The sequence below is a fragment of the Adiantum capillus-veneris genome, chromosome 28 (assembly GCF_014529385.1).
Source record: "Adiantum capillus-veneris isolate H3 chromosome 28, ASM1452938v2, whole genome shotgun sequence".
NCBI classification, from domain to species: Eukaryota; Viridiplantae; Streptophyta; class Polypodiopsida; order Polypodiales; family Pteridaceae; genus Adiantum; species Adiantum capillus-veneris.
The window spans coordinates 35,464,093-35,536,181 of NC_140958.1; the positions used below are offsets into that span (position 1 = coordinate 35,464,093).

The window sequence follows — 72,089 nt, forward strand, 5'->3', positions numbered from 1 at the left end:
ATAAAATTTTGGCCTAAATTTGGGTGGGTGTGCCTACTCAATGGCATGTGCAATCCAGTGCTTGAATGAATAATTGGTATTTTTTTACCAATTATGATGATTAATTTTGCCTAAAATATCGGTGTTTTTGATTGATTGATTTTAGATGATTCAATTGACTCAATTGAAAATGATTTTATGAACTACTATTGCTATGTATGCCAATGGGGTATGGTAATTGGTGAATGCCATAAAAATCAAAAGTGTGTAGCAATGTGATGACAAGCCTAATTAGATTTGGGTGATTAGAGATTTTGGGGAGTGAGCAATTCAAAGTTTCAATGATTAATACATGGGGTTGAAGTTGCAATTGTCAGAAAATAGTGCATTAATCAAGCATATGTGCATTTCCTATTGATTACAAATTGATTCAAATTTGAATTCAAATCCAAAAATGCTTTATGCACTCCAATCTATTGTAATGTGTGTAAAAGGAGTTATTGTGCATGCACTTCTTGTAATAAGATCGAGTGACCAGAGGAATTCAAACAAGTTCAATTAGGAGCATTTTTTGACCTACGACTGTATACACAGAAAGAAGAATTGTGCATAAAACACGATTTTAGTAGCCATGTGCATGAGATATCACGATGAAGGATTGTTAGAAGTTGTTTAAATAAATCCAATACGTACACACTCACATTGTGCCTTCACACTCTAGAAGCATGCCATATCTCGCCACGCACACTATCTCTCTGCGGGACTTAGCTCTTATTGAAAGAAGTGGATTTTTTATTAAAAAAAAACAAACAAACAAAAAAGTAAAAAAAAGAAAAAGGTATCTGGCTGCTTCTGATGTGCTGCTTAATAAAACACAACACACACACACACACGCAGACCCCACCAACCTTGGCTCGCAGCGCTGCTGACCCGGAGCCGACCCCACCCACTTATGGCAATTTCTTGTCTTGTAACACAACTCACACACACACACGCGTGCACAGTACGGGTATTGGCTTGGTGCTACTCATACACACACCCACAGTTTCACGCTCGAGCCTGGCAATGACCACGCTGCACCACACACACACAATTGGTCCCATGACGGCTCGCCAGGCTGTAACAACCTCTCTTTGGATGCTCTAAGTTAAGATCCCAGCGTTGGTGGCACACAATCCTCATTCTGGATCCCTGCTTTTAGTGTATAATGACAAAAATGGTGGGCCCAACCACACGTGCCTAACCAGGTACACTCCATCAGTGAATGAACCCCACACACAAATCCATTTCCAAGCGCAATTTGATCAACAAAGAGGACATTGAGGATGTGCGTCGAGAAGCCCAGATCATGGATCATCTGATTGGCCAACCTAATATCGTTGAGCTCAAAGGTGCTTATGACATACTCTATGCATTTGGTGATGGAGCTCTGTGCTGGTGGTGAATTATTTGACCGTATTATCTCCAATGGAAAGTACATAGAAAGAGCTACAGCTTCATTATTCAGGACAGTAGTGCAAGTTATTCAAACATGTCATTCCCTCGGTGTAATGCATTGTGATCAAACCTGAAAATTTTCTCTTTTTAAGCAAGGATAAAGGATCTCCTTTGAAGACCACAGATATTGGGCTATCTGTGTTTTCCAAGCCAGGCAAGGCATTCAGAGAAATTGTGGGTAGCGTATATTATGTTGCTCCAGAGGTTCTTCGTAGAGATTATGGTCCAGAGGTAGACTTATGGAGTGCTAGTGTCTTACTATACATTCTTCTCAGTGGTGTTCCCCCATTTTGGGTAGTGAGACCAGGAATATATCTTCAAAGAAATCTTGGAGGGCAATGTAGAACTTTCAAGTGACCCCTGGCCATCTATCTCTTCTGGGACCCCTGGCCATCTATCTCTTCTGGCGCTAAGGACCTTGTGAGGAAAATGTTGAAGAGAGATGTCAAGGAACGGCTGACAGTTCAAGCAGCTCTCTGCTTGCTACAGCCTGCGCTGTTACGGACCTGTTGTGTTGACCCCATTCTCTCTCACACACATTCATGTTGATTGGCTCATTACCTAGCTTTCCCTACCTACCAAGCTTGGCGAGGAAATACACCTGCACTACTACAGTGGTGCAGTCCCATCATCGCAACCTTACTTTCCCTGAAGCATTGCAGCTGAGAACACACATACACACTCAGTGTGTGCCCTGTACAGCCTGCCTCGTGAGTCCACACCCATGCTTTCTTAGGCTTATAGTTGCAACTTGCAACTCCTGCAATATTACCCTCCTGCTGGCTGCACCTTCGAGCCTGTGCTACCACGCCAACATCGATTCTTACTCTTGCTTCTCCCGCTTCATTTGATCTATGGGTCTCTCTGTCCTGACTCGCGTCGTGCCTCACCCTTGCAGATCTGCCTCATTGACGTCCGAATAAAAGAAAACAAACACAGATGAAAATAAAATGAACTCCCCAAAAATCCTTTTTAACAAAATTATTTAAAGAGGAGTTCCCACCAAACCTTCCGAAGCTTCTTCCTCGTTGGTCCCTTAGCTGATAGGATAGTCGCTGCAGTCAAGAGGACCACATCCATACTTTTTAAAAACAAAAGTGAAATCCAAAAATATAATCTTCATTGAAATCATGGAATGTAGTATCCACTGAGCATCATCCAACATGTATAATTTCGATCATTGATGGAGAGCATGGACTGCATTAACACTTTTGGGGTTGTTGCGAAACATGATTTTTTTTTCTAGTGCTTTCTGGGTGAAAGCATGTTAACGTGTCGCGCTTTTTGTGCAAGTTAGCAGTTTCAAGTTAGCACGTTTTAAAAAAGTTGGGCGTCCGGTAAAATTTTTACAATTCGTATGTAACAAGACTTGATTTTGAGGTGTTTTAGTAATAAATTTTGTTTTCTAGGAAGTTTTGGTCGTTTTAAAGTTAGTCCACTGTGTAGAAGGATGTGTGGATTGTTTTCGTCCAATAAAATTTTTTGATCCGGAAGGCACCTTCTGGGGCATTTTTGAAGGTGTTAACGTGGGATTTTGAAAAAGTGATGTATGAAGCGATTGAAGCCTGCATTATAAGGAACAACTTTGGTTCTTTGAGTCTTCAGAGATTTTGATGTTTTGATGCTCATTCAGGGTTGGATTTGTTGTTTTTGCATCGTTTTTGTAGAAAATACTGTTTTGCAGGCTGATTTTCAGCAAATCAGAGCAGGCTATGGAAATTTTCCATCACATAGCCGTCGAACAACGCACCGAGGGCAACAAGATTGTGTGAGACGGACTTGGGCTGTTTTGGCTCCGTTTGGGAGTTATGTTCAGTTGAAGACAGCTGAAAAATTTGTGGACTGAAAAAATAAAAATAAAAAATCTAACCTCTACGGATCACTTCGCGATCACGTTTTTGTCTTGTTCTCGCAGGTATATTGGCGCGCAAGTCGAGTCGACCGAACGCCAAAAATAGAAACACGGCTATTTGGAGAGGTCGTAGGTTTTGGAGGAAAAATCAGAATAGAAGGACGGGTGGTGCGTTTTGGGAGGATTCACCGATCTCTCTTCTACGAGTGCGAGTGCGAGTGCGAGTGCGAGTGAGACGCTGCATGCAAGCGAATTGAAGCTCGGGGGTGGTCGGGAGGTTCGAGCTCCGTACAACGAAGTGCGCCCATATATTTTGCTCCTCTGTTGTATCAAACACTATCAATACAAAGATTTCTTCCTCTATTTTGCTGTCTATCTCTATTATTCGGTTCCTGTGACATCGTATCAAAATTTATCGGAGGTTGTACATTTGGATTCCTTGTTTCAAGAGCTTTCTACTGATATATCATATGTCATAGATCTTGGAGATGTAGCTCATGTTATTGTACTAGTTAGCATATGTCAAAATTGTGCTAGTTAGCATTGTCCGGGACACCAGAAAGCATGACAAGTTAACATGCTTATACTCTTGAACTAGAAATGAAAAATCTTCAAGTAGCACTAATATTGGGCATATTTTTTGAGAGGGGATTGGCTTACGACATAAAAATCGAGATTTTTTTGACCACTCATGAAGGGGTTAAAACTTGAGGACTTCTTCACATGATGCCTAGATTATGGGTGCTAGATTGGTTGTGTAAGAGTCTAACCTACCATTTTTATACATTCATTGACCATGTATTTCTTTGTATGAAAAAACTAGAATGAGAGCATGGGATCATTAACTTTGTGCATCAAAATGAATTCTTTTGAATGGATTGCATTAAAACCTTGGAACTTATGCCGTTATAGTGCTTGGATTGACGAATAATTTTTATTCTTGCACTAATGATAACGTTTTTGTTGAACAAAATCCAACATTAGGTTTTTTATTGATGAAATGAGTTCAAAATTATCTCTCTTATGCTTTGTATGAGAGTTAGGATGTGGACAGATGATTGTATATGGAATTCCATGCACAAATAATCTTTAATGCATAAAATTGTATGAGCATTCTTCTAGTGCTTTGTTTGATTGAAATTATCATTACACTAAATGGCAAGCTCTTTTTGAAAATCATGTGAGCTTCATGTGAGAGTTGCACTAGATGATGAGTTGTGATTGCTTGGTCGGGACTTTGTGCTTAAACTTAACATTGCTTCTACATTTTATTGCTCGACTTGAATGAGCAATCATTAAAAGCATTAGAATTGAGCTTGTTGTAATGGCCAAGAGAGAGCATGAAAATTTTGGGCTTGTGGTTGATTTTTTAGTGCTTACTTTAAATGACAAATGCTTTCATGCACTAACAATTGAGCTTCATTTTGAAAGGGTGTGAGAAACAAGAGATTTCATTTGATTCAAGGAGGGGTCATCATTGCAAAAAGTTGCAAAATTTGGCTAATTAGAGCCATTCCATGTTCTTGGAATAAAAGTTGTATATATGCTAGCTCATAGCCTTGTCAAAGGTTAAATTTTTCCATTTGAGCTAGTGTTTTTCCAACGCTTTTGAGCTTTCAAGTACATAATCTGGCTATTGATGAGATCCATTCATTTCATTTCATCAAGTTGCAATCATCTCTAGCTTATACATCACAAAAAAAAATTTGAAAATTTAATGTGAGCTAGTTGTTAGCCAACTTTTTGAAAAGCTTTAAATTGTAAAAATTTAGCTATCAAGAGCCACTTCATTTCATTCAAAAGTTGCATTATTTTGAGCTCTTGGCTTGTTTTTCCATATTTCATTGAGCTAGAAATTAATCAACCTTTGAATCATGCATGCGAGATTGTAAAAATTGCAAAATTTGCTTATGTAGAAGCTCATTCTATCTCTCATGATTGTTATGTATGCATAAATTTGCTATCAAAGAGCATAAATGTGCATAACCAAAGGCATTTTTTCCCTTGGTTTTTTTTCCTTTGGCAAATTCGGGTATGCAAGACCCTAGCTTTAGGTTTTCATTAATGCTTTTTGTGTGGCTTTTCAATAAAAGGCTTTGGAGCTTGTGGTCACACTTATCTTCAAATCAGCTTCTTTTGCAAATAAAAAGATCAAGAGACTTCTCTACAAAGGGGATGCTTGCTCAATGATGCACAAAGAGCATGAATAGGTGTAATCCTTCCATGATTTTGCTTCTAAGCTATGGTTTTTTCATATTCGAAAGCTTGGCATTTTAAAGTTTCAACACTTTGCTTTGTGAAAATTAACTCATCAAAAAATTAGGTTTTATGTGTGCTAATCATAGGTAATTGGCCTTGACCTTAGATTAATATAGGATCATTTCTCATTAGTCCTAGACTCTTAGTGATAGTCTTAATACTCCATTCATTTTTGTCATGACCTAGGGCTATGATTAGGCTTTAGTCCTTTAGTCCAATTGCCATTAACATCTCATAATGGAAGCAATAAAAAAGTGCTAAAAACTGAATCAATGAAGCAAAAAAGTGTCAAGAAAAAGTAGTAAAAATACTACTAGACACATGAAAAGAAAATTCATATGTTATGTTGTGTCTTTGTGAGGCTTAGCGTCTTATTGGCACTTGGTAGGCGAGGGAAATCACCTTGGCTCGCTTGGTCAAGGCCCTAAACCGATGCCTTGGGCTAATAGGAATTAGCCGTCGCCTTGGTAAGCTAGTAGGCTTTTGGAACACTTCTTGAGGGTTCAAGGAGCCGAGAGTCGCACCTAGACTTGCCTTGGGGTGGTAGCCTTGTGATTGTGCTTTAATTTTTTCAATGAATAACAAAAACAAAACTTCCATGAGCTTCAAAAAGCATTGACAATGTACTAATAGATTAGGAGATTTTTTATAGCCCGTTGACATGATAGACTTGAATGATCTATTAAGGTTGTTCACATAGTTTTTAGGCTAGTAGGTTTATGAACTTGCATTAGCCTAGGGTCATAATTGATTGCTTGTGTTTCATGCATAAAACTGAAATTTCAAGTGGGTTAATCTTCACAATAGCTTAGGTTATTTTTTTGCTTTATGTTGTCTAGTTTTTTATTATGATTGACCCATCTTTTAGAAGCAAAAAATCACTTTTCATAATTGTTCATTATGATTCATGTTTTATTCATTCCTGGTAGCCTTTAATGCTCATTACTTGTTCTTATGTTTTGCAGCTCAACATTTCTTCCATAGACTTGCTTTATACCATGTCATCGTGTCTTGCTTCACTGGCACATGAGGACATGTGCCAAATTAGGAAGGGGGGAATGTTAGCAGTGGCTAACACAAGCTACACCAATTATGCACCAAGCTATAGATGTGCTATAGTGCACAATATTTCCTTTTCATTGTATAGGGCCTTGGGCTCATTTAGGAGTTCCAAAGTTGTACGAGTCTATGCTAGAGAGCTCAAGTTTATCCCATAGTTGAAGGGTTTGAGGCCCAAAGCTATAAAAGAGCCGTATGCTTAATGAGAAGTCATTCTTGGGTGAGGACTCCTCTTTGTAGAGTGGATGGTCATGAGGCTCATAGGCTTTCCATGCCCATGTAGCTCTTGATTTCTAATAATAAATTACTCTTTCTTTCTTATTAGTATTCTTTGATTGATTATGTGAAGTGACATTGTATTAGTGGGATGGTAGATCTCTGATCCCTTTTTGAATTAATCTATTCTATCCACATCCTTGGCCATGGTGTGTGCGGACTATGCCTTCCTTCTCTTCATCTCTCTCTACAAGGTGCGGTTAGTGTGTGTGTATACGTAGTTGTATTGAGGGGTTGTGCCCGGAATGGACACACTAATGCGGAGAAGGTATATTAATTGCATGCTTGTGTAGTTGTGATTAAGAGTTGTGAATAAGAGTGATTGATGTGAGAGGTTAATTTCAACCGCATGATTGTGTGCAAGTGATTAGTGAGTAGGAATGTGTGCAAGTGAGAGTGATTGATGTGAGAGATTAATTTCAACCGAATGATTGTGTGCAAGTGATTAGTGAGTAGGAATGTGTTGTTGATTAGAGGAAGCCCCTTTCCATGGCTTCTCTCTATGATGAGAAGAAGGATCCCTTGAATCCTCTATGTCTATACATCTTAGGCTCTGCTTCCATGCCCTAGCCGGGTTACCGATCCATGACTTGACAATTTTGTGGATTGCAATTAGGTTGTGCTATTGGACATGGTGTGTGAGGGCTATGCCTTCCTTCTCTTCATATCTCTCTACAAGGTGCGGTTAGTGTGTGTGCATACGGAGTTGTATTGAGGGGTTGTGCCGGAATGGACACACTAATGTGAAGTAGGTATGTTAATTGCATGCTTGTGTAGTTGTGATTAAGAGTTATGAATAAGAGTGATTGATGTGAGGGTTAATTTCAACCGCATGATTGTGTGCAAGTGATTAGTGAGTAGGAATGTGTTATTGATTAGAGGAAGCCCTTTCCATGGCTTCTCTCTATGATGAGAAGAAGGATCCCTTGAATCCTCTATGTCTTTACATCGAAGGCTCATGCTTCCATGCCCTAGCCGGGTTGCCGATCCACGATTTGACAATTTTGTGGGTTGCGATTAGGTGGTGCTACAACGCATCCCCGGCAACGATGCCAAATGTAGGGATGCATTGTAGCACGACTTAATCGCAACCCACAAAATTGTCAAATCGTGGATCGGCAACAGGGCTAGGGCATGGAAGCAGAGCCTAAGATATATAGACATAGAGAATTCAAGGGATCCTTCTTCTCATCATAGAGAGAAGCCATGGAAAGGGGCTTCCTCTAAGCAACAACACATTCCTACTCACTAATCACTTGCACACAATCATGCGGTTGAAAGTAACCTCTCACATCAATCACTCTTATTCACAACTCTTAATCACAACTACACAAGCATGCAATTAACATACCTACTCCGTATTAGTGTGTCCATTCCGGCACAACCCCTCAATATGACTACGTATGCACACACACTAACCGCACCTTGTAGAGAGAGATGAAGAGAACGAAGGCATAGCCCTCGCACACCATGGACAAGGGTGTGGATAGAATAGTTTAACTCAAAAAGGGATTAGAGATCTACCATCACACTAATACAATCTCACTCCAGATAATCAAGCAAAGAAGACTAATAATAAAGAAAGAGTAATTGATTATTAGAAATCAAGAGTTACATGGGCATGGAAATCCCACGAGCCTCATGACCATCCACTCTACAAAGAGGAGTCCTCACCCAAGAATGACTTCTCATTAAGCATAGGGCTCTTTTACAGCTTTGGGCCTCAAAAACTTCAACTATGGGATAAAGCCACTTGAAAGATCAAAATTGCAAACGGAACTTGTGGCCCCATGTTGATGAAGAGACGGGTCAAAAAGAGTATGCACCTACACGATGAGTGCTTACCTTTGAAGAAATTGACATGATCAATCAAAGAATACGATCTATTCGTACACCCACGGGATATGCTGCCTCCTTGAAGAATATATTCACTGTGGATGATATGAGTCTTTTGAACTTGAAGACACGTGATTTGCAAAATTTCATTAAGGTAACCTAATATTTTGTTAATCGTAACAACCCCTTCCTCCAGCCAAGAGATACTAATTTGACTGAATCTTGATACATGTAGCATGCTCACCCTCTTGTTAATGATGGTTTAACAGTAGAATGGTAACAGGACACTTTTGTGTCCTGTTAAGTGACCATTTTGCTTGAATTATTTGAAGAGTATGAAAATTAATTTCTAGGTGCTATATATCCACAAAGTTGCCTTATGAGCTGAAAAAAACTTAGTATTTTTTTTGGAGTATCGATCTCACCATTAACACTAGGTTGGTAATGGGACACTTTTATGTCCTAGGACACTTATATGTCCTATTAAGTGACCATTTTCCTTGAATTATGTCAAGATTTTCAAAATGGATTTTGAGATGCTATCTATCTAGAAAGTTGTCTCATGAGCTGAAAAAAACTCGACATTTTTTTGGAATATCAATTCCATCTTTAACCTTGTCCTTGCACAACATTTCACAACCTAAACTGTGTAAAAAAACGGGTCCTGTTTTTGTCTTTTTTCAACTTTTTGCAACTATACCACTCTAGAATTTATATTTGTGAGGTCTATAATGCAAGAGAACTATCTTCAGTAGTCCTCAACATGTCTTGATGCTTCTAGGGAGAAATAAATATTAAAGTTGTAAGTTATGACCAAATTACAAAAATTGTCAAATCCTGTTTTTTAGCCAATTTTAGCTCTTCTATGATTTTTTTGGTGGATTTCATGATATCGAAATGCATTTTGGATTTTCTATGTCGCATATTTTAACATAAAGCTAATAGTCCTTGAGTTTTGGGGCACCTAATACCCTATTTTGCATAGTACACAACGATGGTTGATTTTTTCAATTATAGAAGAAAATAAAACATTCTAATATATCAAGTATAGCTTTTTCAATATTGTTAGTTTCTTGTGACAACTACATGCATTTTGTAGGTAGTAACCATATCTAGTCATAAGCATCAAATTTGGCTAGATATTGAATAGTTTCTATGGGATTCTACAACTCATAATGTTGAACCCAATTTTTTCATGTTTGTTGTATTTGGCACTTCATCTTTGTTCCCAAGATTCCCCTTGGTAAGAGATGTATTATTCTTTTGACATGCTCCATGGCTCCTTATGAACATAAAGGACAATAGGGAACTAAGAAAACATGCATATATTATTTGTATTGAGCTTGGCTATAGAAACTTTGATGATAGGTTTGCAGAATGGTAAAAAATCAACTTTTTTGTACCTATTTATTTTGGCAAAACAAAAAATAGTGAGTGAGAAGCAATCATATGCTCTGATCACCAACCCATTGAAGTTAACTAAGGAATTTATATCAAGTCCTACAAAAATCCCTAATCTTATTTTTATGCAACAAAACGTAAGAAATGATTGTTTTGATGAAAATGCACTGATCCATCATTTTTGGAGGTTTGGTGTGATCAAAAGATGAGAAATTTTACAAGTTTCTTATTTTTTCCATGTGTAGTAGGCTTGAACTATAACCTCATGAAAGGATTTTACAAAATAAGTGGATCTACTATGGTTTTGGAGGTTTTTTTCAAAACCCTGAAAGGAAACTTTTATGTCCTGTTAGGTTACCAACCTAGTGTTAACCTTACTCTTGCACAACATTTTTGAACCTAAACTATGTGAAAAAACGTCTCCTGTTTTTGGTTTTTTTTTCAATTTTTGGAAACTATACCACTCTAAACTTCATGTCTGTGAGGTTTAGATGGCTAGAGGTTAGGCCTTCATAGTTCTCAACATGTTTTGATGCTTGTAGAGAGAGGTAAGTGTTAAAATTGAAAGTTATGACCAAGTTACAAGAATTGCATAATCCTGTTTTTTGGCCAAAATTCGCACTTTCATGATTTTTTTGGTGGCTTTCTTGATATCCAAATTCAATTTTGATTGTGTAAGTGTAATGTATAACCTAAAGCTAATCTTCCTTGAGTTTTGGGGGACCTAATATGCTATATAGCATAGTATATGATGATTGTTGAGTTTTTTGATTACTGAAGAATACGATACATTTTAGAGTAGCAAGTATAACTTTCTCAATGTTGCTAGTTTCTTAGGCCAACTGTGTTTATTTTGTAGGTAGTAACCATATCTAATCATAGACTACAAACTTGGCTAGATATTGAGTAGTTTCTATGGGTTTCTAGAGGTCATAATGCTAAACCCAGTTTTTTCATGTTTGCTGTATTTAGAACTTTATCATTGCCCCCAAGGTTCCAATTGTAAGAGATCCATTATCCTTTTGATATGCTCCATGGATACTTTTGAATCCAAAGGCCCAAAGGGAACTAAGAAAACATGTATATAGTATCTGTATTGAGCGTGACTATAGAAACTTTGATGATAGGTCCGTAGAAATGGCAAAAATGCAACTTTTTGGTACCTTTTTTTTTTTGCCCAAAAAAAAATTAGTGAGGTAAAAGCAACCATATGTTTTGGTCACCAACCCATTGAAATTAACGGGACATTTTATCTCATGTCCTACAAAAATCCCCACTCTTATTTATATGCAATCACCCATAAGAAATTGTTGTTTTGGGCAAAATGCACTGGTCCATCAACTTTGGAGGCTTGTAGTGACCAAGGCATGAGAAAAATTACAAGTTTCTCATTTTTTCCATATGTAGTAGTTATTGAACTATAAGCTCATGAAAGGATTTTTCAAAATGAGTGGATCTACTATGGTTTTGGATTTTTTTCCCAAAACCCTGAAAGGAAACTTTTATGTCCTGTTAGGTTACCATTCTAGTGGTATGTGAGATGTTATCTATTGTTTAGGGAAGCTAGCAAGATATGTGTATAGCTCGCGGATGTTTGTATACTTTTAATATAAAATTCACATATTGTTCTTCTATTTTTTCTACATGGATCATATCTAAGGAGTTCGATACATGTTAAACACCACAAACTAAAAGGGAATGCATTGAGCTCCTTTGTTTGGCAAAGAAAGTGTTACCGATGTCCTTTTCTGATATCCAAGTCCATGTACTTATTTGTGTCATGGATGAGATAGAGATTGCAAGTGTTCTTAGCACTGGCTATGGATGTTTTTAGTTGAAAGATATATGGGTGTTTTAAAGGGGCCTGTTTGACAAAGAGCACAACCAGAGGGTTCAATGGATGAGGGATGGGTGCTTGGAGAGTGCATGTATTACCTTTCAAATTACCTTGAGCACGTTGACATAGCTGCTCCATGGAGATAGACAATGGAAGATACTCCTAAATTGTTAGATGAGGTGTTATGTGGCAAGGGCATTCCTCACAATATCATAGTTGGAGATGTTGTTTGAATTTCTATTATTCTTAATTACTTGGAGTTTATGTACTCCATTTTGTACTTTTAGGTATCCACGTATAGTAACATGTGGACCTATGGACAACACCTTCGAGTCGACAAAATTGATCAACGACATGTTACTCAAAATTCTTACATTGTTTCATCTTTTAATCAGCAATGTGCAAGTTCAAGAGATACAAACCCTATTAATGAGGAGCTTGGCTGTGTGGGAACTATATTTTATATTTATGTTCTCAACTTCCATGTTTGCAAGAGGGTAATAAGATTTTGTATATATACACAAATATGGATGCTATTAACTTCCAAGTTTCTTCTAAGGAATTTTGAATATCTTAAGTTAAAACAGATTGTATTGAAGATCGATTGATGTTTTGTTGAGTACAAAGGGGCTAGAGCCACAATGAGACAAGAGACTTTTTTTTTTTGGTCAATTGAATCTTCAAGAACATTTTAGACAACACAAGAATCATATTTTCTGGCACATTGTGAGCATGCCTTCTTCTATAGCTCTTGAGAGTCTCTGAGTCCATTGAGGCAAGTCGTGCTTGTCAATCCTTGAGGATGTTGGATATTTGACACCACCAACTAAGATGGAGTCTTAGATGATGTAATTAAAGAGAAAGACACAACTTCTACACATTCCCATCTCCTAATAACATTAGCACATGATGACTACTCTAACAAAGAAGAGAGTGATAGTGATGCAATGGATGATGAAACAAGAGATCTAGCCTTAGAGCTAGACAATGAGCCTTTATGGGAGCCTAATCCATCCTTGATTGGTTTGTAATACACTTCTCTCTTGAAGAAAACTTGACAATTGAAGAGCTTCAAGAAGCAATGAAGAGAACGGATTGATCATTAACCTCTTCTTGAGTTTGATTGAACCCTTAGGAATAGAGTACCACAAAAGAGAATGAGCACTTTAATCCATTCAAAAGAATGACTACCCTAAACCTGAATCAATAAGAGCAAACTCACCTTTTTTTTTTTTAAATTGAATAGAAACTAGTACTACATTTTATTTATTTTTTGTTCTCTCCTATTTTCTTCCTTTTTTGTATGCGACACCGGCCCTTGTGGTAGAGACTGGCGCACTGGCCTGCAGGCTCTTAGGCTTGGGGGTGAGCCCATATTGGCTCTATGTTTGGGAGGTGATCTTGATGTGCACCCATTACATGTCTAGGAGTGAGTTCCTCTTGCGGCATGCCATTTGTGCAAGATTTTTGTGGTTTGATAATCGTGAAAACAAGAGGAGAGAAATTTCAAATAAGGGGCGAAGCGTTAAATCCAAACATATCAGGGTGGGTTCCCATAGTATGTCCCTATAGGTAAGACTTGAGTCTCATTTGCGATAGTCTCGTGTGATCACCACACTTGGAATCTACACCAATGGAGGCTTTGTCTATACACCCATAATGGTGTGGGCTTGTTAGTATAGGATACCCGCTCTTGTGGTAGAGGCTAGACCATTGGTTACAAGCCTTGAGGCATGGGGGTGAGCCCATACTGGCTCTATGGTTGGGAAGTGAGCCTAATGTCCATGCATTACATGTATAGGAGTGAGTTTGGCTTGAAGCATGCCATGTGTGCAAGATTTTCCTAGTTTTATAACCATGAATATTGTTGACGGCAAAAAATTCAACATAAGGGGAGAAGCTCTACATCCACACGCACAAGGATGGGTGCAAACATTATGTTTAGTCAATGTGTCCCTATAAGTAAGACTTGAGTCTCATTTTTTATTGTCTCGTGTGATCACCACACTTTGACTCTAGACCAATGTAGGCTCTGTCCGCACACCCATATTGGTGTGGGCTCATTAGTGGGACACCGGCTCTAACGAGGGAGGATAGCCCATTGGCTACAGGCCCTCAAGCTCTAGGGTAATCCCATATTGGCTTTATGGTTGGCAGGTGAGACTAATGTACGCCCTTTACGTGTCTAGGAGTGAGTTTTTCTTGTGGCATGCCATGTGTGCACGTTTTCCTGGTTTTATAACCGTGAATATTGTTGAGGGGACAACAATTCAAAATAAGAGGAGAAGCATTACTTCCTCAAACATCAGGATGGGTACCTACATTATGTCTGGTAAGTGTGTCCCTATAAGTAAAACTTGAGTCTCATTTGGGATCGTCTTGTATGCCGACCACACTTGGACTCTACACCAATGGCGGCCTTGCCCCCACACCTATTCTCGTGTGGGATCATTGGTATGGAAGACTGGCCCTTGCGATAAAGGCTAGCCCACTCGATGCAGGCTATTAGGCTTGGGGGTGAGCCCATATTGGCTCTATGTTTGGGAGGTGAGCTTGATGTGCACCCATCACATGTCTAGGAGTGAGTTCCTCTTGTGGCATGCCATGTGTGCAAGATTTTTGTGGTTTGATAATCGTGAATATTGTTGAGGATAGAAATTTCAAATAAGGGGAGAAGCATTATGACCCCATAAATCAGGGTGGGTGCATGTAGTATGTCCATTGAGTATGTCCCTATAGGTAACACTCAAGTCTCATTTGCGATCGTCTCATGTGATCACCACACTTGGACTCTACACCAATAGAGGCTTTTCCAACACACCCATACTGGTGTGGGCTTGTTAGTATGGGACACCAACTCTTGTGGTAGAGGCTAGCCTACTCTTTACAAGCCCTCAAGCTTGTTTAGAGAGGAACATTATGAACCATACTGTCCCAAATGTCCTCACCATCAACTTGCAAAAGATATATTATATAAATATGACGTGTCTTGGTATATGGTAGCTTCAATTATTCATCAAAGCAAGGTTGATAAATATTTGAGTGGCTCCATCATCAATTATAGGTCTGGCCTTATGTCCATTGATAAAGCCATGCATCTTGACAAGATCACATGGACCCATCATGCGCTTGCATATTGAATCTATCAATGGGTGCTAATAATATTACCCTTTGCTTTGAGACCACTTTCCCCTATGTGGGATTATCCCATTACCACATGTCACATTCATCCCACTCTTCTCCAAGTCCCTTCTCTCCCCACATAAAATTACCAGCTTGACCCCTTCTCAGGACAGACTTCTCAGGAGCATAGTGCACTACTCCGGCCACCACCAAATGTGACGCTGTAAAGCACAACTCAAACCCCATTACTTTGGCTATCTCCAATAATTTAAAATCTCAAAATTTCTAATTTTAGATCATCAAGTTGGCCCAGTTGCCTTTGTCGCATGCATCTGCAACCACTTTCTAAGTGAAGACCACCCACTTCGGACTCACATAACTCATGATGTACAAGTCCGATTCACAAGCTATAGAGCACGGCTGAAAATACTTATTGAAAACCATGTTTTGGGGACTAAAAAGCCCAAGACACTAGTACCCAAGCCTGGCAAAACCAAACCTTTGTACATGAACTTTTACATGGTCACTCCCAAGACTCGAAGCACTATGTACACATATATACATGAGGCTAGTTAGCAAGATTTTTGGCATGATCTAGTGACTTTATGCTCATCCAAAAAATGCCTAAAATAGCATTAGGAAAAAATTGGACTCACAAAAGGGCCTTGTAAGGAGTTTGACTTCCTCTCTCATGTCCAAAACAGGCGTGCGGTAAACTTTTTGCAAATCAAGTCTAAACTTGGTGGAGATTTGACAGTTAGAATCTACTCTTCATGCTCTTTCTATTGATATATAGTAGGCCACGAGATTCCTCATATTTTGAAAGATTCTATTTTTTATTCTCTAGATTCTAGGCGGAGTTGTCACATCACAAGAGAATTTTCAAAATATGAGGAGTCTCATGGCATGCTATATATCAATAGAAAGAGATTCTAACTGTTAAATCTACGCCAAATTTAGAATTGATTTGCAAAAAATTACCGCACGCCCAATTTGGACATGAGAGAGGAAGTCAAACTCCTTATAAGGCCCCTTTGTGAGTCCAAATTTTCCCTAATGCTTGCAAACCCCCCTAGTCTGCTTGATCATTCATGACATGCAAAGGTTTCTAGGGTGAACAACTGCTGTAGCTCATTCCCAAAAATCTCATTCACATTTTCACATGTCTTCGCACTATCTTCCTCCATTGATAGCATCTCATCTGTTACAGTTGTCATCAAAAACGTGCTGGATATTTCTTTAGTATATAACCATCAACACAGTATTTATGATGTGCACCATCCAAATCTTCCAACTGATATGTGCCATTGTCAAACTTGTTCAGAATAGTAAAGGACCTTCCCACTTGAGTTGAAACTTTTTTTGCAAAGTATTGTCCAACTTACTATTGTATTGGAACACAAGATCACCCTTTTCAATTCCCATGTTCTTCAACATTCATTAGCTTTTTATCTGATATTTCTTTGACACTTCTTCATAGTAGCTCAAAACCAAAACTCTGTCCAATTGCAAACATTGTAAATCCAACAACCTTTTCTGCCAAGTATCTTTGTGTTGTTCATCTCCCAATGACAAAAAATTATGTCCAGGAATCTCCACTTCAATTGGCAATAATACTTCCTTGCCATAGACCAAGTGGTAAGGAGAAAAATCAGTGCTTGTTTTGATAGCAGTTCTATAGGCCCATAATGCACAAGGTAGCTTTGAATACCAAGTTTTCCCATGTGTCTAGGTCATCTTTGTCAAGATTTTCACCAACCCTCCGTGGAACCTTTCATTGAGACCATTGCATTGTGGATAATAAGGAGAACTGTATCGACACTGTATATTGAGATTTTCGCATAAGAAATCAAGCAGTGCTCCTCTAAATCCGGGTACTCTATCAGAAGTAGTTCTAGTGGCACACCAAATTTTGCAACATATATGCTCATATACAAAATTTCCCATTTCCTTACTAGTAATCTGTTTGACAGCTTTGGCTTCCGCCCAACGTGACAAATAATCCACTGTTGTCAACATGTAACCATTTCTTTTTCTAGCCATGGGAAAGGGTCCAATAGCATTGATGGGGGCATTTCACAAGCCAAGCTCCCATACCCCTCTCCTCTCGTCCCCACCCCATGAAAACCCCCTCTTAGGGAGGGAGTGATAAAAGGCATTGGAAAAAGTAAGAAAAAAATAAAGTATGATTATGTAAATATATAAGAAAGGTAAAATAGGCCACCTCATGCCTGCGGGGTAGCCCATCCCCACCTTGCCTCCTTTTTCTTCACTGTTGCCCCGCCGTGTGTCCCTTTTCCTCTCCTCCACTCAAAAGGTCAACCCCCTCTCTCTTCCCCTTGTCCTTTCTCCTTTCTCTCTCCCCTCAAGCTACCCCACCTCTCACCAATAATGCATTATAACTCACCAATAATGCACCAACTCACATGCAACTTACCCTATCTTCCAAAATAGTATACCCCACCCCCTCTTTCTCTCTCCTATCATATCCCATGACCCAAATACCCCCCTCTCTCTCTAAAGGGCGCCATGTCTCTTGTCTTGTAGCTAAATAACCTCCCCCACACTCACACACACTCAGTTTCACTGAAAAAGGTGCCCACACACCCATCCCCACCCGGTGGTTACCTGATTTTTCTTGTGTTCACACATATCTGCACACAGATTCACCTCTGAACACACTCCCGTCTCTCCCCTCTTGTAATTACTTTATTCTCCATGTCACCTCTCACTTTTTTTCATCAACCCATCTCTCTCTCTTAGTCTCTCTCTCATGAGACTACTGTTCTGGCACATATACACGCAGCCAGACAAGTGGGGCCCACAATCGCATGGCCTATGTAGATAATGATTTCTTCATTTCTAAATTCTAGAATTTCTCCCCCCTCCTCCCCTATATAAAGAGGGGTCACCATCACACAAAAACACACAACATCACCAAAGAACACACTATGCATTGTGTGTGCCTACTGCACACACACACACCCACACCATCACCATCACCACAATCACCATGCTTGTCTTGAGCATGAACTCTACACCCTTGGCTATGGAAGATGAAGGACAACTAAATGAAGGATGATGGCCATAATCCTCGTGCGAACCTTCGCCATCAACTCCCACCTATCCGCCATGTGCTCTACCACTCTCTCCCTTCTCATTTCCCTACCCTATGCTCCCCATTTCATCGCCTAATTCTCTAAATAAAGCTTGAGATTTTGTGAGTATGTTTTCTTGCAATGTTTTTCCCATGTGAGGTGTGCGGAATGGCCACCTAGTCTTGTGTTTTGGAGTGAGCTTGTGTATGTGTGAAGGGTGTGCAGATTCGCCATCCTTTTGTGGTGCCTAAGTACTAAGCCGCTATACCCCCTCCCTCACTCTCTCTCTCTCTCTCTCTCTCTCTCTCTCTCTCTCTCTCTCTCTCTCTCTCTCTCTCTCTCACTTGATCTCATTCCCTTTCCTCTTCATCATTACTCCCAAGCATCCATCTCTCTTGGATGAAAACTTTGTTATGGTGGTGTGTTGTTTGCGTCCTAGGTGCTGAAGCTAGGTGGTGCCCCCTGTTTGCTTTACCATGACAGGCTCGAGGCGCGCCATTCGGTCCCCGGTGTTTTAGAGGCCGTCGGGGTTCGGGGTTCCCTTTGCTCCCGTCATTTGGTGCCCCCACTGAGGATCTTTTCATGAAGCCCTTCAGTTTACAAGACTGAAACCCCTAAACTATTGTGAATGGATGAATGGCTAGCAGGATTTGCTAATTGGACGACAGAAGAAGAAGAGCTCCGAGCACAACTAGATGAACTCCGCATCTCCATCGAAGCTCGAGTACCAGGCGTAACGATAATCGATTTGCAGTGGGAGAGTCAACCAACACGCCAAACCCAGTGGATATACATAGGCCAAGTGCCAAGAAGAAGAAGGAGAAGGTCGAAACCATGTCCGCAACCTACAACCAACCCACAACAACAAAATGGAAGGAGCTCTACACAATAGAGAATCAACACTATTCTACTTTGAGAATCGGGTAACTCAAGTCACCGAGGTAATTATCACAGTCAGTTTTCAAGTCGCACCTGATGCTGCAGCACAGATAACGAAAGCATTGGCTCACACTCTCACTAGAGAAACTAGGGATCTACTGAGTTTGTTTCAGGAAAGAACACCACCCTCTCCCACAAGCTTGGACAGTGACTAAGCACCTCTAAGCTTCACATGAATCAGTACAACCTACCTCAAGACAGATCACACATACCAACACGTGTACGCTCAATCAAGGTAATACTGGATTTGAAGGCTCACTACCAGCACGTCATTGACACCATGCTGGGTGGGGAGCAATTTTTTGAGGTTCTGGCATCAGATCAACCATTTGTCTTACCTTTGGTACAAGGCAATGTACCGTTTGAAGTTTTAATCTATGTCCTAGTATAAGAGGGTACACACGCCTCCTTGTAAGGAAGAAATTTTTTTTGCAAGTGTGTCTTTCTAGCTCTCTCTCAGTAATCATGGCAAGTGTAGCATTTCCAACATTTAAAGGAAAGAAGGGGGAGGATTTGGTAACAGACTTCCTAGATGACTTTGAAGTAGCATGTGTAGTGAGCAACAAAGATACGGATGAATCCCGGGTTAGAATCTTTAAGCATCTCATGAAGCTAGAAGCTAGATCATGGTACAATGCACTTCCACAAGCAACCAAGGATGACTGGGAACCCTTAAAAACCGCTTTTAAGAGGTGCTTTGGGGGAGGTACCACTTCAGAAAACTTGTGGGACAAGTTGAGAGACTTGAAGCAGGAGGGTCTTTTAGAATATGCCACCTATGAGTCCAAATTTGTGGATTTGTGGGAACGGTGGGTTGAGTCAATGGCAAGGGGGGAAGCTGCACCCGATTTCCTAAAAAAAGATCGGTTCACGCATGGCTTATGGCCGCTTCTCAAGGAGAAGGTGAAAGGTAGATTCCCGGCTACGTATGAGTTAGCCGTTGAGATTGTTTGCCTTAAGGACAAGAAGCTATGAATGAAAGCCAAGGAAACTGAATCAACAGAAGCAGGAACATCGCGTCGACCAGCAACTACGACAACCACCATACCACCACCACCGGCTCTTGGGGTAAGAGATGACCAACAAGATATGTTGGCCCATATTACTGACCAACTGCAGAATTTGTCTGTCCACTTAATACAACAAGGGAGGAGTCAAGAAAGAGATCAAGACCCTGGAAGAGCACGACGACAAAACAGGGAGTATCATTGCTACAACTGCGGAGAAGACGGTCACGGTATGTACTACTGTCCCAAACCACGACAAAACTATAATAGAGGAGGTAGGGGGAACCAATTGTCACCCCCTAGAGAAAGAACACCCCCACCCCGAGCACCACCCCCACCAACACAAATTCTACGTCCACCCCAGACACCACTACAAGCATCCCTCCCACCTCTTCCACCAGCCCCACCACCTGATCGCCCTGTAAACATCATAAGGCTAAAAGAGAAAGGAAAAGATGTAGTAGTGGATCCACCCAGAGCAAAGGCGAGGGACAAGGGTAAGGAGAAGGTAACCTTTTTAGAACCACTTGAAGCCATGACTGTGAAAAGAGTTAGGAGGGAGAAAACAACACAATCAGATGATGAGAGAAGCATGAGAGGAGAAACTAGCAAGAGGCCATCCAAGCCACGACGGAAATTGGGCATCACCGACTTCCAGCTAGGGGAAAGTTCTAAGCCCTATGATCTAACATTGGATGTGGCAGAGCAAGGACCGAAGATTACATGGCCACAGCTGCTACATCTTGCACCAAAAGTAAGGCGACAATGGTCTAAAATGGTAAGTACAAGACGCTCCAAAACAAAGGTAGCCGGAGAAATTTCGGGATGCAACATGAATGACATCCTTCCAATTGTCGACGTAAACATAAAAGGAAAGAGGGTTGGAAACACTTACATTGATGGAGGTGCACAAATCTGTGTAATGAGCGAAGCTATGATGCTTCGATTAGGGCTCGAGGTTGACAGGCCTTCTCCATGCAAGGCAAATATGGCAAACAATGCAAAAGTAAAGTGTGTGGGTGTGGTAAGTGCCGTGAAAATCAAATCTTTCAACACTGAGGTAGAGGTAGATGTTTTTGTAATGCCTACTAAGGGGGAGGGCTATCCACTAATTTTGGGAAGGCCATGGTTGATGGCCATGAAGGCAAAACAGGACTGGGGTACTGGCCTTCTACGCATGACCGGTAAGAAAGGGGAGACAATCTACTACGACATGAGGATTGGCAAGCAGAAGCAAATGAATCTGGAAACATCGGCAGATGAAACCACTAGCGAATCTTCCAGTTCTGAGGAGGAGACCACATCCACCGAAGAAAGTGACAGTTCCATTGATGTGATGGGTATCATTATGAAGGATCCACAAAGGGTAAGCACAACTGGTGATCCATCACCAAAAGGGAAACCCAATGAAGAGGAGAGAAAATCACCTGGCCTAGGAGGAAGTAGGTTGAAGGGTATGTTGTCAACGGAATTAACAATTGAGGAGAAAGATAGTTTTTTGCAAATGTTGATGTTATTTCCTAACCTGTTCATTGACAACTATGAAAGAATCATAGGCATTACAGTGGTGGAACATCATATTAAGCTGAAGGAAGGGGTAAAACCAGTTGTGCAAAAGCTACGACGACTGTGGGTCATACAAGAAAAGGCACTCTTGGCTGAGGTAAGGAAACTGCTGGAGGTGGGATTCATCTATCTTGTAGAAAACTCAGAATGGGTGTCACCTGTAGTGGTGACGCCTAAAAAGAATGGTAAGTGGAGGGTCTGTGTTGACTACAAACCACTAAATGCAGCTACAAAGAGAGACCACTTTCCTCTCCCTTTCTTGGATGAAATTCTGAATGAAGTAGCGGGTTTTGAATGCTATACCGTCTGTGATGGTTATTCTGGATACTTTCAAATATGCATAGCCTTGGAAGATCATCTAAAAACCACTTTTATCACGCCATGGGGTTGTTTTGCATACAGGGTTATGCCATTTGGTCTCACAAATGCACCTGCCACATTCCAAAGATATGTCACATATGTTTTTCAACCGTTCTTTGGAACATCCATAAGAGTGTTCATTGATGATTTTTGTATATATAGCTCCCGTATTTCACATTTAGAAAAGGTAACTGAAGGTTTGGCCAGGTTGCAGAGCCTAGGTGGGCAATTAAATGTGGATAAATGCCACATTGGGGAGAGTAAAGTCATTCAACTAGGCCATGAAATTTCAGCAAAAAGTATCAACGCCGACGCAAGTAAGGTGTCCGCACTCATTGCCCTACCTTCACCAACGACCGCACGTCAACTGGTCTCTTTTCTACAGAAGGTGAGGTACTTAAGTAGATTCATACATCTACTATCACAACTTGTTCTACCACTGCAACAACTCACTCAAAGATCAACTTTCACTTGGGACGAGGAAAGCGAACATCACTACAACAAGGTAAAGGAGGTCTTAGCCACTCTGCCAACTATCTCACCACCTAAGTGGGATGAAAAATTCTATGTCACCTCAAGTGTTAATGATGACTCATTGGGGGCTATGCTACTCCAAAAGGATACGACGACATCTTTCATGAGGCCAATCTACTTCTCTAGTCGAATGATGACAGCAGGAGAGAAAGGTTTCACCCATGTGGAACACTTAGTCCTAGCTCTTAGATTTGCAACTACAAAGTTTAGGTCATATTTGCTGGCTAAGCAATTTGTGATTCTAACCACGGATGAAATATTTCCCTATGTTGTACAACACATGGATGTGTCTGCTAGAATTACTAAATGGCTAGTTCGTCTGCAAGAGTTTGACTACACGGTACAGGTAGAAAGCATGACAAGGGCAATTTTGGGGGGACTCATGACCTACCAAGTCTTTGAAAGGAAGAAGAAGCAATCTAAAGAAGTAGAAGTCCGATTACCTCCAGTACCACCGATGGTAGAAGGAGCATACTCTCTCTACTTTGATGGAGCCTACAAGCAAGCATCCGACAAAGCAGCTGCAGGCATAGTGGTCTTTGATGACAAAGGGACAAAGGTATTTTCGTTAAGCCAATTGTTAGATTCACATTCTAACAATGAAGCTGAGTATGCAGCACTAACCAAGGGTCTACAATGGTGCGTCTCACAAGGTGTACAACGCCTTAATGTATTTGGGGATGCTCTACTTCTGGTAAGGCAAGTAAATGGAGCATGGACATGCAAGAATCCTAGTTTAAGGACTCACTTAAGTGGTGTAAACACCTTGTTGGGTAAGTTAAAGGAGTTCAAATACACCATATCCCAAGGGCTCAAAACCAAGAAGCAGATGCCCTAGCAAGTGAAAGACTACAAGAAGTGGTGGTTGGAGCAATAAAGCTAAAGCTCCCTCTATTTCAAGGCAGTGATCCCTTGCCTAACATCATGAATTTTTTGTAAACAGGAGAATGCCCATCAGATTTAACAAAGGGACAGAAGCAATGGCTGACGCGGAAGGCCACAAGGTATCGACTCATCAATGATGGTTTGTACTGTAAGGGTAAGGACCAAATACTCAGGAAGGTCCCTCTCTCTCAGGAAATCACGGGAGTAATTGCTAGTTGTCACGACGGGGTTTGTGGTGGTCACTTTTCCCTAGACATAACAAGTAGGAAAATCTTGCAGGCAGGCTTCATATGGCCTAGCCTCAACCGTGATGTACACCACTGGTGCAAAACGTGTAAGTTGTGTCAAAAGGCCGGCACTAGGTCACTTATGCCTGAACCACAGACACCTATTCTCTCATATGGCCTATTTGAAAAATGGGGTATTGATGCCATTGGGCCATTACCTAGGGCCAACTCAGGAAAATTCTACATTATCATGGGGGTCGACTACATGACTAGATGGGCAGAGGCTACAGCCACCACTAGAATCACAGCGGTAGAGGTAGCTAAATTTATCTACGAGCACATATGCTGTAGGTTTGGCACACCTTTAGAGATCATCTCTGATAGAGGGCCAGGTTTCAGAGCAGACTTGGCAGGAGAATTAATGCAAAAACTGGGCATTACAAGGAGGCACTCTTCACCATATTACCCTCAATGTAATGGCCTAGTTGAAAAGGTAAATGGAATGGTTTCTAAAATTATTACCAAGCAGGTAAACAATCATCCTGGAGACTGGGATAAGTATCTACTACCAGCTTTATGGGCCTATAGAACTTCATTTCGTACATCCTTGGGATTCACACCGTATCATCTAGTATTTGGTAAGGAAGCAATCTTGCCCATTGAAGTGCAACTACAAAGTCTCAGAGTAATGGCAAGCCAGCTTCAACAGCCCAACATGCATTTGAGAGATCACATCTTCAACTTGGAAAGACTGCAGCTGGACAGAGAAGAAGCAATAAATTATTATGCAGCACAAGCAGAGCATAGACGGCTTAGTTTTAACGAGCATCTCCGGAAAAAAGAATCGAAGAAAGGAATGTTGGTGCTCCGCTACGACAATCGCTTCGACACGCACAAGGATAAGAAACTCCTACTCCGATGGGAAGGTCCTTTCATCATCAGGAAAAAGTATGCCAATGGAAGCTACCAGCTTACGGAGGCTGATGGAAAACTTCATTAAACCAGGGTAAATGGTTGGCGACTTAAACCTTATTTTCTTCGATTTCACCAGGCTCCACCAATTGACATTCTAGATGAGGACACACCATCAGCCGCCACCTCTGACGATAATGATCAAACAGATGAGCTAGAGACATGAATGCCTCTAGCCAAAAGAGGAGGGCTAATGATGGGGGCTTTTCATGAGCCAAGCTCCCATACCCCTCTTCTCTTGTCCCCACCCCATGAAAACCCCCTGTTAAGGAGGGAGTGATAAAAGGCATTGGAAAAAGTAAGAAAAAAATAAAGTATGATTATGTAAATATATAAGAAAGGTAAAATAGGCCACCTCATGCCTGCGGGGTAGCCCATCCCCACCTTGCCTCCTTTTTCTTCACTATTTCCCCGCCGTGTGTCCCTTTTCCTCTCCTCCACTCAAAAGGTCAACCCCCTCTCTCTTCCCCTTGTCCTTTCCCCTTTCTCTCTCCCCTCAAGCTACGCCACCTCTCACCAATAATGCATTATAACTCACCAATAATGCACCAACTCACATGCAACTTACCCTATCTTCCAAAATAGTATACCCCACCCCCTCTTTCTCTCTCCTATCATATCCCATGACCCAAATACCCCACTCTCTCTCTAAAGGGCGCCATGTCTCTTGTCTTGTAGCTAAATAACCTCCCCCACACTCACACACACTCAGTTTCACTGAAAAAGGTGCCCACAGACCCATCCCCACCCGGTGGTTACCTGATTTTTCTTGTGTTCACACACATCTGCACACAGATTCACCTCTGAACACATTCCCCTCTCTCCCCTCTTGTAATTACTTTATTCTCCATGTCACCTCTCACTTTTTTTCATCAACCCATCTCTCTCTCTTAGTCTCTCTCTCATGAGACTGCTGTTCTGGCACATATACACACAGCCAGACAAGTAGGTCCCACAGTCACATGGCCTATGTAGATAATGATTTCTTCATTTCTAAATTCTAGAATTTCTCCCCCCTCCTCCCCTATATAAAGAGGAGTCACCATCACACAAAAACACACAACATCACCAAAGAACACACTATGCACTGTGTGTGCCTAGTGCACACACACACACACACACCATCACCATCACCGCAATCACCATGCTTGTCTTGAGCATGACCCCTACACTCTTGGCTATGGAAGATGAAGGGAAACTAAATGAAGGATGATGGCCATAATCCTCGTGCGAGCCTTCGCCATCAACTCCCACCTATCCGCCATGTGCTCTACCACTCTCTCCCTTCTCATTCCCCGACCCTTTGCTCCCCATTTCATTGCCTAATTCTCTAAATAAAGCTTGAGGTTTTGTGAGTATGTTTTCTTGCAATGTTTTGCCCATGTGAGGTGTGCGGAATCGCCACCTAGTGTTGTGTTTTGGAGTGAGCTTGTGTATGTGTGAAGGGTGTGCGGATTCGCCATCCTTTTGTGGTGCCTAAGTACTAAGCCGCTATACCCCCTCCCTCACTCTCTCACTCTCTCTCTCTCTCTCTCTCTCTCACTTGATCTCATTTCCTTTCCTCTTCATCTTTACTCCCAAGCATCCATCTCTCTTGGATGAAAACTTTGTTATGGTGGTGTGTTGTTTGCGTCCCAGTCGCTGAAGCTAGGTGGTGCCCCATGTTTGCTTTACCATGATAGGCTCGAGGCGCGCCATTCGGTCCCCGGTGTTTTAGAGGCCGTCGGGGTTCGGGGTTCTCTTTGCTCCCGTCAGCATCAAGACCCTGTTTTTCAAACACATCAAAAGCTAGAATTGTCTTTTGTAATTCAGGCTTCAAAATTCTCTTCCCCATTTTTTGACAAGATAAACAAGACTTGCACCAATGGTTAACATCCCGCTGGATACTTGGCCATACATAGCCTTCTTGCAGAATATTATGTTACATAATCTTCATGGCAAAATGGCCTCCACAAGATCCCTCATGATTTTCTTTCAAAATCTTGTAGATTTCCTCTTTCCAGGTACACGATGCAATACTAAATTACTTTCTTTCATGTGAAGCACATCATCAAGCATTTTGTACTTTGTAGATTTTCTTATAAAAGCATACTTTTTGGAACATGGTAGACCTTCAGGTAAAACACCTGTCAATAGAACCTTTGATAACACTTCCCTTGCATGATATAAAGGGGAATTTGCCTTCAACACAAGCACACAAGTGATTATTTATTGGGTACTATCATGACCTTCTTCATTTTGAGACCTTTCAATATGCTGCAAACTCCATGCGTCAAAATTTTTTTAGTAACAATTTCACCTTGAAGCATATTTTTTTTAGTTTAGGATTCTTATTCTTCCATACTTCCAATACTTGCTGAATGACCAACAAGGCATCTGCTTTGATTTGTAGGTGTCTAATTCCCAACTGTAAATAGATGTGCAAGCCACCTTCAAGAGCCATGTACTCTGCTTCATTGTTACTTTTTGCATCAAGTTTCAGTTCGATCCTTTTTTCCTTACAAGTTTTTCTTGTGCATCATGGATGAGAATTCCTCCACAGAAGCAGCATCATCACTTGTTCAATAAGAGCCATCAAAACATAACAGTGAAGCATTGGATATGGCAAGAGTTTCAACCTTCTTCCTTTGCACCACCTCTTCCTTAACCAAAATAGGAGTCTCCTTGTACGTGAGTAAATCTCACATGGTAGCCCGAGTACTCTCTTCCACTAAAAAAGTGAACTAAAACTCCTGAATTTCAATAACCCATTTCATCACTATCTTTGATATATTTGAGTTATTAAATAGCTGAGGAATCAATGAATAACTGGTGAGAAAAGTGAATGACTTTTGCAACAAGTAATGCTTGAATCATTTGCAAGCATAAACCATACTGGTCATTACAAATAAATTTCTCAGTAATCTCTTTCACGAGGAGTCTTCACTCTGATAGCATAATGAACAGGCTTCATATATTGAGATTCCTTCCCCCTTTGCAACAACAACAACATAGCTCCTTTTCCCAATCAGGAGCTTGCATGATAGGTAGTGTACTCAAAACTTCTTTGACTTTGTCAAAAACATCTTCACAATCACATGTCCACTCCAATGGATCATTCTTAACCACTTGCTGCAATGGATACAATAACTGTGATGCCAAAGGTATGAATTGAGACATATATTTAACCTTCTGTATGTAAGTGGCCAACTGTCTTGTATCCTTCGGAGATGACAACAATAACAAAGCTTTCGCTTTCTTTGGATCTGCCTCAATCCCATTTTGTGAAATTACATGTCTAAGGAGCTTCACTCTTGGCTGTGCCAAATGACATTTCTTAGGGTTCAACTAACCCCCCACATTCATCATACCTTGCAAAAGTCATTTCAAGCTTCTGAACATGCTCTTTCCTTGAGCTGTATACACAGAAGTAATCTATGAACCCTTTGACAAAATTCCCAAGGAATGGGGTAAGGACCCAATCCACTTTTCTTTCAAAAGCTCCAGGTCCATTTGTCAACCCAAAAGGAAGGAATCAAAAGTAGAAACAACCCCATGGAGTAATAAAAGTAGTCTTTTTCCGGTCTTGGGGAGCAAGGATAAGATGAAAATATCATGCATAACCATCACAGACATTGTATCTCTCAAAGCCAGCCACTGTATTTAAAAGATGATCAATGAAATGTAAGGGATAAGGATCTTTCTTGGTCACTGTATTTAATGGCTTATAATCAATGCAAACTCTCCAACGCCCATCTTTCTTTGGAGTGACCACTACAGTGCTAACCCATTCAGCATTATCAACTGCCTCAATGAACCCTACATCCAAAATTCTATGCACTTCTTCCGTTAGAGCATTCATTTTCTCCTTACCCATCCTTCTTAATTTGTGTCTTATAGGCTTTGCCCCTTGGACTAGTTCGATCTTCACAGAATCTCCAACAAACCCCTTATTTCCTGATATGAAGTGATGAAGTTAGTCCAACATTGTTAAGTACTTCCTTATTTCTCCTTGTGTCACATCATTACTTAGCATATTTTGAATCAACCCCTTCTTTATTGGAAATTCCTGTTTAGGCGGATTAGCTCATCAAGTTGTTCTAAACGGCTCGGGACATATATATCCCCTAACACTTGCAATAACTCACCAATTTATTTCTTCTCCTCATCCAATAGTAAGAATGACACTTCACCCTCATCATTGGAACTACAAGTAGTGCCACTTTTTGAATCTTCATAATTGTCTTCATTGGTAACTTGGATTCATCATTTTCACTCACATCTTCTAGAGCCAAAGGTTGCTTGATCAAAACACCCTCTTTACACCCTTCTTGCCATACACACAGATTGTGCCCTTGCCCCAATCCTATAGAACACCAAGAGCTCTCAACCAAGGTCTTCCCAAAATGAGAGGAAAAGGTCCGAGGCCAGCTTGCAGAACATGAAAGTTTATTATAACCTTCACATTAAACACTTCAACTTCCAAATTCTTAATCAGTCCCAACACTTCACTTTGGCATGGTTTACTAGTCAAATCCTAAACCTAGAGCTTTCATATGTAATGAGACGTAGTCTCTCCACACATGACTGTGTGACCACACAAACTTGAGCACTTCCATCAATGTAGGCCTCTCCCATGGCCACACCTTTGTGCCAAGCGTTCATCACAGGTTAAATAGCTAGCAGGTAACTCTCCCATAGCCAACACTCTGTCTTGTCCATGCTTTGGTTCTTTTTGTGGATTCACTAATGACCTCCACTATCTCTTAAGTTTGGACACCATATTCATCAAGTGTCCAAAAGTACAATCTAATTTACTCCCAATCAGTTCCTCCTTTAAACTGTAAGTTGTTTGGCCTTCTCCCAAAGGTAGATCTGCTACTTCAAACCATCTATGAGGCCTCCTCTTACACTTATATTTTGCATTTTCACCCTCTTTCTCTTTCCTTTTCTTCTTACTGGGACCGACTGTCAAGAAGTACGAAGTGTGACTAGGAAAGCGTTGGGCCTCTAACTGTGAGGATTCGTAGCAAAATCAAGCAAGGCGTAGATGATTTGAAACCAAAAACACAATAAAAAAGAACAAAACTCCAACCATGAAAGGGCCACTTTGAAAAATAACCAAGATTAACTCAAAACTCTTGTGTGTGTGAGGATTAGGTGTAGCCTCGCTCCCAATTGCATAGATGCAGTGCTCTTTCGACCTGTTAAAAACCCTAAATTGATGCTTCGATTCTTTGTTGTGACCATTTCATGGAAGCTTCAATGCTTCATTGGAGAAGCCCAAGTAGTTATTTGAAGAGGGTAAACCCTAATTGGAGGCCTCACAGCCTCGAACATGTTGTGGAAGCAGTACGGGACTCCACTAGCACCCTGTAATGCAATGGCTGCATCTCCTTGCTTATACGCCCAAATGAGCTCATTCTTCGCTCTAAAACTGCCCCCTCCCCTCAACTTGAGAAACAAGGAAACCGTCATTTATGTGGAACTTTGAGCCATTTTTTTGCTATTTTTGGGCCATTTTTGTCAATTTTATTGCCATTGTTTGCCCAAAAATGCCCCTTTTTATCCTTAAAATGCCCAAATGAGCTGAAAAAATCCCTAAATTTGTGGAAAAATCCCATTGGACTCAAGTTTCATATTGAACCTCATTTTCCCATTTGGTAAGCACTTTGGACACGTCTTTTACATCTGTACATGAAACCTGTTATTTTTAGCCTACATCGTCCGCATTGAACTTTCTAGGCAAAACGAGCGTGCCACTTCAAAACACTTGACATTTGTACATTCCTAAAGAAAATTAGGCATTCTTCAATGTGTTAAAACATGTTGCGGTGCCATGTCCTCGGCTTCACCTGCCCAACAAGGTATGTACACGCTGTCGGGGGATTTGTGTTCTAAAGGTGAGCCGAGAAGGCACAGCGCCTCTGGCTGTGAAAGGTGCTAGGAAGAGAGTTGCAACAAACACAATTAATATAGAAAAAGCTTCAAATAAACAACTTGGATCACCAAAACTTGAACACCCAAAAAGGACAATGAACAGTACCACTGCTTAAATTAAATATTAGTGAAGTTTTAAGCTCCTTACATTGGCTTCACCTGTCTTAATTGGCCTACCAAGGGTGTCTTGATAATTTTTCTCTCCTTCTATTCTTCTTCTGCTGCTTCAAGGTCGAGAGAGAGAGCCTGATTTTCTATTCGGCTATGGCTATGGGAGCTTGTTGCATGAAAGTTGGTTATGGAGTTTAGGATCGGCTTAGAGTTGGCTTAGCAGGTTTCGGATTCCAATGGCTTATGGTGGCTTAGCGTAGGATTAGGAGGGTTTGAATGATATTTTAATGGCTAGGGAGGTTTAGCTTAGGATTATGATGGGTTATGGAAGGTTTGATTTCCGATTCGAATGGGCTTCGGAGGCTTAGCTTAGGCTATGGAGTTTTTTTTTAGGAGCGGTTTGATTAGAGCTTAGCTTAGGAGCGGCTACGGAAGTTTTGGTCCAAGAGATCAAGGCATGAGAGAGATTTTTCTATCCCCCTCGGGAGAGAAGACCCAAAGAATGAGGCCTCTTCTTCTTATAAGAGCCGACTTGGTATTTTGTATGGGAAACTGTTCTTGCTAATTACGGCCAACCCATTAATGATATCTCTAATGGGTAGTTCTCCTTGGTGACATGGCGTGCTAGAGTGGGGGGTGCAAAAAAAGATGAGAAGATGGGGCAGAATCGAAGCGCCATGGCGAGTTGGATAATTTTTTCTTCCTAGGCATCTTCATCGGCGCACTCTACTACCCGGCGCAAGCTTACCTTCCCCCCGTTTCCCTCCTATTCACTGTAGCTCGCCGCCTCCTTCATTTATTTTTCCCCATGGTTCACACTCTTTTACTTTAGGGTAGTCTTTTTGCCATAGTGGGCGGCCGGACATCCTGGAGCGACCATGCCCCTTGGCCTTTATTCTTGGGCGGCCATGCCCCATTGATTATGGTTATGGGATGTGCCTTAGTGGACGGCTTTAGGGTGCCTTAGTAGAGCCTTGGGCTCCTCAATTTTGTCTTCAATGTAGAGGGTTGAAATCATTTGGATAAAAATTATGTCATAGCCATCCTCATTGCAAAATTGAGTAGGCATAGACATATTCACACATACCTCCATTGTCACTAAAATTTGAGTCCACTCAAATGGCTTAAACAAATGCTCTGGAAAGGGTTCATGCACATAGGCTTTGTCTGTGCAATCCTTTTCTAAAATACATTAATCTCGTTTTATACTCCCATTTTCTGAAGCTCCATACATCCAAATAGGAGTGTCTTTGTTCAACCACGATAGAAGCTTAGTTTCAACCTAAGAGACTAAATCAAACTCTTGTATTGGCCTTTTCATGAAATCTCTATAGATGTGATCTTTTAGATTAACGCTTTTTATAGAGCCCACTTGCCTCAAGTATAGTAATTGTCTCCCTAAGCTTGGATAAGCGTACCTGTCGTATGAAAGATCTTCCCAATATGATTTCGTAATTGAGTTTTTTGCCAAAGTCTACTATGGCAAAAGTGTGTTGATATTCAATCCCACAGGAATTGACTATCACTTTTTTGAGTAGTCCTAAGGGTCTTTCAATGTGTCCATCAACTAATTGCAATTTCATTCGAGTTTATCTAATGGCTGGCTTTCCCCAAGATTCTCATACTGTTTCTGTGGCTATAGCTATGCCTGCTCCAGTATCCGGTATTGCCATGGTTTCAATGTCATTATATGTCACTGTAAGGGTCGTTTTCCCTTCTTCCCCTTCATTATATTCTCCGACTTTGTTCATTGGAACAGATCTAATCTCTTTGTTGTTTATTTCGTGTTTCAATTTTCCCAAATGTTTTGAGATTAGCCCCGTATCCTCACTTTCTCTAGGGTAATCTGTAGATCATTCCATAAATATGGTCTAAGTTTTAACAGTTCTCCCAAAGTAAGAGTGCATTGGATGGGTGTAGACATTATTGAATGAATGTTTTCTACTTCTAGGGTATGTTCCTCTCTTTTGACTTGAGTGGTCTTACACACTATGGATTCATCTTCGTTATCTCCCAAGTAAGAGCGTAAGGTTTTCAAGGTCAATGGTTTCGACATTCCTGAAGCTTCAAATCTGCAATCTCCATACAAGGATTGTACATCCATGTACATTTCAGGAGGTAGCTTGTCTAACCAAACTTGCTTTATAGGAGTTGACTATAGAGCTAGGCTCCCATCATTGATCTCTCGAACTTTTTTCCATCAGTGTCTTGGCCAGTCTTCTTCTACGAATGGAATTCCTTCTAAGACATCTTCACTGTCCTGCACTATAAGTTATGGCTCTTTTGTTTCAGGGTGGGATTCTACCACCACTTTGGATTTTTCTTTATTGTCTCTTACCACAAGCTCTTAACACTAGAATGGTAACAGAACACTCTTATGTCCTTGGACACTTTTGTGTCCTGTTAAGTGACCATTTTGCTTGAATTATTTGAAGAGTATGAAAATGAATTTTTAGGTGCTATATATCAACAAAGTTGCCTTATGAGCTGAAAAAAACTTAGCTTTTTTTTTTGAGTATCGATCTCACCATTAACCTTACTCTTGCACCATATTTTTGAACCCACACTGTGTGAAAAAACGGGTCCTATTTATAGCTTTTTTTCAATTTTTGCAACTATACCACTCTAAACTTCATGTTTGTGAGGTTTAGATGGCTAGAGGTTAGGCCTTCATAGTTATCAACATGTTTTGATGCATGTAGGGAGAGCTAAGTGTTAAAATTGAAAGTTATGACAAATTTACAAGAATTGCATAATCCTATTTTTTGGCCAAAATTAGCACTTTTATTATTTTTTTGGTGGCTTTCTTGATATCCAAATTCAATTTTGATTGTGTAAGTGTAATGTATAACCTAAAGCTAATCTTCCTTGAGTTTTGGGGGACCTAATATGCTATATAGCATAGTATATGATGATAGTTGAGTTTTTTGATTGGTGAAGAATACGATACATTTAGAGTAGCAAGTATAACTTTCTCAATATTGCTAGTTTCTTATGCCAATTGTGTGTATTTTGTAGTTAGTAACCATATCTAATCATAGACTACAAACTTGGCTAGATATTCAATAGTTTCTATGGGTTTCTAGAGGTCATAATGCTAAACCCTGTTTTTTCATGTTTGCTGTATTTAGCAAACATGAAAAACATGTTTGCTGTTTTTTCATGTTTGCTGTATTTAGCAAACATGTTTGCTGTTTTTTCATGTTTGCTGTATTTAGCACTTTATCATTTCCCCCAAGGTTCCAATTGAAAGAGATCCATTATCCTTTTAACATTCTCCATGGCTCCTTTTGAATCCAGAGGCCCAAAGGGAACTAAGAAAACATGTATATAGCATGTGTATTGAGCGTGACTATAGAAACTTTGATGATAGGTCCGCAGAATGGCAAAAATGCAACTTTTTTGTACCTACTTTTTTTGCCCAAAAAAAAATTAGTGAGGTAAAAGCAACCATATGTTTTGGTCACCAGCCCATTGAAGTTAACAGGGCATTTTATCTTATGTCCTACAAAAATCTCCACTCTTATCTATATGCAATCAACCGTAAGAAATTGTTGTTTTGGGCAAAATGCACTGGTCCATCAACTTTGGAGGCTTGTAGTGACCAAGGGATGAGAAAAATTACAAGTTTCTCATTTTTTCCATATGTAGTAGTTATTGAACTATAAGCTCATGAAACGATTTTTCAAAATGAGTGGATCTACTATGGTTTTGGAATTTTTTCCAAAACCCTGAAAGGACACTTTTATGTCCTGTTAGGTTACCATTCTAGTGTTAAGGTTTTGTCATACTTTGGAGCTTGGGTTTCTGTTTTTCCAGCAACTCTTGAGTTATTCTTACCAAATTTTGATAAGCTTCAAGCTTAGCTGCTTCCATGCTTAGAGAAGGATAGTTTTTCCATTTGTTTTTCATGTTTTGGCCTGCTTCAAGTCCTACTTGGTAGGCTTCCAAGGCTTCATTAATAGGCTCAAAAACATTTATCGATCGAAATTGATCCTCTAGATTTCACGATTGTTTCTTTGTGTTCACTTCCAGGTTCTTTCACCTTTTCCAGGAATAGCTTATTTTCTTTCCCCTCGATTTCAGCCTTTTGTTTCTACCTTCTCATCTCATACCTTTTGCTTTTGCTTCTTTTGGTCTTTTCAGAGGCCTTCTCATCTCATACCTTTCGTTTGGACTACGTTTACTACTGTTTTACCCTTGTTTAAAGGATTTTTAGGAAAATATTTTGGGAGTGTCCTCCCTTTTTGCAACATTGTATACCATAAGCTTCAACTGGCTTGAGGTTCTTGTCAATCTCTGGGCATTCATTTTTCCAATGATCATCTACACCACAGTTGTGATAATTTCCCATTCTTGGCTTAACCATGAGTCTTACCATAGGAGGTTTAACACATTGATTAGCCACATAATACATTCGTGCAAGCTCTGGTGGAAGCATAAGTCACATGTTCTTCCATTGGTGGTGAATGTGAGTTATACCAATCTCCTTCTACCATTGCTGTAGATGGACTAGGCTCAACATAGAGTGTAACATGCACTAGTGCTTATTCATCTATGACTCCTTCTAAATGCATGTACTTTACAGGTACTAAATTATGTCCTAGATATGGAGGTTGCTGACCCAACACGGGTTGAGGTCTTTCCATACCCATCGGTGGTCTTTAAGCTGGTGCCATGTTAAGATGGTATCTATACATGGATTGTCCTTGTGGCCTCATGGGCACGTACTGAACATTCACATCATACTTTGGCCAGAAATAGCACTCGTTGGTCTCATGGTTGGTCCATTTACCCTCGATTTCACACCATTTTTGCGGTCTAATTGGTTGTCCCTGTTGAGGTATCCCTTGTTCTGGTCCTCGCATAAGTGCTTTTTCCATGTTGTTCATCATGTCATTCATCCTTTTGAGCATGTCTTCTATGGATGACAGAGGTGCTGCAACAGCCGTTCCCACTTGTGCAGGTTTAGTGGATGTTGTTTTCTCACTTTGGTTATCGTTAGGGACATCTTCTTCGTTGAAAATATCACAATTGTCTCTCAAGTCAATAGCATTTGGCACACACTCTTCTAGGGTTGTATTCTTCTTGTTATAGTGTATAGCATGAAGTTCTTTGTTTAACAGTCCCTCTAGAAACAATGATCCTAGTCGTTCTTCTACAGGTATCTCTAGCCCTAGGCATCCGGTAATGTATTGTTTCATTCGAGTCTCACAATCCCTAACAGACTCACCATGTTTTTGTTTAAAGCTGTAGATCCCGTATTGTGTTTGATTCCCGTTTTAGAACAAGAAGCTACCAATCCTTGAGCTAATGTGTTTAAGTCCATGATTGACATTGGTGAATTTTTTTGGAACCATGTCAATGCTTTTCCTTCTAATGTCATTCCAAACCCCTCAAATTAAGTATGGAAATTGAATATGCCTTCTGCTCTTAGCACTTGCTTAAAGCTTGCTAAGTGGTTGTATGGATCCCCTGATCCACTGTATTTTCTGATCCATTTCTCAAAATTGACTGGTCTGATGCGTCTATTTGGTTCAACTCACGGTCTCCTGGCAGTTGGTCATGTTCTGAGTCCTTCAAACCAGTCTATTGGAAATGTGACTCATGTAGCCCTGGAGTGGCCTTAGTGTCACCCGATTTTCTTCGTGACGAGACAGTTTCTGGTTTCTTAACATTACTCTCAGATGATCTCTCATGGTGTTCATCTCTTGGAATTGTTTCTGGTCCTTGTCCCAATATCCAATCCCTTATGGAATACCCTTGGTATTTGGTTTGTTCTACCTCCTCAGGAGTCATCATAATAAAGTTATTGTTATAACAATTCCTAAACAGGTAGGTTGGTTAGATCTGTTGATCCCTTATCTTTGATCTTGAAGATATAGATGATCTTCATGGTTGTTAGTTGTCCTGATTTGGCATGCGAAGTCCACAAGATCTTTTACGTTTCTATCCTCCCAACAATAGACTCCGATCCTAGGAGTATCAGTACTAAGCCGTTTCAAAGGCTTCAAATCAACTTGATCGTATTCTTCAAATTCTAAGTTTGGTGGTCCTTCTTTTGCTGACATATCTGGGATTATGGTATTTACTTCTAACCCCCACTTGTCTATCACGCCAGGTCTTCGACTTGTAAATATTTCCGTTTCTATCCATGTACATTTTTCCTTGTTTGTTTGCGCGAATCTCTTTCTTGAACTCAATACCATGGTCATCAATGCAAATGGCATACTCTTCGTTAGGATCTAGGTAAAAATGAGCTCCATGGCAATTAGTCTTATAAAAAGAGAGTATATGTTTATAGCGCATTGTCATTCCAGTTTTCGAGTGAGTCGAATAGGAAGACATTTCAGATGTTGAATCTGAAAAAATATCTGAGACTTCTTCAACAATAATGTGCAAGGAATTGCCTTGATTCACGCTTTCTTCAGGGGATACTCTACTGGAGGTTTCTCCAAGGATTTCTTGATTTCCTTGTACACGACCAGATCCAAGGTTCATAAAGACTTATGAAGCCCCGAATAGAGTACGTACCTTTGAATTGACTTGTTATCAATTTCTTCCACTTGACTGGATTGCACTTTCTATCTGAGCTACCGATTCCTTGTATACAATCTGATTCTTGTACAAATTGGATCAAGTTAGCTATTCTTCTATAAAGACAATATAGTTTTTGCTAGCTATTATAATTGGTCTATGTGTATCACTGCAAATCGAGCTAATTAAGTCAACAATTGAAATTTTCAAGCTCGACTTTGGCATAAATCAAAAGACTAATTTGCAACTCAAAACTGAGTTAACATGTACCAATTTGGATCCGATTGACCCCAAACATTCCCGGTGGCGTTGTTGTTAGAAAATAAGACGTAGCTAAATAGATTTTTGAGTAGATTACTTAATGGAGAGAGTTAGATTTCACACACAAGAGATTATAGAGTAGAGAGAGAGAGAGAGAGTACACACGATATACGTGGTTCACCCAATGTGGGCTACGTCCACGGGAAAGCATCCACTCAATGGATTTAGCACATCAAAAGAAGAAGTAGTTTACAAAGGGATTAAACCCTTGATAGAGCTCCCGCCTTGCTTCACTCTCACCACATCACACTCACCTTGTTGCATCGACTTCACACTATGAAATGTGTGTAGAAATGGCCTCCTTTTATAGGCCAAAAGGGCTGCCCTCTCTTATGAGAGACAGCCATGTGTAGCTGCCCTTGTGCGAATAAGTCCAAATCGGACCCTCCAATCCGCCCATGTGTGGCCGCCCTTGAGAAGACAAGTCCGCTTTTGAATTCGGCCACCGGCCATTGACTTCCGACCACCGGACACCGGCCATTTACTACCGGCCACCGGACAACCGATCGGTTGTTTTCCGACCGCCTTCCGGCCATAATATTCCGGCGAAAAGGAATATTCCGGCGAAAAAAATAGTCTAAAGTTGCCCCTGATTCTTGTCCGTGAAAATTTTGGTTTCCAGTGAGTGATTTTCCTTCACGCACGATGGCTTCTCCTCATAATGGGGGCCTTGCAAATGTGAGCTTTTACCACAGAAAATTACAAGGGTAAATCAGGCTCCATACTTAACACTTGTATTATGCTGGTCTAACATTGTACAAGCTCAAAAGTAAAAACTGATGTCTCTGTCTTGCACTAGTAAATAATCATGATTATTTACTTTTGTTAGTTTTCTGCACTTTTTGGCTTGATTTGCCAATTGTACAACCTATTTAGGTCATTGGACAAGTTTCAACAAGTTTGGACAAAATCTATTCAAGTTTATCAACCGTTTCGTATCCGCAGACTCTGATTTCAAGAATCTGGCTTAAGTCTCACTTTTGTGATCCAAATTTCCCCAAAATAGATTTGTGTGGTCTACTTGATATGCTTGAACTCGTGGTATGCCCAAATATGCAAGATTGTCAATTTTTGAAGTAGAAGTAAATAGTCACGATTATTTACTCTAGCTATTTTTTTGCAAGTTTTTGTCCCAACCTTGATGCAGATTTGTTAAGCATTTCAACTTAAGGTCTCTAGCCAACTTTCATCAAGTTTGGACTATTTTTGTTCAAATGGTCACTGTCCGCAGACTGACTTTGAAATTTTGATCACAATTTTGAATCCAATGATCCAAATCTCTTACCAAATTTGGTTTGTGGGCTTTTTACAACATAGTTAAACCAGTGCTATGCTAACGTGGTCAAAAAAGTTGAAAAGTAGGATAGATGTAAATAATCACGATTATTCACTATTGCCAAATTTTTAGATCTTTTTGGTCAACTGAGCATGTACACATGTCTATCACATCAATATAAGCCTGTGAATCATGTTTCATTGAGTTTCAACAAATTTTTTCCAATTTAACCTTAAGTTTCAGAAAGTTAGTACAAACTTTAGTTTTTACCTAGTTTTTTTGCCAGTTTGGTAATCCAAATCGATTGTGCCTTTACAAAAGTTGTTTGAACAGATGCAATGAGTCACTGGTATCAACTTTGGTCACATTTGAGCTAAAAGTAAATAATCGTGATTATTTACTTTATACCCAAAATGAACAAGTTTTTGCACCTTTTTCATGGACAGTCTTTTCATGAGTTTTTTTATGCCTATTAATCAAGTCAAAACTTAATTTGGCCTAAATTGTCAAGAAAATTTAATAATCTGAGTTTTGGTCAACTCTTGAAACTTTTAGCTCATAGTATCCTTGAACTTGAGTACTGGCTCGCTGTTGCTCACACCCGCCCCCTCTCCCCCCCTACGCCATCGCCCTCCCTCACACCCTCGTGCTGCTCTCCTGCTTGTCCACCTCGCGCTGCCCCCTACCCCTCGCGCTACCCTTGCTGCTATCCCGCTGCCCGTTGCCCAGCTCAGCCAGCTCCCCCTGCCGCTCCCCTCCCCCCCCCCTCGCAGTGCCCCCCGTTTTGCTGCCCATTGCCCAGCCAGCCCGAAGCCGTTCCCACAGTCAACCACGCCAGCCCTCCCCCTCCCACTGTCCGCCCCCCTCGCCTGCGTTTTACCATTAGCCAGAACCATTGACGTGCTCCGTCCAGCAGGTCTTCCCCCCTATTTTTCATCGCGATCCTCCGCCTTTTATTTACCAGTATAGCAGACACACATGGCGTCTCATGCTCCACCGCAGAGGGACTCCAATGAATCCCCCTCGCCCGACCCCACTAAGCCCACCATTTGACTTGCTCTCTCGCCAACAGAGCAAGCGAGCCTAGCCACCTTTTGGTCAGCTACTTTTGGACCTGGAGGCATCCAGGGTGGGGTATGTATGACTATTGCGGATTCATTGCAGTAGGCCATTGTGGGCAGAGGGATTATTGTGCTAGGCAGGGCTCAGTGGATTACTATGCAGGTTCAGGGTGGCCTTGTGGGCTTTCTGAACAACTATACGCCCAATGTAGCGAGTGCTCATGCAGAGTTGTGGTCATAGATTGTTGAGTTTTTGCCGCAGGCTGACCATTGGTGTGTAGGAGGCGACTTAAACATGCTGGAGGACCCTTCTGGTAGGATTGGAGGCAGCCATGCTACTGTGCATGGATTCGATTTAGCAGCTTGGGAGAGGTTGTGTATGACATTGAGGGTCTCGGATACATGGTAGCACTCTGGCTTTGTGAGGCCTCCAGCCAGTCTTGCCTTCTCTAGATCGGACCGCAAAGTGGGAGGAGTGAATCTATCGCGGATAGATCGCTTCTACACTAGTGACCACTTCAGTGACTTAGGGAGACCAGTGGGCATCCTGGCAGGGACATCCTTCTCGGACCATGCGCCAGTGATCCTGATAGTGGCAGAGAGACAGAGGAGTGGGAGCACGATGCTTCGCATTCTAGAGCGGGTCTGGTTGGACTCATCACTCAGAGAGAGGGTAGAGGCTCTCTTGACAGAGGGCATGGACAACCAGGTTCTACCTACAGACAGAGTGGCCTTAGGCCTAGCTCAACTTAGACACTTTTTTCTCGAGGAGTCTCCGGCTCGCCGGGCAGCAGCAGCAAGAGAGGAGCAGCGTCTCAGACGAGGCATTGCTTCACTACAGAGGATGCAGGAGTAGCATCCAGACCGTCCATGGTTGGAGGAGCAGTTAGAGCCGGCTCGACAGGAGCTTGCTAGCATAGAGGAGTAGCGTCATGAGTTCTCCATTCACCGACAGGCATCCCAGTGGACTCAGGTGGGTGACAGAGTGACAGATGCTTTTTTTAAGATTGTGGGACCTCGGCACTTGCATGCAAAGGTCAATCAGTTGAGGAGACCCGATGGGTCAGTTGTTTGTGAGCCCGAGGATATGCGTGCAATTGCTACTAGCGGGATGAGCCCCAGTCACAGGGAAAGGATGCATGCAAGGAGCAGGTTTGGGCACAGATGCCTTTTCTTGTGACTGAGGAGATGCGCCAAAGGCTAGAGATGCCACTTCAGCTTGAGGAGATGCACACGGCTCTTAGGGTCCTCCCTCATGGTAGTTGTCCAGGTGAGGATGGGCTAACTCCCAGCTTTTTCTTCGAGTACTGGGACCTGCTTGACCGAGATCTTTGTAGTGCCTTTCACTACATTTTGCAACAGAAGTGATGCCTAATAGCATGAGTGAGGGCCTGATCTACCTCATTCCAAAGGAGGGTGGCTCCTTGGATGAGATTCGACAGTGGCACCCCATCACCATCCTTAACTCAACCTACAAAATTCTTGTCAAGGCTCTGAGTTTGAGGATTCAGCCACTTTTGGAGAGCCTTATACATGGGACTCAGACAGGTTTTGTCAAGGAACGCAGTATCCTTGACAACATCTTCACTTTCCGGGAGGCTTCTGCCCTGGCATGGTTCCGTGGGGAGGACCTTGTGATTCTTCTTCTCGATTTTGAGAAGGCAAATGAAAGAGTTGACTGGGACTTTCTAGAGGGCACTCTACGCAGGATGGGCTTCTCAGATGCTTGGATCAGAGGGGTGGCAGCTTTGTATAGACAGGTTCACAATCAGGTGCTTTTGGCAGGAGGTAGAGGTGAGTGCTTCATGCTCACACACTCGATCGAACAGGGTTGTCGTGTTGCCCCCTTTCTCTTTCTGTTCTATGCGAAGGCGATGAGCATATTTTTGGTGTCACATCAGGTTGGTCTGAGGGGCTTAGCACTCCGTATTCAGGGAGATGAGCTACTAGACGCCGAGTTTTCCGATGACTCAACCTTGTACTTAGAGGGCCAGGAGGCCAATCTGCACAGATGTGACCAGGCTTTGGAGACCTTCTGTCTTGCATCGCGCGCACTGATCAAATGGAGAAAGACAGTGTCTTTCTCGGTTGGCAGTGCTCCTGTGCCAGATTGGATGCCAGGAGAGGGTTTCAGGTGGATTCCCCCAAGGACTGCAGTTCGGTACTTGGGTTGTCAGGTTGGTTTGGACTTGTTCCCCGAACAGCACATTGCGCCTCTTCTCTTGTCTATCAGGAGAAAGCTGCTACATTGGAGCTTAGCATGACTTTTGCTAGTTGGTAGAGTAGTAGTTGCCAACCAGGTGTTGTTGGCGACTATGTGGTACCTCACTTCTTGCTCGATCTTCTCGAGTTCTTGTATCAGCCAGGTAGAGAGGCTGATCAGGAACTTCCTTTGGTCAGGTCGTGACACTCAGATTGGCCGAGCCAAGGTGGCTTGGTCGGTCATCACACTTCCTTGTTCTCAGGGAGGGCTTGGGATCATTGATCCAGCAGAGCAAAGGAGAGCCCTTCTTGGGAAGTTTGTAGTCCGAGTACTTCTTCCAGGAGAGGAGCCCTGGAAGGAGTTCTTGCTGCAGAGGCTTCATGCCAGGGTGCCTCAATTAGGAGGCCCCTTGCAACCTTCCACCAGATGGATCTTTACAGAGTTGCGCCGAGTTGGTTTGAGAAGGAGACTAGAGGACCACTTTGCAGTGAGTTTGCTTCGATCTTGGGAGCTCTTACGGCATGGCCTAGAGCAGAGACAGCCGACGTGCACGGAGGAGCACCTATGGCAGCCCCTCGTCTGGAACCCCATGGTTAGCACTCAGAGAGGCCACTTGGTTTGTAGTCGTCCTCATGTTTCTTGGGGTCCCATGGCAGCAGGTCCAGCTCGCTCTCTAGGTGATTGGCTAAAGTTCACAGGTTTTTCAGAGGAGGTGCAGGGTTTCCAGCTACTACAGGGCATGAGATGGGTGCAGAGCATGTGTCAGGAAATCTGAGAGTTAGTTCCAGCTGAGTGGCTCATGCCTCTTGAGCAAGTAGCACCCCAGTGGATGGGAGCCTTCACACGACTCGAGGTTCTCGTTTCAGTCAAGGCCTGCTCAGAGTCTGTCTAAGCCCTGTTCTTCGAGCTTCAGGGTGGGGGACAACTACAACGAGTTTCAATAGAGGCCTCGTAGGTAGCTGAGTGCTATTTTCAGAGGATCCGAGTAGTGGGCATCTATGGGCGGACCTGCGTCATAGACCCTGACCCAACAGTTCTTGAGACAGGACACTGGAGGCTATGGGCTTGGGAGTGTTGTCCGTTGGCACGAGTACAATGGGATCCTGGTGAGTGGCTATGGAGGGACCCCTTCTCTTCTGCAGACCACCCAGGAGTCCCGTTCTCAGTACACTATTCGACTAGGACATCATATACTAGCAGCACAGAGAGAGGCCCTCCCTGCTGTAGCACGTCATTGGCAGGAGGAGGGTCTCACAGTCGAGTTCTTGGCATACTTTTGGGAGAGGTTGTGGGACTCTAGACAGCCGAGGCGAGTCACATTGTTTCAGTGGCTGGTCGCACATAGAGCCACAATAGTAGGGAGCTGGCTAGTGCATAGTGGTCTCTCGACCACATGTGCAGCTTGTGACCATTTGGTGGAGAGTCAGCGTCACTGTCTTTGGGACTGTCCCTCGGCCCAACAAGTGTGGCTACGAGTTCTTCGGCTGATGCCTTCTCTCTCCACGGCTCAACAGTACACTTGGGGGGCAGCGGCTTGGTCCACCCTCACGGGCCCGGCACTTCAGTTTGATCTATCTTCCACCAGCAGGATGATAGTGATGCAGGGGGGTGGCCTACACTTGATCCTGCTACAGAGCTTACTCCACAGGAGTGGTGCACGGAGAGAGAGGAGTGTTGGGAGCTCATCAGTGGCCTGACACTTTGGTTCATCTGGTGGGCCCGCTGTTTCCGCATCTTTGAGGCTTGCTGTGTGTCACCAGTAGAGACTGTTTGTGACTTTTGGCTAGAGCTGATCCATACTCTCAGAGGACAGCTTGAGGGACTTCAAGGCAGCTCTGACCGCATGTGGGAGCGGTGCGAGGCTTCCTTCAACTCTGGCACCCTGGGCCTTTCAACACCACAGTCGAGGGGGTGCTCAGATGGCACTAATGTCCAACTATGAGTCTCTTCCCTCCTCCCATCTCTTAATTTAGCCTCACTGTATATATATACTATTTTCTCATTGGGAGAGTCTCCCCATCATGCTTGTTGTAGCCCTCTCTTGCAGAGGTGGTTGTAGCCCTATGGGCAGTTTTTGTTAACTAATAGAAGGATCTTTTTCTCGAGAAAAAAAAAAGTATCCTTGAACTTACCTACAGGGCATACAACTTTTAAGCATACTCTCCAGTCGGATTGAGTGGTTTGGAGTCTTTTCGTGCTATTTCTAGCCGTGGACTTGAAATTACTTCAAATAACAACTTACTTCAAATAACAACTCACAACGATTCTTTCGGAGAGAGCAATGTCCTAAAATCCACCTCGGATCCTACTTATGCTACTCCTAGGTTCTCATGCAATGGGGGTTGTGGAAAGTGTCTACAAACACTCGTTTTCTTGTTTTTTATGGTTTTTTGAGCATTGATCTTAAGACTTGTCTCATCTATCAAACATTCTCAAAATCCTAATCTAATTCTACAATCCTACAATCCTAAAGGCACTTGACAAGTACGATTACTTCCAAGCTACTTTTACACAGCAAAAGATAAGAATCTTAAGCTATGTGGTTTCTAAAAGAAAGTTTTTACTCTAGGAGATCCTAGAGGAATTTAAAGGATAACTTCACAATACGCTCGTGTTTTTCCCCAGTTTAGGTCTCTTTGATCCCCGGCAACGACGCCAAACGTGGGACGTGTGTCTAACCTCACTATCCTATCTTATTATAGTTTCAGCGAGAACAACGATTAAATTGTTAATCCATGGAACGAAGCTTACTCGACTAGTGCATAGATGCTACAATAGATTGTCAATCTCTCGGAAAACAAGAAACAACTCGCATCTAACTCAAGCTACACTTAAGTGATTGAAATCACCAAAAGGAAATCGTTCATCGGCAAATAAATCACATTTGTTATAGCATCAAATGACATCCAAACTTAACAAAACTTCTAGGACATGTTTATAGGACCTAAGAACACATGTTTATGGTCTCATACCCCACTCTAGGTCAAGTGCCAAAATCGCAATTATTAACAACAGTGAATTTTTGACCTAGTCATTTTCGACCCAAAATGCATCTAAATTCCTAGCAATGATGCCCCAATATCCCGCCTATGATTAGTTTTTTATTTTGAAGTGTAAATTCCTACTTATGATGAGATTAGGCCGCGGGTAGGCCGCGGGTCGGCGATGCCAAAAGCTACAAAATATCGTGAAGTGTTTACGTCAATGCGTAGAGCTCTTACTAGCGATCGCAATGCAATAAACGCGACTGTAATGTGACAACCAAAGAGGGAGTAGAAAGTGCAAGAAGGAGAGAAGTGAGCGCCATTAGCTCACATGGTGTATTTCATTATCCAAAACTTACAACTAACTTAGAAAAATTGGCTTTTATACCTTAGCCAAGGTTTTTGATGGTCAAAACTAACAATATGGGATCTCTAACTAAAGGTAGGTAATGACAGGTTGATACAATCGGGAAGCTTACAGCCTCGACTCATCAATTACAATGTTTTTACATGGGAGCTTCAAAAAATGGTATCTGTGTTAGCTTGCTGCTAACAATTAATCGGACCGTTAACGACACCAAGATTTACCAAGATGAGTATTCAAGTTTAAATTGATGAAGATGATGAAAATATCCTACACGTTGGTCTTCCTTCTTTGGCTGCCTTCTATTGTTGCCCACCTGCTTTACGAGCGTTACTCTCCTCTTTCTATTTTAATTTCCCTTAAGAGCTTACAGCTTTCTCCCTGTGGTGTTCTCTGGTTAACTTATCTTGTCTTTGGTGCTTTCGCTTTCCCAGCTTGAGAGAGAGGAAGAGGGTTTCCCTGCTTTAGAGAAAGAACGCCTTTTAATGTGCCTTCTCCCCTTTTACTAGGTCAAAACTCCTTGCTTATGCAACTATCCTTTGGCATCATCCTGCCTTCTTGCTTCAAGGTCTAGAGAGAGAGAGAGAGAGAGAGAGAGAGTGCTACAAATAGGAGCGTGGAAGGCGTATAAAATACATAAAATGACACGCTACAGACAATAAAACAATAAATCGGCATACCTGAATTGTCGCACACACACATAATCGAGCTCAAGACGAACAGAAAGAGATAGAGTGAAGGAGAACGTGCAGGTGCACCTCCTAGAGTGGAGTGCTATGTCGGCACGGTCAGAAAGAAGGGAGGAGAGGAGAGGAGAGAAGAAGACACAAGCACTGGGTTCAATCTCCCTCCGTGCAAGAGTGAGCATTTCCCTCTTGCACGTATTTATTTATAGATTTCTTGAATGCCCAAAAACGAGTACAAATTGGCCGATGAGTCAATGGTCGAAGCTCATAAAGAGCACTTGAATAATACATGAAATATATTTCCGTATGTGTAGGACTAGCTCGGTCAAGTCTTTTCCGCCTGTCAGCTGTAATAATTAATAGAAATATGAATTCCATTACATACCTCTCCGTTAAAACGTAACTGTCCTCAGCTGCGAAGATAAAAATATACAAACCATATTTGTCAAAAATAGTGATTAGTATTCTGTGTGAGAAATAGCACATTGAAAAATATAAAATTTATGAAACAAGATACTATTGCTTATGCCTGCCGTCATCCACATACTACCTATTCTAGTGTCCGATACCACTAGAATAAGCAGTATATGTTATACCATGACGAATTAAGATATCATTGGTCACACTCATCATTCAATAATCAACGCTCATCAATCACAAGCTCAACAATGTCGCAATATCATCATTCATCCATTCCAAATTCAAATCCAAACATCTGCCAACATGTACCCATTTCAAATCCAAATTCAAATATCCTGCCTTTTGTATACTCGGGTAACAATATCATACTAGTTACAATGGTGGCCAGTCTCACTGCAGCATGATTTTGTGATCGGTGGTGCCTAAATCGGCGAATCTACACCTACTGCTGAGGCTGTCCGGGGCGGGCAACAAGAAGAGTGGCCTCTAAACACCCTTCGAGGCTCCCGTGCTGCTCAATTGGGGTTGGGGCAAGCACAATCAGAGAGAACAACAACCCACAGCCAGAAACCAAACAAGAAAAGGGGCACCACCTAGTTGTAGATGCAAACTAGGACGCACTTGATATCTCCTTGTACTCAAACGGACAAAGAGAGGGGAATGCAAGATAGCCACACACACCAAACACAAACATTCACCACTCCAGAGAGAGGTAAAGAGCACAAATCAACTTGAGCAACTCAGTCTTAGCCTTAAAGACTAGATGCACACAAAGCTTGATGAGAAAGAGAGACACAACACAAAACTTGACCTTGTTGCCAATACACAAATTGTCTTAGGGTCACGGGAGCCCTCTCACCAAGCACCCTCTTACAATTGAAAGTTTTGGCAAACAATTCAACAAGCCCTCAAACCACCAAGCATGAAATGGCACAACAAACTTCAAGGACAATATACCTTCAACCACCTGATGAGCCAACTTATCAAGTCAATTTGGAGATAAGAGTCGTAGTTGCAGCATACAATTGCACCCAAAACTATGAATCTTATTTATGGACAAGAGTAGGCTACAAGTGTAATTGCAGAGTATAGTATCACTTCACTCCTCTAGATGGCATAACTAACTTCAAGCTTCTCCATGCACCTATGTGTAATGATGGAATAGAGCACTCACGATGCACACACTCTACACAACTAGGCTTGAAGAGTGGTGTGTTATGTGTTGAGAATGGTGTGGTGTAGTGTGATCATGTGATCATTTACAAGGGAGAGAAGGGCTCTATTTATAGGTTTTAGAAGCCCTGATTTGGATTAGGCCTAATCAAGTTTATTTGAAGGAATAAAAGATTATGCATATTTTTATTTTTTTTAATGAGGGTGGGTCTCTCTTGTCCTTTGAGTCACATGGATGTGGGCTCAAGGGAAGAGAATTATTGAGGATGAAAGGAGAGAGGGATTGAGTGAATAATTTGGGAGGGCCTACTCTAGTAGAGGGTGCATTTTACAATAAGGTTAGTGGTTAGTAGTTAGTAATTATCACTAAAAAATATTTACAAAATCATTCACCAAATGGTGAGATATATGATGAGAAAAGTTAGAGAAGGGATAAGCTTGTAAAGCAAGGTTGAAGCTTGGAGAAGGTGACATTCACCTCTTTACAGCACCGGTAGAAGAAGCGGTCAGCATGGCGAAGTAGCGCGTGTCGATGAAGCTATGTTATCTTCAAACCTTGGAAAATTCATGATAAAAGCCTTCATTTGCAGAGGTTATCCTTGGATTTTTTCTGATTTTTGAAGTTCTTTACAAAGCTTAAGAGAGTATGGTAATATGGACATATATGTAGAGAGAAAGGGGGACACATAGGGTGTAGAAATGGAGGATGAAGGCTATGGAGGTGTGAGAGATGTGTCAATGGTGAAGAGGGTGAATTAGGACATGGGAGTTGCAGGTTTGGGAGTGGGAAGGAAAGGGAGGAGTGTGTGTGAAAGAGGAAAATGATAAAGTGGAAGAGGGAGTGTGGCTGCATAGCATGGGCAAACTGGGGTCCACTAATAAAATCATAGCTCACAGCTCGTAGCTCAAAAAAATATGAAAAAAATTGAGGTGAAATTTCAACTCACGAGCTACAACTTTTGCTTGTATCACCTTTTCAAATTTGGGGAGCATGTGATCTTTAAAAACTCAGCAAAACCAACTATTTTTTCCACTGCACAAGGTCCTTCTTTGGATGATTCTTTTGAATACCTCCAAGAGTGATCTCCCCATGCTGCATGCATGCATGCCACATACCCTTGACCTTATTTGGTAGGTCTATAATTGAAGATATTATTGAGATCATGATATAAGTGAATAGTACAACTAAGAAAATCAAATATTGAGGGGTCTAAAAAAATATGTACATGTCAAATATAAATAATATAGGTGGAAAAAATATAAATGGGTCAAAATAAATCTCTCTCATTATAAGTCTACCATAAAAAGATGAATATTTTTGGTGGTCTAATTTATGAGAGTAATAGAGAATAGATCTAGGAAGGAAAAAATGACAATAGTGAAAAAATATACACATAAATAAAACTAGTTTTTTTGGATTTTTGTTGGGATAGAGTTACACCAAAAATAAGAGAAGCTTGCATGAAATTATTTTTATATGGAATAAAGAGTATGCAGAATGATAAGAAAAAATATGGTAATGGTGAGTCAATGTACATAGCATAAATAACACACCATAGGTAGAAATATTTAAATAAATACCAAAATAATTATGAAAAATCCTTTTATTTAGGCCCTATATACAATGAAATATTTACACACAAATGGGCCATAATATACTTATATTTTTTTTATTTTTTTGGCTCAACTAGCCCTGTGACTAGCTAATTAAGGGTTTTTAAGAAGATATGGGAAAAGTCCCCTAACTCACACACACCTATATACAGTGAAATGGTAGGGATAGCCACAGTGTTTGGATGATTTTGGTAGGGTGGGTTAACTCACTATGGCAATTACGGAGAGCCGAAAAACGGCTATCACTGCCTAAATCGGCGAACCTACACCTGAAGTGCTGCCTAAGTCGGCACACTAATGCTACCTAAATCGGAGAATCTGCCTTTGCTATAAGTTCAAAAAGCGTGAATCTGTAGTTTGTTGTGCTGCCTAAATCAGAAAATCTGCACTAGATGAGCATTGACACACTACCTAAATTGGCGAATCTGTGTGCACGTGACCAATGGACCCAGCAAGACATAAAAGGAAAACATTTTCCACCTATTTGACACCAAATTAGAGTATATTCCACTAACAAGGCACTTACAAACTGTGGCTCGATATCCGAGAGCACCCTAGTTAAAATGAGGAGCTGCATAGCTAATCACCAAAGCATCTCGAAAATCACTTGTAGTACAAGTAGAAGCCATGATCTTAATATTTGATGGAGTATTCAATTGAGCAGATAATGTAGAGAAATAAAAGTTAAAAATAGGAGTGATGTATTTGAGATACCTACCAACAGGATGTAGAAAGTGATTCCATTTATAAGTACTAGTGATGATATGAAAGAGGTTGGGTTGCCAAATTTATGAAAGATTGTCGATAAAGGGGAGTGAGGTTAATGTATATACCTTGAGCAGAATTATTTGAGCCAGTGTGTTCGTGCAGAGAGATATGACCGTAACTTGCATCTAAGGCGTGTCAAACAGATTGTACAAGCTAGGGAGAACTACGACTATCAAACTTGCACCATAGTATAATTAACAAATCCAAAATATGTTAATTGTGTGTTAATAACTTGAAATAAAATAAAAGAATAGGCTGTCTATCTAGAATTTGATTCAAGATTAGTGTGCAATCACATATTTTGAATGGATAGTGTCAGCACTTTGATTCGCAAAATAAATTAAATGAAGTTGGAACACAAATAGAAAGTTAGCTAGATCCCTGCAAAAATGGAAATGTGAGAAAGTGGTGAAGTCCTAATGTAGGTAAGGAGATCTGATTGGAGTGTATAGTGCAATTGTGGGAGACAAAATTACATTGAGGATTTAACAGACATCTATGATGATTAGTCGTGGAATGAATAGAAATATAGATGGGACTGATTAGGCAAAAACAACCTAAAAGTAATTTGATCTTGAATGGCCCTTGCCTAGATGCCTTTAGTTACGAACAGGTGTTTGTTAATTAGAACTAGAATTTTGCATGAGAATGTAGATTTGCAATGCAACAAGAAAATCCCTTGCAAAACCATCTACTTAAGCCTTTGGATGTTAACTAGGAGGAGCTACGATGGGAGCTGGTAGTTTATACAAATGACCTATACTTGAATAGACAATGCTTAGAAAGTTGGTGAGCGCGGACCGTAGTAGTTGTAGTCTTGGTAAAATTTAGCAAGGTAGATGTGTAAGGAACTTGGTCAAAAAAAAAAAATACGGTTCGGTCAAGTAGGGATGCCAATTTGCACATTATCAAGACACGCATACAATACCTGTGTGTATGTGTGGGTATACAAGCAATGGCTAGGGATAGTGTACCAAATGCAAGAATATATGGGTCGCACCATCTGCTCGCTCAATATATTATTAGAGTAATAATCACATGTTTATATATAAATAATAAAGAATTACGTAATGAGAACCAGTGAATTCATAGGGATAAGGGATCAATTGAGATGAGAGAAAAGAATAATAGTGTTTTAAACGGTGTGGGGAACTATAGGAAGAGACCTTAAAAAAGAATGTATCCTGCTCTGATGTAAGGTTAAGGTCGTGCCAGACAAAAGTAGCAAAGGGAAGATGTTGAGCCCACAAGAGGTAAAATTTGGGCCTGCTGACGCTAATGGAAATGAATTCAGTAACTAAAGACAAAAAGGAAAGAAGGAAGGGAATCAAGAAGGGGAAGAGATTCGGAAGCTCTCTCGAGCTCCCGAGAAAGGAGGACTCTCCCTTGCTCTCTCTCTCTCTCTAGATCTTCAAGAAGAAATTTGAACAAGCAACCATAGAGGAGGCACATGCAAAAGAAGGGCATTGAGGAGGAGATACCCAATATGAGGAGTTTCTTGAACAAGGAAGAAGGGTATAGCTTGAGGAGTCGGAGAAAGGATTTGGAGACAAGAGAAAATACGACTCTCTCTCTTTCTCTCGGACATAAGCAAGGAGAGGATGCTCTCTCTTTCTTGCTCTCGAAGTTAAGCATGTAAGCAAGTTGCTTTCTCTCTCAAAGGAGGATTTGGTTGTGGCATGAGAAGGAACAAAGGTAGAGGGGAGCATAACGAAAGGAAGAAGAAGGATCTCGGAAGGAAGAAGAGAAAAATCGAGATCTCTCTCTCTCTCTCTCTCTCTCTCTCTCTCTCTCTCTCTCTCTCTCTCTCTCTCTCTCTCTCTCTCTCTCTCTCTCTCTCTCTCTCTCTCTCTCTCTCTCTCTCTCTCTCTCTCTCTCTCTCTCTCTCTCTCTCTCTCTCTCTCAACCTTGAAGCAAGAAGGCAGGATGACACCAAATGCAAATTGCATAAGCAAGGATTTTTTGATCTAGTAAAAGGGGACAAGGCACATCAAAAGGCGTGTTTGCTCTAAAGCACGGAAACCCTATTTATCTCTCTCAAGCTGGGAAAGAGAAAGCACCAAGGACAAGATTAGTCAACCGAAGAACGCCACAGGGAGAAAGCTGCTAAGATCTTGGTTGCAATTAAAACAAAAATATGAGAGTGAAGCTCATAAAGCACGTGGAAAAGAATTTAAGGAATACAAAGAAGGAAGACCAACACGGAGGATATTTGCATCGTCTTCATCAATTTAAACTTGAATACTCATCCTGGTAAATCTTGGTGTCGTTAACGACCCGGTTAATCTTGTAAAATGGGAGATTAAACTTCTAATTATCAGATGATCCAAGTGATGGTGCTATTAATAGTCCGCCTTGGCTAAGGATGTACTCAAAGTTTTAGCTTAATTTATTGATGGTTATGGTGATTACCAAATCTTTCAGTGTTTTTTATTTTCTCTCTTTCACCTCTTTCACAGCCAGGGGCCCGTCGCCTTCCTGATAACGTTGACACATGGTGTGGAGCTTGCTAACACACACTACATAATTGGGACACAACAAGGAACATATTCATCATAATTTCTTGCAAGCAGGTGAGCGAATGGCTTTCGTTTCACCTTTGCTACGTTCATTTATGTCATTCAGGGTGCTCGGAGGGGCAACACATTTCTCATCCGCAGGTTCTTCCAGAATATATTCCAGGCCACCTTTTCTCTTTAATTTCACTTTGTTTACAAAACCCTGCAGGGGGCTGTCATCACTGACGTTTTGCGCAGTCAACCCACTGTCAGTTCTAAAACCTTCCTCTTGAGCACTCCTACCTTCCTCTTGCACACTCCTAACTATTTCCTCCGAGACGCCTGTTTGATCATACGTAGGGGGCTCCTATACACTCTGTAAAAGTGTCCATAGCTATCTTGCATAGGGCAGTGGGGATGAAGGAGCCTTGTATCATCCTACTTATCTGCATGAGCAGTTCGATATCCCCAGACAACAGGCTTATTATTTTCCTTTTTGGGTGGCTATTGGTGCTTAGGTACACCATATTTGGCATTTATATCGACCAAGGATTTTCCTTGCACAAATATTGTTTCCAAAAACCCCTAAGTGACAATATCATTGTGAATTTTGATGCCCATTTTAGTGTCTTGGATGGTGCCACATGCCTTCAAGATGCAAGTATTGGTGATTGGATTTGGCAAAATGCCTCCCCTTTACATTCGGTTAACATTTCCCACAAAACCCCTACCACAACCATAATGGGCATATCTTGTAATCAATGGTTTCTATTAAACGACACTTTCAGCAAAGTTCATCAATAACTCTATGCATGCGCTTTTGTAAGGGCACCACAATTGATTACATATCAACCAGGCACCGTATTAGGCATACTTATCGGCGGCCAAAGCATTGACAAAGTACTATAATCAACATACATATCAACATTGAGATTTCTTGTTATCAAGCCTTGATCACTGCTCAATAAACTTATAGTCCTCAAATAAACCTAATCTGCATCATTTTATTTTTTTTCCTATCATGAAAGCGCAGTGGCATGACATCCACCCCCTCTAACCCTGCATAGCCTCCGGTCTGTGCTAACCCTGATCCAAACTACAAGAAAGAACCTGTAAACGTATAAGCATTGCCCCACTATGAGCATGTTTTGAACAATTTTCCAACATGTTTCCCTTTTGAAATATACCATCCTTCAAGATTATGGGAAACACAAGACTTTCCAATCAGTAGAGCATAAGCATGAATTACCCCATGAACCATCATGAATTTTTTTTGGATCATATGACATATAAGTAGACTGCCCTAGAGCACACATATGTCCATCTCTGCATGGATCAAATGGCATATTAATCAATTGCCATCATGTACCATGCATATAATCTTCTCCTCTAGCATCCTAAGCAGGCTCAAAATCCCCTACATTATAGGGTAACATCAAATTCCATATAGCATCTCATAACATTTGATATTTCCATATCCCTACTACAATTGGCTGATTAGCCAATTGTTAATCATCAATCACGGGTAGAAGTATTGGTAATGCACCTTCACCCCCTCTAGCATTCGCATTCTGATATTTCATATTTGAGAATATGAGTGGCGTGGAAAATCTCTCTTCATTGGGCTCCAAAGATGCATCAAAAACTATTTCCCTATGTTGTACATACTCGAAATCAAGTAGACCATCATCCACCAACAATTGCATAAGGGCATCATCAACTGCATCTGAATAAACTTGCTCATGCACAAATTTAGATTGCTCGATACCCTTAGCATCTGTAATTGATAATCCTTTCAAAGCTTCATCCAATAAGCACATAAACTCTGGGTCCACCGCTTCAGAAGATTCCTCTATCATGTACATCTCAGGCTACAAACTAGTCTCCCCACATATGACATGCATATTAGACACATTTGATGTAGACTGCATTTCAAGTTTCTCACCCTCATTCAAATATCTTTGAAATTTTGTGTCAAAAAGTTCAACATGCACATTGAAAATTTCATCAAGTGCCCTGTCCATATCATCAACACAATGTAATTAACCATATGAAACACCTAGAGATTTCACTTTACTATGCACCCCTTGTGAATAAGCATCATCAAGTTCATGATCATTCTGCCACAGTGTGAGCCCTATGTCACTAAATCTTGAAAAAAGTGAGTCTGTATCACCTCTAAATCATCACTTTGCAGATGTTCAAGCACATACTCTTGCACATCCAAGCCCTCAAAATATGGTGTATCCAAACCTTGTAAACCTGGTATACCCAAGTCCATGGTCCTACGACTCTCAGCCTTGCTTCGGCCTATAACATCTACATCATCAGTCAACTCTAATGTACAATCTATACCACAAAAATTTTACTATAATATTGAGTCAGTAGAAAAAGCATCAAATGTAGCCAAATTGTCAGGCATGTCTACCTGAATACGGTTGCACTCATACACCTGCACAATTTCATCCTGAGATTTATCCACTTCATCGTTTTGATCCCTTGATTTATGTATTTCTTGCAAATTTCACCCTGTGTATCTTGAGGTTGTATAGCCTCACCCTGAAATATTCCTACTTCATGTAAGGCATCTGCAAAAACCAACTTTTTATACAAAGCTTTAACTACATCTTCATTGTTAGCCTCTCAAAATATTTCCTCATGTAGAAGACACTCATCAATCACAAAATCTAATTTTGATTGTACTTGTTCTTGATTATCTGAGTAATTTGGCAGACTTGAAATTCGTTCTTGATATCTTGCATCATGCTCATCACTTACTAGCTTGTATAGTAGTTCTTTGAAATATTTCCAATTGTTGTCGCAGGCTCAATATGCTCTTGTATATTCTTCTTCAAATCTAAACTCACTCATTGCTCAAATGATCTAATCATTCACTCTTCTGGTATCCCTCTTGACTTGGTTTCCAGCTCATAGGACTCTAGGTAGCCCTCTGGATCTTAACCTTCAAAGACTCGCTTCTTGTCGTATACCCCATTCAATAAATTTGCATCAAAAGCTTCATCCATTTTCTTCTTCGTCTTCATGGATTCCACTTCAAGCAGAGCTCCTTGGACCAAGTGGAGCATCTTCAAAAAATCTGGAACTGTTGACTTACCATCAAAACCCTTTGCAGAAAACTCCTCAATCAACTTCATCATTTGTTCTAGATTCTCCATCTGCACCTCCCACCCTTGCTCAATTCGTGTCAGGTTCACAAAAGATGCCAAGAGATATGTGTTCAAAAGGTGAGCCAAGAAGGCACGGGGCCTCTGGCTGTGAGAGTGTGAGAGAAAGAATAATAGGCGCAATCAATATAGAAAATTCTTAAACACTTGAATTTGACAACTTAAACAAGATTTTGAATATTGATTACCCAAAGAGGGCCGTTAATGGAACCGTTACTTAAGTTAAGTCTAAATTGAGGAGTTTGAGCTCCTTACAATGGATTAACCCGAATCAACACAACTATTAATAGAGTAAAATCTTCAAAAGTCCATGTAGAAAATGCCTTAATGGCCAAGAGCTCCTTCCTCCTCTCTTTACTCAGGAAAATAATCCTATGATTGTATTGCTCTCATTGCCCTCATTCCCCATATGCCCTTGCTACTTCCCTATCTTGCTTAGTCCAGAGAGAGACTAAGAGAGGTTCCCCCATGCCTTATTTTCTGGCTTCATTCAAATTAGGCTAATAATATTGGGCTTAACAATATAGAAGTGATGGATTTCAAAGATTTTGGGAGAGAGAGAGACATTGCTATGATAGTGGGAGGGAGATAAATTTCCAAGGCTTTGAGTATGAGGGGGAGAGAGAGAGCTTGAAGGATTTTCTCATTAGAGAGATCTTGGGATAAGAGTAAGCTATGGAAGTTGTGGCATGAGAGAGGTATTTGGCCATGGGAGCTTAGCTCTTTTGATATGATGTCCTTCCGCTCTATGACAAGAGAGATCACCCCCCTTCATGCATGCTATCTCCTAGTTTCTGAGTTTAGCTCTAGTTTCTTTTCCCCTACCACTAGCGATATCGCTAGTGGAGGGTGTGGGTACTGTCTCTGATGACATGGCATGGATTTCTCGTACCTGCACCAAAACTATTGCTGTCGCTGCCAAATGGTGATGCCATGAGACGCTAGGCCTTTTTCTCTTCAGGGGCGGGCACATCAGGTGCGCAAGTAGGCCAGCGTGGGCATTTCCACGCTCTACTCGTCATCTGCGCAACATCTTCCCTTAATTGATTTTCCTCTCCAGATGCTTTTGCTCTATTTTCCTTAATGGGCAGCCATTTCCATGGCCTTGGGATTTTGGGCGGCTAGCTCCTCTTGGGCGGCCACTACCCACCACCTTTGGTTCACATGCTACCCAAGGAATTGCCTTGCATTGCATTGAGACCCAAACCTCACTAAGAAGAAATCAATGTGATTTTCTAATGCACCACCTTTGGCATACATAGCATCCCATTAGGATGTGTATTGGCCAAGGCATTGCCCTACTAAATATTCGAAGCTCATCAAGATCTTTATGTGCTTTTGTGATGACATCACATTTTGTGTATACATCACCAAAGACAATTCTAAGCATAGCATTCGGCTCCGATGGATTCTATCATTAGTGTAGATCAATACGAACCTCCCTTGATCTTGCTCTGTTTGGCATATGTATTGGCCAAAGCACAGTTAAGCACATCCTATTCTTTCATTAGCCAGCCATGGATTACAACTTAACTGAAGCACGAGCTATTAATGCACTACAAGAGATGAAATTATGGACAAGATACCATTTTCCAAACTTGGTTGACTCCCAGATGAAGAACTGATCAAGGATGGTATGGAACTGGCCATTGGTGAGACTTGAGCTGGTCATATCTTGACAACCACAACCCCAATTGATGAGCTGAAAAAACCGACACACTCCTCAAAGTAATAACTTTAGGCCCATGCATTCATATCAACTTTGACCATTCATCGGTAGCTGCCCATCTTGGTACAAATTTGCTATCGTCTCAAACTTCAAACAGGCATAACTTCCTATCTGTAGCTCCAATTGATGAGCCGCTATCGTCTCAAACTTCAAACAAGCATAACTTCCTATCTGTAGCTCCAATTGATGAGCCGCAAAGAAAGACCTGTAGAGAAATTAAAGTACTACAATTCTAATCAATAAACTCCCAGGTATGAACACTTAAAGAATACTGTTTGTTAGCATTAAAAAGACGACTTTTGGGCCTTTAAAGCTGCATCTAGCATACTTTTAGCTTAAAATTGGCTCATTATTGAGACCTTATACTGCTAAATAATCATATAGGATTCAAATAAACCTTACCTGCATGATGCACCTTTGATCATTTTCCCGTCATGGAAGCGGAGAAGCACGACATCCACCCCCTTTGAACCGGCATAGCCTCCGATCTGTGCCAACAGGTCTTCAATCTGCATCTACTATAAACACCTTAAGATGCTTGCCATCAAATTGAAAGGCCCAAAGATCTGCCGTACTTGATCCTCCACCCAACCTCTCTTTATAGGCCTTGCCCCTAGGATCCCATCTCCATTCGCAGCCGGCCCTTCGTCTGTGACCTCCCTTGGGTTTGCCCTTGGCATTACATTACTCCCCCCTTGGAGAAGTGTTTTCGTCCTCAAAAAAAAAAGTTGTGATATCTTCATAAGTGACACTCCATGCATTGTTATCAGCTTCGACCGTTCATCAGCAACTGCCCAATCCGATACGGATCTGTTATCGCCTCTATTATGAAACTGGCATAACTTCCTATCTGTAGTTGTAATTGATGAGCTACAAAGACAGGCTTGTAGAGCCCTTAAAATACTACATTTCTAATCAATAAACTCCAAACTATGACCACTTCAATCATACTCTTTGCTAGCATTAACAAGATAACTTCTGGCCCTTTAAAGCCACATCTGGCATACTCTTAGCTTAAAATAGGCTTGTTATCAAGCCCTTATTAATGTTGAATAATCATATAGGATTCAAATAAAAGTAATCTGCATCTCTTTTCTCATTTTCCCGTCATGGAATCGGAGCCGCATGATAATGTGTGCATAGGATTTCTGACGAGCTCTTGACATCCATGATGGAGCTCAAAAATCGATGGCAGTAGATCCGACACGGAGGATTCGGATTGGTGGAGATAAAAAAAAACTGTGGAGCTTCGAGCTTCGTTGTGTGCAGCCCTTCGAAGCCGAAGGTCAAATTTTGAAGGAACCTTGAGCACTTGAGCGTCTCTGCAAGAAATAGGGGAGAAAGGTTTGCAAATCTTGGTAGATCTTGGAAGGTGAGCAGAGAGGAATAGAGAAGGATAGAATCAAGGCATTGAGGTTGAGCACCACTAAGTGTAATAAAACCAATGGCTTGCAAGACTTGCATAGTCGAATTAAGAAAGTATTTGGGCAGTATATTTCAAGCAAGTAGAGAAAGACCATCAAGCATGGGAGGTTGTGTGTGTGCCCACAAACACACACACTAGCAATAGCACATCCGATAGAGCATGATTCAAGGCACTTGGGGGATTTCAATCACAGCAGCTTGTAATTGAGCAAACAAAAGGGGACAATTGTGCAATCGAGGTAGTAAAAGCGAGGGAGTTAGTGGAAATCATACATCAAAGTCTTGGGAGCAACTACAAGCTTGAGAGTTTTGGAGAGCGTAGTAGAACAAGCCATAGCCGGGGCTGCAATAGGGAACTGAGAGTAGAGGCACCAATTTTTTTCTTGTGTGTGTGGTCGCGCACACACACACACACACTCACATGCACACAATCAAGCAACTACTCCACTATCTGGGCGCCATGAGTAGCAAGCAAAATCTAGAGGAAGTTTTTCTTTTGTGTGGTATTGCTCACACACACACATCAAATCAATTGGGAAGAGTAATTACCTTTAGTAGAGTTTTCATATAATAGTGCCAAGCACTCTTCCATTGGATATATTTTGATTATATTAATGTATGGGTTTCGGGCTAGATCTCCTTATGCAGTAGAATTGCAAAAAGAAAAGGTTCAAGTATCTAAACATGAATGAAATTCTTGAACTTGCTAAAGATAACCGTAAAAGGGCTCAAGATCGAGCAAAGACATATGCTACATTGCATAGAATGCGTCTTACCTTTGATGTAGGGGAGAAAATCTATTTAAAAGTGTCTGAAAAGTCCAAAACCATAAAGATGGGACCATGTCCAAAATTATCACCAAGGTATTCTGGACCTTACATAATACTAAAGAAAGTTTTAGATATGACTTACAAACTCCAATCACCAGAGGCAAATGACATACATCTAGTATTCCACGTTAGAAGACTCAAAAAGAAATTTGGTCAATTTGACAACCTTGTTCAAGATTATCAGATAGTGGAATTCATAAATACTCAATTTCTTACACACGAGCAAGAGAAAATACTAGACACTAGAGAAAAAAGAACTAGATATACAGTTTAAAGAGAGTGTTTAGATAACTAGAGACATTGCATTGAAGAGAGTTCAACCTAGAAACATGTAAGCACTCTCCACAAAAGGTTTTCTAGCTTTAGGATTTCTCCTTCCAATCAAATTTTTGAGGAAGAAAATTCTTCTGAAGGGGGAAGGATTGGGAAGTAGCCTTTATTTAGGGCATGTGAACACTACAATTTGAAGACTGTGAAAACTGTCTCTAAGGGAATGGATAAGGGCAAAGAAGGCCAACTATCAAAAAGATGGTAAATTTACCCATGGAAGGGGTGAAAACCATCACAAGTCTCAAGAAGGGAGTGGTGAAACTGTCTATGTGTGTTCCTTGCTACACGACGACCTGGCATCTAGAGCTTGCTACTGAGAGGCAAGCTTCAATTTCGCTTCAAACAAAAGAAAGAATATTTGTAGCATCAACACTAGGTCTTGCTTTTCAAGAAGGCAAGCAAGACTATATCTCCCAAAACAAAACTTCAAAATGGATGGTTTCAAGACTCCAAAATTCTATGAAATTTTTGTAACAAATGTTTTGAAGACCACAATTTTGAAATATATGCACCTCTATGAACAAAATTGGTGTGAACATCAAATTGGTATGAAGCGACTACACATAGGAAAGACTAGTGGAGGACCAAAAAATGCATCAAAAAGAATGTAAGAGTTGCAACGACCCAAAACGTGGAAATATTTTATATTTGGCTGAGACTTTTTAGGTTTGTACATGAGTTTAAGTTATATACAAGCCATGGCTCAAAAAAATCACTTATGAGCACTTATACAGTAATCGGATTGCTAACACTACACTAGCAACTTTCACTGCATGTACATGTGCTTGCTTAAGCAAGATAAAGAGACCACATAAAGAAAGCCTATACACCCTTTTGACACACAACTTCATGTCCATATGTACAAATTTACAAAAAAGGTGTGTTCAAAAATGCAAGTGACAACATATGTTCACACTTTAAATTTTGTCCATATTTACCTTCAAAACTAAAAAATCTTTCATGGATAACCATCAACATTCCAAAGGCAATATGGTATCAATAAAGAAAAAAAATGGTCATTCTTTTGTACCGCCAAACCCTGCTTTCAGTCTCTTATAGATGGAGACATATAGAGCACTTAAAAAGACAAATAGATAGACACATAGAGAGAGGGACAAAAGAATGTATTGGTGATACCAGAAAGTGGTGACTTGGATAGCCCTTTGAAAACACTTTATAAACCCCATTTTCATATTTTACATGTGAAATAAACTAGCATGTTATACATATTAGGAAAGGTTTTTGAAAGTAGAATCTAAAGCCATAAATTTTGACAAAATTTAAGATTTGTTAAAAAATTGTCAATTTTCACTTTTTAGTAAATGGTACCACCAAAAACTACTAAAAATGGTACCACTAATACATACATTCACCCAAAGAAGGAGAGAGAGAGAGAGAGAGAGAGAGAGAGAGAGAGAGAGAGAGAGAGATTAGGGTTGCATGTTATCGTTGACTTGTAGGTGACCCCATCATGCAGAAGATCGCCCGGTTTGACTTGACATCATGTAGAGAATGACACTGCTCTAGCAAGCACCATATTTATGCCCCTATTTTATCTCTTAGCCATGGCTTCTCTTCCTCTTGCCTTTTAGCTCGATCCTTGCACTACTGCTGGTGGCCATGAAGTGTTGGACAAAGGGTCTAAAGACTGTGACCCTAATGTTATGGCTCAGATCATGAAATATTCTTTGACCCTTGAGGGATCACGATGTCTATCTTAAATCTTTTGTTGTCTGGTCTCAACTATGTGCTTTTAGAGAGTGTTTGATTCTGGTTTTTTTAATGGTGAACTCCTTGACCTTGTAGTCATCACTAGTGAGATGGATGCGGGTTTAAACGACCTGTAGTAGATAAACTTTTCTACTTTAGCTCTGGGTTGTTTGGTATATTATTCTTCAAAAAGGAAGACAAATTAGCCCTTGTGCCACTTCAACTATCATTCTATGTGGGTAGGTAGTTCATGCAATACCCTGGTAGCCAATTAAGCTTATCAAATAGGAAATGTTAACGAAATGCTCTGTCTGGGTTGAATTTGTGGATCTACCCACTTTCTTGTGGTCTTGTATTGATGAAAATCCCCATTCGTTGGGGAAAGTCTTTTTCTTGCCGACTATTCACTACCAACAAAAAGTTTCCAGTTACTTTGGAAATTGACCTTTAAAAATGTGGGTAAACTAGTCATCTATCTAAAATGGGAGAAACTTGCAAGTTCTTACTTTCATTGTGGCCACTTGGGGAATTTCTCAAAGAACTACTCGATTGTTAATAGGGCAAGCGACCTAATCCCTTCCTACCCTGGGAAAAAAATGTTAGTTCCTAGAGAACAAGTCTATGGAAAAATAGCTGCCAAAGGGGATCCGGCTAAGGGAAGCAATACCTCTTTTAAAGATGTCCATGCTACTCGTGAATATGCTAGAACACCCATATCAAGAGATCCCTCCAATCCAAGACCATTATGCGAGGGAAATTCTAATGGGCATCTAGGAGCTTCCTCATCATCAGCCCCCTACTAATCCATCAAATAAGGGTAAAAGGGTAGTGGATTTAGAGGGATTTACTTCCTCTCAAAAAACTTTTAATTCTAAAGGCTTTTCATCAGAGTATTTGTCCCATAACTTCTATGAGGTCCTCATGGAGGATATGCCCTAACCTAAGGCACTTGCTGCAATAGATGATATTGTGGCAAAGCACGATTCCATTAAAAAAGCTAAACTATCCTCAGAAGAAGGTAATCCACTTGGCATTTAGATTGAAGTTCATATGCATGAATTGGACAATGAGGATGGAGATACCCAAATAGTACACACCTCCTCAATGAAATTTTCCACATACAATGTGAAGGGGCTAAATGATGCCTCAAAGTTGTACTCTTTTAATAAGTGGATAATTCCTGCTAGGTTAGATATATGCTTTGTTCAAGAACATAAAAGGCATGATAGATTTGGGCAAGTTTTACACTATCACGGGGATTTCAATGCTTTTATGGTGGTGCGCCTAATGGCTACTTGGGAGTTCTTACATGCATCAAGGCCTCTTTGAACCCACAATGTATTTTGGATCACCCCATTGGGAAATGTTCTATCTTTCAGGTCTTTACTGAATAGGGACCAAAATTTATTGTTAGCATATATGTTGATAATAACCCAAAAACCATCTTGAACTTTGCAAATGGTTTTCCTTGCTTGATTTTCTAGATGGGCTTGCTGGCGGTATTTTAACCTAGTGTGTAGTCATCAGGATACTACATTCAATATTTCTCATTACCCAGCTTGAGTTTCATGCATACGACTCTTTAACTTCAGGGAAATGGAGACACTGATCTTAGCTCTCGACCCAAACCTCTAACACTGGCTTTAATTATCATTCACAATCTCATACTTCCTCATGGTCTCGACTGAATAGATTCAAATTCCTTGGGTCCAATTGGTTGCCTGCTTCTACTCAAGTTTATGTTGATATTCAAATGTAGATCTCTGATCTCTTTCCAGTTATGGTTCAAATGTCTGATGCTGCTGATTTACATGTCTTTAAATATTGTGGTGCTACTAGATCGTTGATGGTTAATAACCTTTTTTTGTCAAACAGGACGTCTTTCAACATGGTGTTCGTTATGCTGTGACTAACTTATTGTCAACCTATGGGTTAGCATAGTCTGTGTTAGCTTGGATAATTTTTTTTGTAGAGATGCAAGGACGTATCAGGCATATAGGAAAAGTTGTGGCTAATTAGAAGAAAAGAGAAGTGACTTATGCATCTGAGTATGCTAAATGTACTATCGCTAAGAATGTGGCCACTCTCATTCATGATGATTTACTTGGGTTGATTGATGCCAAACAAGTGCTTAGATCTTATGAATCAGAGCTTGCAACTAGGGACAGACTCCTATGTAGACATCATGAGTTAAAGGATGTTCATTGCTCTTCCAAACTATTCTTTAAGATATTAAGACACAAACATGCTAGACAGAGTATTCAAAAAATTGCTAAGAAAGATGACGAGGTAGTGATAGAATGTAAACAATACTTTCAAAGTATTCTAAATAATGACGTAAATTTGTCGTTTGAGAGGAAAAAAGCTACTGATTTGCTGCTTTTAGTGGTGGATCCATGCATTGAGCCAAGCAATGCCAAAAGGTTGCGAGCGCCTTTCATGAAAAGGAAATATTGTGGGATCTCAAAAAATAGGGAAATGAGAAAACACGAGGATATTGTGGCTATCAAAGGAATTTGTACCGACATTTTGGGACAAGTTAAGCCCTATGATGGTGGGAGATATCAACCACATATCGCTAACTCAATGCATGGAACCCTCATTGAAACATGGAATCATTAAACTGCTGCCTAAGAAGACTTTTCCAGCTTCCTTAGCAAATTGGAGACATATCACAATGATGGGCATTCTGTACAAGTATTGGCCAAGGCTATTGCTATTAGACTTAGCCCTTTCTCAAGAAACACATTCATGAATCTCAATCTAGATTTATTGGGGGAAGATCTATTATGGAAAACATACTAACAGTGATGCATGGTATTGAAACATGTAATTTTTTTTCCAGAAAATGGTGTTGCTCTAGCTAGACTTTGCAAAATCTTTTGATTATGTTATTTGGGACTTTTTACCTAGCTTGATGAGAAAGCTTGGATTTTGCTCTAGAAGGCCTACATGCATTTTGTTAAGTTGGGAAATGGGGTCAAGCCTAATATTCTCGTTAATGGTAAATTGTTTGAGGATGTATTGGTTTCAAGATTTGTGCGTTAACGATGCCCACTTAGCCCATTGTTGTATGTCGTTGCAACTCATCCTCTCTTTTGTTTTCTTAATGCACAAGCAGATGCTGGCAACATTAACAATTTGAAAATATGATAAGAAAATTTTGTGGCACTTGGGTTTGCTTATGACACCATTGCTTTCTTGCAAGCGAATAACATAATTATTGGTAAATGCATGAATTAACTTGGATTATATTCTTTGGTTGCTTTTCTAGATTTAAATGTGGTAAAATATCAGTTAGTTGATATCTCTATTGATAATTTTGATAGTTTAGTCTCAGGAGGGAGAAGGATTCTTAGGGTACAATTTTTAGGCATTTGGGATATCCTATAGGTGTGGATGTAACTAACAAGCAATTGAGGAGCTCGGGTGGTGGGTGGGGGTGGTCATTATGTATAAATTTGTGTATATCACGTGCGTTCAACTCCTTCTCTTTGAATTTTTGACAAATAAAATACACCCTTTTCCTATTCAATATGTAAATGTTTTTTCCAGTTCCATTTTGTGATACCCTTTTGTATGTAAAACTTTTAGAAAAAATGAAATATAATAACCACTTCAGTTGCATTGATGTGATAGTCACATAATTTTGAAGTGACCCCCCCCCCCCCCCCCGCCCCCTGGGAGCTCACGAGTTCGGTAGTGCAAAGGGTATGCAAGAAAATAACCAGTTGGCATTGCGATAGATGGCCCTTTTATGTCAGAGTGAGGATCATCCAATCAATTTTGATCCCATATCTGTTATACTTTCTTCCTCAGCTAGATTGGTTTGATAAGGCTCTTGATCACTTCAAATCCCATATTTTAAGTTTTCTATGGGGCACTTCCTATAAAGCTTGGTTAGCCTAGGATTATGTATTTGTGTCAATTAAACTAGGTGGCCTTATACTTTTGACCTTAACGCATCATATGATGGCTAGGAGAGCTAGCTACCTTCATAAAATGTATGTTTGGTTTAGACACATGCTAGTCGTGAATCTTGTGGTGATTGATTGACAAAGAGGTGGTGTATTTCATATGCTGGCTAGGAGAGTTACCTTCATAAAACATATGTTTGGTTTAGACACATGCTGGTCCGGAATCTTGTGGTGGTTGATTGACAAACAAGCGGCGTATTTTCATGGTACGTGGGATTTAAACCCTTGGGATAAATTGTTTTCTACAGCATCCTTAAATTATGTGGGCAAACCGATAACATGCTAGTCATATCATGGAAGAATGTATATATGCTCTAATCTTGTCTCGTCCAGAAGAATTCGCTACATGAGGAATTCAATCATGCTTTTGGAGTTTTGTCTTTGAAAACCACCTGCTTTGCTACTGGGAAAGTTCTTACCCTCTTCAAAACAGGGGTCGTATCAATTGTCCAGATAGTGGACTTTAATGGCGTTGACAGAAGAAAGCCAGAGCTGGCACCTCTATAGCAATGCTTCTCTACCAGGTTGAGAGGAAAACAAACCAAGTGCATACTAAGATCCTTCCTCTTTGACCTTACCGTGTCCTGCAAAATCACATTTGCAAAGCTTCTTACATGCAACTCAGCTGTCAACATGCATTGAGATGCTGCTCTTTCAACTGCTTAAGGTCAACATCCTCCAAACTTGAGCTTGGATCTCCTCTGTGATCAGAGGCCTTGCACCCAGAGTTCGCCATCATCTCTGACGTTCTCCCTCTTCGTCGAGTCTTACCACAGCCCCTCAGCTCACAAAACTGTCCCCCCTGAGTCTGCTTGCCCACTTGCCCCAAAGCTGGTCACTTCCTCTCTGCTCACAGCTCTCCTGTAGTTATCCAAAACGTTTTTTATTTATCTGCTCTTGCACACAAAGGGGAGGCTCGCTCCACCCTTCTCACCCTCGCACAACACACACTGCTGCCCTGTTGATTTCGCAACCCCTCTCTACCATTTGGACCCGCCAGCACGGGGAGGCACTTAGAGGAGAAAAAACACAGGCCAGCTACATCACCGCCCTCGGCCACCATCTTCTTCTTTTCCTGGTGCACCTCTCATTCCCAACACGCTCCCCCGTCTCTGGCTTCTCGATCCTTCACTTTCCTAAATCGGCATCCCTCTGTAGTCACCACCTGACTTTCCAAAAACGTCCTATCAAGCCATCGTTACTACTGCCTTCCGTCCTCTTTTGTTTGTCAAAGCTGAAGTTCTAATAATTTTTGAGCTTATAGGCATTAGCCAACCGGTAATGTACCCACATAGGTATGACAAAGCATATGGCACTAGTATCACACACCAGTGAATGCATGCTATCAAAAACCCATCAATACTTGACAACGAAAGCAATTCCCTAAGAGCATCTACTCCAAGTTAAAATGAGAAGCCATCGAGCAACGATACACCCGATTGTCGATATCTGATCATGAAAGAAAAGCACGGAAAAAACTTTCCAAAAAACGCCTGACAGCGTCTTGGTTGCTTTTTAATTGCGAGGATAATTTACATATTGGGAATTGAACTTAGAATTTCTTGGGACTAATATGCGCTTGCATGTCAAATTTGTCCATACCACTCCCACTAGCGCTTCAGAGACTCGGAACTACTACATTATTCAACCCATTGGAGGATTACTTAACATAAAAAATGTAACACATGGTAAATGTATCAAATGTAACCACATGGAAACCATGAAACATCTTTTCATGAAGTATACTCATGTCATAAAATTGAATATCTAACTTTCTCAAATGATTTTCTCACATTAAACTGATCATTTAATATGGGAAGATAAAAGGGGACCAAGGGTTAGGATATAGATATGTGCTTCTAGACCTATCTCATCAGGGAACCAAAAATAGAGAGGGATTCATCTCACTAGAGGTCCAAAAGGCGATGGTCTATCAAAGAGAAATGTACAATAAGTGCTTCTAAACTTATCTTAGCAGGGGACCAAGAGGAGAGATGGTTACATCTCAATAGGGGTCCAAAAATAGATAGTCTATCCAAGAGAAATGTGCATCTAATGAAGCTTGAAGGACCTTAGGGTTAGCTTCATTAAAGCCTTCAAAGGTTAGTGTTAAAAGTCCTTAGACCTAGGACCATTAGGTACATTAGACCTTAGTTCGGGTGAGTAAGGTGCTTGAGGTGACTAAGGTGCTTGATGTGCCTATTGACTAAGATGTTTGAGGTGCTACAGGTGACTAAGGTGCTTGATGTGCCTATTGCATAAGATTCTTGTGGTGCCTATTGACTAAGATGCTTGAAGTGCCTGTTGGAAAGAGTAAAGAAACTCCTCTCTCTCTCTCTCTCTCTCTCTCTCTCTCTCTCTCATATACTCCACAAAACACACACACACACACACTCCCATTGTGTGTTGTGTGTGTGTCTTCTCCTTCTTCAAGCTTGAGAAGTGGAGAGCCTACATCAACACCCCTTGACTATGGAATGAAAATCAAACCAAGAGCTACGCTCGTAGAGATACATCTTCTTCTCTTCATCTTCCTCACTCTCTACTAGCTCTCTCCACCTTTGATGGTGTTTGAGTTCTTGGGATTGAAGCTGGGGACAAGTTCTTGTTTATTGCAAGTAGATTAATTGTTGTTTCAAGCATAAGGTTGGTGCATGAGGCTTTCCATCTCATGGTACCAAAGAGGTCTTAAGGAACAAAAATATTGTATTGTACCAAGTTTCTCTTCATTGGAGAACCTATAATACAAAAGCCTATTGGAGGGGGACCAGATCCAAGTAAATCCGGTCCTCAACTGTTGTCAATTTCTCTATTTCTCTCTCTTTTGCATGTTATTTCTCATGCAATGTTAATTCAAAATGTGTAAATTGTTGCTATCTCCAACCTAACACTCTCTCTATCTTCATTAGCAACCTTCTTAATTAAATTCTCACTATGGCCAATATTGATAACTTTGATTTTGCACATAAAGGTGCTACTTATAATGCCCCTATGCTTGTGAGTTCTCTTGCGGCTAGGCTACAACAATCTATGGGCAACCCTGCCCTACAAGGTGAAGTTTACAACCAGCTTCACACCCATGGGATTCTCCAAACTCCCCAAGAAGAGAGAGTACTTGTGAGTAGGGCTAGAAAAAAACATCTTTCCTAACCGATCAAAATAAGGGGAAACCAAAATAAGGGGAAACTTGAAATTCTCTCGATTTTCAGGTCAAAATTTGAAGCTTTTGCCAGTAATTACACTAAAACTTGTGTAAATTTTCCGGTTTCTTAAAGGCAAGCTTAAAATCTAATCGGGATTTTATAATTTCAGCCGGTTAAAATACACTAGACCCAGGTTTCTTTCTAACAATGTTGTGAGGTCTCTTGTAGGCACTTTCAAAAGAAGGCTCTCTCCAATGAGAGAAGAGGAGGATATATACGAAGGGCCTCAACGTCCACTTGAGGATGCACCTCCATTCAAAAGGAGAGGGAATCCTCCAAATGTAGAGTCCCCACCAAAGGATAGAGAAACAGGTGAATCACCAAACACTTCAAAAGATGTGGTTCCACGAAGACGGCAAGAAGGAAGATCTTTAACTCTTCCCAAGAGGAAAAGATCATCGCATACTCCTCCTCATCGTAATATCAAAAGGTAAGAGAGGAATCAAAGGAAGAAAAAGGAGAGAAATAGCTCACCCTCTTCTCCATCTTCATTGCCTTCCTCCTCTTCGGATGAAATTAGCGGGTTTTTTTCCCCAAAGAACCTAAGAGGAGAGGTCATAAAAAATCCTATGCTTCCTAGAAAAGGTCCAACAAGAGCAAGAAATCCAAGGAGGGAGGAAAGAACATTTCTTTTTCTTACCTATGATGGCACCTTTGGTGCCACGGACAAAGTCTGATGGTGGGCTAGCCTAGTAGCTAACGAAAAAGCTCCCAAAAACATGGAAAATCCTAATAGCTTCCGTAATGAAGCAGTTTCTTAGCTTGCAAGTGATGCCAAAGACAAAGTTCTCATCAAATGGGGAAGCTTGATATTTTCTCCCTACGAGTCTATCCACAAGTATGTGGACAAGTTTTGGGATTTACATCTCAAAGACATTGTCTACAAAACGATAGACTTTGCAGAACAAAAACAACAGTTTTATGTTGGTCTTTCTAAAGGTATGGTTGAGTATTTCAACTCTCAATGGCCTAGGACCATCTCTGTGGTTATACACCATATTGTGGATGCCTCACGAATCAACTTCCAACAAGGGGCTAAGAGGAATTCTAAGCCCATGGAAATAAAAGAGCAAAATGAACCTAGAGAGAAGAATAATGCTCAAAATTTTTCCAAACGCAACTCTAGCAACAACAATAAAACTGAGGACAAAGGAGTCTACAAAGGCAAGAATCAACTTTCTCCCGAGGATGTAGAGAATTATCGCAAAGATAGCCAGTTCTTCAAGAGCGGGGAGAAAGGACATGCCTATCGTGCTTGCCCCCAAAGAAATGTGCACAATGAGCCACTTAGAGCCTCTATGGTTGAAGCTCCAAAAGAGGATGCTCATTGCCAAGGATTTATCCTTTCCTATGCTTGAGGAAAGATTCAAGAGCATGATGCCTTTTTTTTGTGTGACCTTGGTTCAGCTCACAACTTCATACCCATGGAGTTGGCCACCAAGCTAGGCATACAAGCCCACAAGATGGAAGATGCATTAAAAGAAAATGGAGCTTTCAAGGGACAAGATGTCTTAGTTACTCCCTCAATTGGACTTGAAGCTTCATGTACAAAGCTATGTGGACAAAGAGAATTTATTTATCTCCCCTCTTAAACATGAGGATGTTATCCTTGCACCATGATTCACTCGCATGGCTACCACTATGAAGTTCCCTGAAAGGAGAATTTATTTCAACTACAGGAAAAAATCCATGTACATAGATGCTAATGAGTCAAAGAACACCATATCCCTGGTAAATACACTTGCTTTTGATAAGTCAATAAATTTTTGTGTATATGATTTTTGTTAGAGAAATCTGTAAATGACTCTAATGTATTCACAAGTAGTAATAAAAGAAATCAAGAGGAATTAGAGTTGTCTAATTTCCTAAATGGATTCCAAGATTTTTTCATTGATGACATCCCTAGTGAGCTACCTCCAAAACAAGGGGATGATGGCCATGCAATAGAGCTTCTACCAAGAAGCTGACCGCCTATTAAACCTCTTTGTAGAGTTTTATAAGCTCAACGAATGGAGATCATTGAGGAAAGTACATGAATGGGTGGAAAACAGAATGGTGAGGCCTAGCTTCTCTCCATTATGTTCACCAATACTCTTAGGGCAAAAGAAAGACAAAACATATCACATGTGTGCCGACTATAGAGCACTAAATAGGATGACTATATAAAAAGAAATATTTCACGTGATGCAAGGACCTTGCTAATAAGGACATTTTCCATGAGGACTCTCATGCTTGCATCTATGATGATGAAGGTAGCCATGCCTTGATCAAGAATGAGAATTTGGAGGTATTTCAGGATGTGGAAAGCCATGAAAATGTAATATGGATGCCTCAAGATGAGATGGTTGATGATTCCTTGAATGAACCCTATGCTAAGGATAGGAAGCTATGTGTAGAAGATGTCCCACCTATCAAGCATGGTATGGTTGAATTTGATAGAATCTTAATGAAGAGTGGGGAGAATGAGATGGATATGCATGAGGATATAAAAATGACTGACGTAAAAATTGAAGACTTTTTTTTGGATGAGATGTTAAAGACTTTCTTGCATGCTATAATGATGAAAGGGTCTCTCTCTGTTGTATTTGTTGACAGTTCTTTATGCCTAAAGAGGATTTGGATCCTACATATGGTTTGTGCTTTCATGTTGGGAGTGGGGAAATTGACATGGCTAGTTTTTTTATATGAATTCTGTGATTATATTGTATGGACTTTTGATCCAGGTGGGCATGAGGTATCATGCTACTGTTGAGCATGAATGCTCTAGCAGACTAGGGTGTGGCAAACTATGTTGGGAGTATTTTTGACACCCATTTTTTGTAAATTTGTACATACGGACATGACGCCCGATGTAAAAAGTGTGTGTGGGATTTATTTTTGTGGGGTTTTTATCTTGCTTTAGCAACCACATGAACATGCATTGCAAGTCACTAGTCTAGTGACGACTGTTGGGCTACTGTAAGTGCCCGTGAGTGAGTTTTTTGGAGTGAGACTTGTATATAGCTTAAACTCGTGTACAAACTTAAAAACATTCAGCAAAACTACAAAAAATTTCAGG

At 40.9% G+C, this 72,089-nt stretch overlaps 1 pseudogene; it reads left to right on the top strand.

Moving 5' to 3' along the window:
* Positions 1-1,243: 1,243 nt before the first annotated feature.
* On the top strand, positions 1,244-2,025 carry LOC147420277 (calcium-dependent protein kinase 34 pseudogene; annotated as a pseudogene).
* Positions 2,026-72,089: the final 70,064 nt, after the last annotated feature.